At 43.1% G+C, this 72089-nt stretch overlaps 2 protein-coding genes across 3 annotated transcripts; both read left to right on the top strand.

The window, feature by feature from the left end:
* Nucleotides 1-33252: 33252 nt before the first annotated feature.
* On the top strand, nt 33253-44645 carry dld (deltaD). Its single transcript, XM_072386529.1, has 14 exons — nt 33253-33362; nt 34432-34507; nt 35788-35867; nt 35998-36066; nt 36242-36311; nt 37639-37739; nt 37841-37984; nt 38112-38213; nt 38642-38832; nt 38937-39107; nt 40231-40420; nt 41956-42093; nt 42999-43088; nt 43877-44645. The coding sequence occupies exons 1-14, from the start codon at nt 33324-33326 to the stop codon at nt 43940-43942; spliced, it is 1527 nt and encodes a 508-aa protein (XP_072242630.1). The 5' UTR covers nt 33253-33323; the 3' UTR covers nt 43943-44645.
* A 5287-nt stretch (nt 44646-49932) lies between these two features.
* syt8 (synaptotagmin VIII) lies at nt 49933-61990 on the top strand. 2 transcript variants are annotated; one of them, XM_072386527.1, is made up of 11 exons: nt 49933-50083; nt 50953-51031; nt 52615-52819; nt 55723-55889; nt 56470-56565; nt 56766-56933; nt 57349-57516; nt 57910-58027; nt 58651-58784; nt 60275-60677; nt 61235-61990. In XM_072386527.1, the coding sequence occupies exons 3-10, from the start codon at nt 52705-52707 to the stop codon at nt 60539-60541; spliced, it is 1233 nt and encodes a 410-aa protein (XP_072242628.1). In that variant the 5' UTR covers nt 49933-50083; nt 50953-51031; nt 52615-52704; the 3' UTR covers nt 60542-60677; nt 61235-61990. The 2 variants fall into 2 exon arrangements, with proteins under 2 accessions (XP_072242628.1, XP_072242629.1); XM_072386528.1 differs by lacking the exon at nt 52615-52819.
* Nucleotides 61991-72089: the final 10099 nt, after the last annotated feature.

Below are 72089 nucleotides of genomic sequence, written 5' to 3'. Positions count from 1 at the left end.
CTGCAAGAAGGTCTGAATGTCTATCAATGATTGCTAGAAAAAAATTAAAGTAAAAATTTCGAAAATCAAACCGCACATGATCATAAGTGGGAGAGGAGGTGTTCAACTGCAAGAAGGTGTGAATGTCCACCCATAATTCCTGAAAAATGGGTTAAAAAATAGTGCGAATGCCCAACCATTCATCATCAAAAGCAGCTGTGGATGTGTTCGCCTACAAGAAGGTGTGAACGTCCAACCAAAGTTTGTAAAAAGCAGTTAAGAAAAGGTTTGAATATCCAACCAAACATAATCAAAAGTGGGAGCAGAACTGTTCGACTGCAAGTAGGTGTGAATGTCAGATCATAATTTGCAAAAAGCTGATGAGAAAGGGTGAGAATGTCCAACCATACATGATCAAAACAGGTAGCGAAGGTGTTTGGCTGCGACAAGGTGTGAATGTCCACCCATAATTAATGAAAAGCGGGCAAGAAGTAGGTTCGAATGCCCAACCACACATCATCAAAAGCAGGAGTGGATGTGTTCGGCCACAAGAAGGTTTGAATGTCCGAGCATAGTTTGTAAAAAGCGGGTAAGAAAAGGTTCGAATGCCCGAACATACACGATCAAAAGAGGGAGCGGACGTGTTCCGCTGTAAGAAGGTGTGAATGTCCGACCAGAGTTGGTAAGAAGCGAGTAAGAAAAGGTTAAAATACCCGACTGTACACAATCAATAGCGGGAGCGGATGTGTTCGGCTACAAGAAGGTGTGACAGTCCGACCATGGTTTGTAAAAAGCGGGTAAGAAAAGGTGCAAATGCCCGACAATGTATGATCAAAAGAGGGAGCGGAGGTTTTCGGCTACAAGAAGCTTTGAATGTCCGACCATAGTTTGTAAAATGCGGGTAAGAAAAGGTTCGAATGCCCGACTATACACCATCAAAAGCGGAAGCGGAGGTGTTCCTCTGTAAGACGGTGTGACAGTCCGACCATAGTTGGTAAAAAGCGGGTAAGAAAAGGTTAAACTACCCGACTGTACACAATCAATAGCGGGAGTGGAGTTTTTCGGCTACAAGAAGGTGTGAAAGTCCGATCATAGTTTGTACAACGCGGGTAAGAAAAGGTTCGAATGCCCGACTATACACCATGAAATGCGGGAGCGGAGTTGTTCGTCTGTGAGTAGGTGTGAATTTCCGACCATAATTGCTGAAAAATGTGTTAGAAAAGGTAAGAATGCCGGTCCATACATCATCAAAAGTGAGAGAGGTGGTGTTCTGCTGAAAGTAGGTTTGAATGTCCAGCCATAATTACTCACAAACGGGTAAGAAAAGGTAGTATTGCCAGACCATACATGATCAAAACAGGGAGCGGATGTGGTTCAGCTGCAAGAAGGTGTGAATGTCCGACTAAAGTTCAAATATATTAACAAAAGCGGGAGGAGAGGTCTTCGGATGAGAGTGGTTGAGAATTTCCAACCATAATCTATAAAATGCGCTGAAAAAAAGGTGTGATAGAACACTAAAAGGTGGAGCGGAAGTGTTCGGCTGCAAGAAGGTGTGAATGTCCGACTATATTTGGTGAAAAGCAGGTGAAGCAAGGTCTGAATGCCCAACCTTACATCATCAAAAGCGAGATCAGAGGTGTTTGGCTGCAAGAAGGCCATAGTTTGCCAAAAGCGGGTAAGGTGCGAATGACCGACTAAATATCAACAAAAGTGGGGGCGGAGGTCTTCGGATGCATGTGGGTGTGAATATCCCACCATACAAGTATTGTGGAGAGGAAGCTGTGAATTGCTGACCATAGTTTGCAAAAAGCGGGTGAGAAAAGGTGCGAATGTCCAACCATACATGATCAAAACAGGGAGCGGAGGTGTTTGGCTGCGACAAGGTGTGAATGTCCACCCATAATTAATGAAAAGCGGGAAACAAGTAGGTTCGAATGCCCAACCACACATCATCAAAAGCAGGAGTGGATGTGTTCGGCTACAAGAAGGTTTGAATGTCCGAGCATAGTTTGTAAAAAGCGGGTAAGAAAAGGTTCGAATGCCCGAAAATATACCATCAAAAGAGGGGAGCGGAGGTGTTCCGCTGTAAGAAGGTGTGAATGCCCGACCATCGTTGGTAAAAAGCGGGTAAGAAAAGGTTAAAATATCCGACTAAACACAATTAATAGCGGGAGCGGATGTGTTCGGCTACAAGAAGGTGTGAAAGTCCGACCATGGTTTGTAAAAAGCGGGTAAGAAAAGGTGCGAATGCCTGACAATGTATGATCAAAAGATGGAGCAGAAGTTTTTGGCTACAAGAAGGTTTGAATGTCCGACCATAGTTTGTAAAAAGCGGGTAAGAAAAGGTTTGAATTACCGACTATACACCATCAAAAGCGGGAGCGTAGGTGTTCCACTGTAAGACGGTGTGAATGTCCAACCATAGTTTGTAAAAAGCGGGTAAGAAAAGGTTCGAATGCCCGACTATACACCATCAAAAGCGCAAGCGGATGTGTTCGGCTGAAAGAAGGTGTGAACGTCCAACCAAAGTTTGTAAAAAGCAGTAGGTGTGAATGTCATATCATAATTTTCAAAAAGCTGATGAGAAAGGGTGAGAATGCCCTACTATACACCATCAAATGCGGGAGTGGAGGTGTTTGTCTGTGAGTAGGTGTGAATGTCCGACCATAATTGCTGAAAAATGTGTTAGAAAAGGTAAGAATGCCGGACCAAACATCATCAAAAGCGAGAGAGGTGGTGTTCGGCTGCAAGAAGGTGTGAATATCCAGCCATAATTACTCACAAACGGGTAAGAAAAAGTAGTATTGCCAGACCATACATGATCAAAAAAGGGAGGGGAGGTGGTTCGGCTGTAAGAAGGTCTGAATGTCCACCCATAAATACTGAAAAATGGGTAAGAAAAGGTGCGAATGCCCGACAATGTATGATCAAAAGAGGGAGCGGAGGTGTTCGGCTGCAAGGTCTGAATATCCAACCATAATTTCTAAAAACCGGGTAAGAAAAGGCATACAAGTATTGTGGAGAGGAAGCTGTGAATTGCTGACCATAGTTTGCAAAAAGCGGGTGAGAAAAGGTGCAAATGTCCAACCATACATGATCAAAACAGGGAGCGGAGGTGTTTGGCTGCGACAAGGTGTGAATGTCCACCCATAATTAATGAAAAGCGGGAAACAAGTATGTTCGAATGCCCAACCACACATCATCAAAAGCAGGAGTGGATGTGTTCGGCTACAAGAAGGTTTGAATGTCCGAGCATAGTTTGTAAAAAGCGGGTAAGAAAAGGTTCGAATGCCCGAAAATATACCATCAAAAGAGGGGAGCGGAGGTGTTCCGCTGTAAGAAGGTGTGAATGCCCGACCATCGTTGGTAAAAAGCGGGTAAGAAAAGGTTAAAATATCCGACTAAACACAATTAATAGCGGGAGCGGATGTGTTCGGCTACAAGAAGGTGTGAAAGTCCGACCATGGTTTGTAAAAAGCGGGTAAGAAAAGGTGCGAATGCCTGACAATGTATGATCAAAAGATGGAGCAGAAGTTTTTGGCTACAAGAAGGTTTGAATGTCCGACCATAGTTTGTAAAAAGCGGGTAAGAAAAGGTTTGAATTACCGACTATACACCATCAAAAGCGGGAGCGTAGGTGTTCCGCTGTAAGACGGTGTGAATGTCCAACCATAGTTTGTAAAAAGCGGGTAAGAAAAGGTTCGAATGCCCGACTATACACCATCAAAAGCGCAAGCGGATGTGTTCGGCTGAAAGAAGGTGTGAACGTCCAACCAAAGTTTGTAAAAAGCAGTAGGTGTGAATGTCATATCATAATTTTCAAAAAGCTGATGAGAAAGGGTGAGAATGCCTGACTATACACCATGAAATGCGGGTGTGAATGTCCACCCAAATGTCCACAAAAATGTGTTAGAAAAGGTAAGAATGGTGGACCATACATCATCAAAAGCGGGAGAGGTGGTGTTCGGCTGCAAGAAGGTGTGAAAGTACAACCATGGTTTGTAAAAATCGGGTAAGAAAAGGTTTGAATGCCCGAATATACACCATCAAAAGTGGAAGCGGATGTGTTCGGCTGCAAGAAGGTGTGAACGTCTGACCAAAATTTGTAAAAAGCAGTGAAAAGCGAGAAAAAGCTTTTCATGTGTTGTGCATGTTTTGGGATTTTGTTTTAAAATGAATTCCTTCACTCAAACTATGTTAAAACTGCTTTGACATTGGTAAATATGAAGGACAAAGCAGTGTCCACTTGGTTTGAGTGAAGGAATGAATTTTATAGCAAAATCCGAAATCATGCATAACTCCTCAAAAGGAACGTATTGCTCAACCAAAGGGATGCTTCTTTCTCATTCAGGGTAATATCCATCCATCATCTGCCGCTTATCCGGGGGTCGGGTCGCGGGGGCAGCAGCTTGAGCAGAGAAACCCAGACGTCTCTGTCCCCGGCCACTTCCTCCAGCTCTTCCGGGGGGACCCCGAGGCGTTCCCATGCCAGCCGAGAGACATAGTCTCTCCAACGTGTCCTGGGTCTCCCCCGGGGTCTCCTCCCAGTGGGACGTGCCCGGAACACCTCCCCAGGGAGGCGCCCAGGGGGCATCCTAACCAGATGCCCGAGCCACCTCATCTGACTCCTCTCAATGCGGAGGAGCAGCGGTTCTACTCCGAGCCCCTCCCGGATGACTGAGCTTCTCACCCTATCTCTAAGGGAGAGCCCAGACACCCTGCGGAGGAAACCCATTTCGGCCGCTTGTATTCGCGATCTTGTTCTTTCGGTCACTACCCACAACTCGTGACCATAGGTGAGGATGGGAACGTAGATTGACCAGTAAGTAGAGAGCTTCGCCTTCTGGCTCAGCTCCCTCTTCACAACGACGGGTCGGTGCAGAGCCCGCAACACTGCAGACGCCGCACCGATCCGCCCGTCAATCTCCCGCTCCATTCGTCCCTCACTCGTGAACAAGACCCCGAGATACTTGAACTCCTCCACTTGGGGAAGGATCTCATTCCCGACCCGGAGAGAGCATTCCACCCTTTTCCGGCTGAGAACCATAGTCTCGGATTTGGAGGTGCTGATTCTCATCCCAGCCGCTTCACACTCGGCTGCGAATCGCTCCAGTGAGAGCTGAAGGTCACGGCCTGACGACGCTAACAGAACCACATCATCTGCAAAAAGCAGAGACCCGATTCTGAGGTCGCCAAATGGGACACCCTCAACGCCCTGGCTGCGCCTAGAAATTCTGTCCATAAAAGTTAGGAACAGAATCGGTGACAAAGGGCAGCCCTGACGGAGTCCAACTCTCACCGGAAACGTATCCGACTTACTGCCGGCAATGCGGACCAAACTCTGGCACCGGTCATACAGAGACCGAACGGCCCCTATCAAGGGGTCCGGCACTCCATATTCCCGGAGCACCCCCCACAGGACTCCACGAGGGACACGGTCGAACGCTTTCTCCAAGTCCACAAAACACATGTAGACTGGTTGGGCGAACTCCCATGCACCCTCCAGGATCCTGCCGAGGGTATAGAGCTGGTCCACTGTTCCACGGCCAGGACGAAAGCCACACTGCATCTCCTGAATCCGAGGCTCGATTAGCCGACGGATCCTCCTCTCCAATACCCCCGAATAGACCTTACCAGGGAGGCTGAGGAGTGTGATACCCCTATAGTTGGAACACACCCTCCGGTCCCCCTTTTAAAGAGGGGGACCACCACCCCAATCTGCCAGTCCAGAGGCACTGTCCCCGATGTCCACGCGATGCTGCAGAGGCGTGTCAGCCAAGACAGCCCTACAACATTCAGAGCCTTGAGAAACTCAGGACGGACCTCATCCACCCCCGGGGCCTTGCCACCGAGGAGCTTTTTGACCACCTCGGCAACCTCAGCCCCAGAAATGGGAGGCCCCGTCTCCGAGCTCTCCGACTCTGCCTCTTCCGAGCACGTGTTGGTAGGATTGAGGAGTTCCTCGAAGTACTCCCCCACCGACTCACAACATCCCTAGTTGAGGTCAGCAAAGCCCCGTCCCCACTGTAAACAGTGTTGACTGTGAGCCGCTTCCCCCCCCTGAGACGCCGGATGGTGGACCAGAATCTCTTCGAGGCCGTCCGGAAATCGTTCTCCATGGTCTCACCGAACTCCTCCCAGGCCCGAGTTTTTGCCTCAGCAACCGCCGAAGCCGCAGCCCGTCTGGCCTGTCGGTACCTATCAGCTGCTTCCAGGGTCCCACTGGCCAAAAAGGCCCGATAGGACTCCTTCTTCAGCTTGACGGCTTCCCTCACCACTGGTGTCCACCAGCAGGTTCGAGGGTTGCCGCCACGACAGGCACCGACCACCTTACGGCCACAACTCCGATCAGCTGCCTCGGCAATGGAGTCACGGAACATGGCCCATTCGGACTCAATGTCCCCCACCTCCCCCGGGATATGGTTGAAGCTCTGCCGGAGGTGGGAGTTAAAGCTCCTTCTGACGGGGGATTCTGACAAACGCTCCCAGCAGACCCTCACAATACGTTTGGGCCTGCCAGGTCTGATCGGCATCCTCCCCCACCAGCGGAGCCAACTCACCACCAGGTGGTGATCAGTTGACAGCTCCGCCCCTCTCTTCACCCGAGTGTCCAGGACATATGGCCGCAAGTCCGATGATACAACCACAAAGTCGATCATCGAACTGTGGCCAAGGGTGTCCTGGTGCCAAGTGCACATATGGACACCCTTATGTCTGAACATGGTGTTCGTTATGGACAGTCCATGACCAGCACAGAAGTCCAACAACATAACACCACTCTGGTTCAGATCGGGGTGGCCGTTCCTCCCAATCACACCCCTCCAGGTCTCACTGTCATTGCCCACGTGAGCATTGAAGTCCCCCAGCAGAACGAGGGAGTCTCCGGTAGGAGCATTCTCCAGTGCCTCCCCCAAAGACTCCAAAAAGGGTGGGTACTCTGAACTGCTGTTTGGCGCATAGGCACAAACAACAGTCAGGACCCGTCCCTCCACCCGAAGGCGGAGGGAGGCTACCCTCTCGTTCACTGGGGTAAACCCCAATGTACTGGCACACAGCCGGGGGGCAATAAGTATGCCCACACCTGCTCTGCGCCTCTCACCACGGGCAACTCCAGAGTGGAAGAGAGTCCAACCCCTCTCAAGAGGACTGGTTCCAGAGCCCAAGCCGTGCGTCGAGGTGAGTCCGACTATATCTAGCCGGAACCGCTCAGCCTCGCGCACCAGCTCCGGCTCCTTCCCCAACAGAGAGGTGACATTCCACGTCCCAAGAGCTAGCTTCAGTAGCCGAGGATCAGACCGCCAAGGCCTCTGCCTTCGGCTGCTACCCAGCTCACATCGCACCCGACCCCCTTGGCCCCTCCCACGGGTGGTGAGCCCGTCGGAAGGGGGACCCACGTCATCATTTCGGGCTATGCCCGACCGAGCCCCATGGGCACAGACCCGGCCACCAGGCGCCCGCTGCCGGGCCCCACCCCCAGGCCTGGCTCCGGGGGGAGGCCCCGGTGTCCCATATCCGGGCAAGGGATCACGAGGTCCAAATTTTTTGTTCATCATAAGGAGTCTTTTGAGCTGTTCTTTGTCTGGTCCCTCATCTAGGATCTGTTTGCCTTGGGTGACCCTACCAGGGGCTTAAAGCCCCGGGCAACATAGCTCCCAGACTCATTGGGGCACGCAAACTCCCCCACCACGATAAGGTGACAGCTCAGGGAACTTTATTCTTGATACATTTTTAGACATGGATAACTATGAAGGACAAAGCAATTTTAACTTAGTTTGAGCAAAGCAATTCATTTTATAGGAAAATCCCAAATCGTGCAGAACTCATGAAAGTAAGCTTTTTCTCGGATTCCTGATCCTCCAGTGTTGCTCTTTCCTATAATGCAAAATACAACCTCGTTCTTTGTTGAAGTCGATCTAGATATTGATAAATATGAAGTTAAAAGCAGTTTTAACATAGTTTGATTGAAGGAATTCATTTTATAGCAAAATCCCAAATCATGCAGAACGTATAAAAATAAGCTTATTCTCGGATTCCTTTTCCTTCAGTGTTGCTCTTTCTTCTACTGCAATATACAATGTTGTTCTTTGTTGAAGTCGATCTAGACATTGATAAATATGAAGGACAAAGCAGTTTCCACTTGGTTTGAGTGAAGGAATCAATTTTATAGCTAAATCCCAAATCATGCAGAACGTATGAAAAGAAGCTTATTCTCGGATTCCTGATCCTTCAGTGTTGCTCTTTCTTCTACTGCAAAATCCAATGTTTGTTCTTTGTTGAAATCGATCTAGTTATTGATAAATATGAAGTTAAAAGCAGTTTTAACATATTTTGAGTGAAGGAATTCATTTTATAGCAAAATCCCAAATCATGCAGAACGTATGAAAAGAAGCTTATTCTCGGATTCCTGATCCTTCAGTGTCTCTCTTTCTTCTACTGCAATATACAATGTTGTTCTTTGTTGAAGTCGATCTAAACATTGATAAATATGAAGGACAAAGCAGTTTTCACTTGGTTTGAGTGAAGGAATTCATTTTATACATAAAATCCCAAATCATGCAGAACGTATGAAAATAAGCTTATTCTCGGATTCCTGATCCTTCAGTGTTGCTCTTTCTTCTACTGCAAAATCCAATGTTGTTCTTTGTTGAAATCGATCTAGACATTGATAAATATGAAGGTAAAAGCCGTTTTAACATAGTTTGATTGAAGGAATGCATTTTATAAGCAAAATCCCAAATCATGCAGAACTCATGAAAAGCTTTTTCTCGGATTTCTGAACCTTTCTTTCTTTTACTGCATAATACAACGTTGTTTTTTGTTCAAATCTATCTAGACATTGATAAATACCAGCCGAAATTCTCTGCTGCCACTTTTGATAATTTATGGTTGGGCATTCTTACCTTTTCTTACCCCCTTTTTTACAAATTATGATCTGACATTCACACCTACTTGCAGTCGAACACCTCTCCCGCTTATGATCATGTGCAGTTTGATATTCGAAAATTTTCTTTCATGTTTTCTAGCAATTATTGATGGACATTCAGACCGTCTTAAAGCGGAGCTCCTCCGTTCCCTCTTTTGATGGTGTATGTTCGGGCATTCGAACCTTTCCTTACCCGCTTTTTACAAACTATAGTCGGACATTCAAAGCTTCTTGTAGCCGAAAACATCCACTCCTGCTTTTGATGATGTATGGTTGGGCATTCGCACCTTTTCTTACCCATTTTTCAGTATTAATGGGTGGACATTCAGACCTTCTTACAGCCGAACCACCTCCGCTCCCTGTTTGGATCATGTATGGTCTGGCAATACTACCTTTTCTTACCCGTTTGTGAGTAATTATGGCTGGACATTCACACCTACTTTCAGAAGAACACCACCTCTCTCGCTTTTGATGATGTATGGACCGGCATTCTTACCTTTTCTAACACATTTTTCAGCAATTATGGTCGGAGATTCACACCTACTCACAGACGAACAACTCCGCTCCCGCATTTGATGGTGTATAGTCGGGCATTCTCACCCTTTCTCATCAGCTTTTTGCAAATTATGATCTGACATTCACACCTACTTGCAGTCGAACAGTTCTGCTCCCGCTTTTGATTATGTTTGGTTGGATATTCAAACCTTTTCTTAACTGCTTTTTACAAACTTTGGTTGGACGTTCACACCTTTTTGTAGCCGAACACATCCACAGCTGCTTTTGATGATGTATGGTTGGGCATTCGCACCTTTTTTTACCCATTTTTCAGGAATTATGGGTGGACATTCACACCTTCTTGCAGCTGAACACCTCCTCTCCCACTTATGATCATGTGCGGTTTGATTTTCGAAATTTTTACTTTAATTTTTTCTAGCAATTATTGATGAACATTCAGACCTTCTTGCAGCTGAACACCTCCGCTCACGCTTTTGATCATACATTGTCGGGCATTCGCACCTTGTCTTACCCGCTTTTTACAAACTTTAGTCAGACATTCAGACCTTCTTGCAGCTGAACCAACTCCGCTCCCTGTTTTGATCATGTATGGTCTGGCAATACTACCTTTTCTTACCCGTTTGTGAGTAATTTTGGCTGGACATTCACACCTACTCACAGCCAAACAACTCCGCTACCGCATTTGATGGTGTATAGTCGGGCATTCTCACCCTTTCTCATCAGCTTTTTGCAAATTATGATCAGACCTACACCTACTTGCAGTCGAACAGCTCTGTTCCCGCTTTTGATTATGTTTGGTTGGATATTCGAACCTTTTCTTAACTGCTTTTTACAAACTTTGTTCGGAGGTACACGTCTTCTTGAAGCCGAACACCTCCGCTTCCGCTTTTGATGGTGTATAGTCGGGCTTTCGAGCCTTTTCTTACTCGGTTTTTAGAAATTATGGTTGGACATTCAGACCTTGCAGCCGAACACCTCCGCTCCCTCTTTTGATCATACATTGTCGGGCATTCGCACCTTGTCTTACCCGCTTTTTACAAACTATAGTCAGACATTCACACGTTGCAGCTGAACCACCTCCGCTCCCTGTTTTGATCATGTATGGTCTGGCAATACTACCTTTTCTTACCCGTTTGTGAGTAATTATGGCTGGACATTCACACCTACTTGCAGTCGAACAGCTCTGCTCCCGCTTTTGATTTTGTTTGGTTGGATATTCGAACCTTTTCTTAACTGCTTTTTACAAACTTTGGTCGGACGTTCAAACCTTCTTGCAACCGAACACCTCCGCTTCCGCTTTTGATGGTATATATTCGGGAATTCGAACCTTTTCTTACCCGCTTTTTACAAACCATGGTCGGACTTTCACACCTTGTAGCCGAACAACTCCACTCCTGCTATTGATTGTGTACAGTCAGGTAGTTTAACCTTTTCTTACCCGCTTTTTAACAACTATGGTCGGATATTCACACCGTCTTACAGCAGAACACCTCCGCTTTCGCTTTTAATGGTGTATAGTCGGGCATTCAAACCTTTTCTTACCCGCTTTTTACAAACTATGGTCGGACATTCAAACCTTCTTGTAGCCGAAAACCTCCGCTCCCTCTTTTGATCATACATTGTCGGGCATTCGCACCTTTTCGCTTTTGATGATGTATGGTCCGGCATTCTTACCTTTTCTAACACATTTTTCAGCACTTATGGTTGGACATTCACACCTACTCAGAGCCGAACACCTCCGCTCCCGCATTTGATGGTGTATAGTCGGGCATTCTCACCCTTTCTCATCAGCTTTTTGCAAATTATGATCTGACATTCACACCTGCTTTTGATAATGTATGGTTGGGCATTCGCACCTTTTTTTTTCCCATTTTTCAGGAATTATGGGTGGACATTCACACCGTCTTGCAGCTGAACACCTCCTCTCCCGCTTATGATCATGTGCGGTTTGATATTCGAAAATTTTCTTTCATGTTTTAAAGAAATTATTGATGGACATTCAGACCTTCTTGCAGCTGAACCCCTCTGCTCGTGCTTTTGATGGTGTATAGTCGGGCTTTCGAGCCTTTTCTTCCCGGTTTTTACAAATTATGGTTGGACATTCAGACCTTCTTGCAACCTAACACCTCCGCTCCCTCTTTTGATCATACATTGTCGGGCATTCGCACCTTGTCTTACCCGCTTTTTACAAACTTTAGTCGGACATTCAGACCTTCTTGCAGCTGAACCAACTCCGCTCCCTGTTTTGATCATGTATGGTCTGGCAATACTACCTTTTCTTACCCGTTTGTGAGTAATTTTGGCTGGACATTCACACCTACTCACAGCCGAACAACTCCGCTACCGCATTTGATGGTGTATAGTCGGGCATTCTCACCCTTTCTCATCAGCTTTTTGCAAATTATGATCTGACATTCACACCTACTTGCAGTCAAACAGCTCTGCTCCCGCTTTTGATTATGTTTGGTTGGATATTCGAACCTTTTCTTAACTGCTTTTTGCCAACTTTGTTCGGAGGTACACGTCTTCTTGAAGCCGAACACCTCCGCTTCCGCTTTTGATGGTGTATAGTCGGGCTTTCGAGCCTTTTCTTACCCGGTTTTTAGAAATTATGGTTGGACATTCAGACCTTGCAGCCGAACACCTCCGCTCCCTCTTTTGATCATATATTGTCGGGCATTCGCACCTTGTCTTACCCACTTTTTACGAACTATAGTCAGACATTCACACGTTGCAGCTGAACCACCTCCGCTCCCTGTTTTGATCATGTATGGTCTGGCAATACTACCTTTTCTTACCCGTTTGTGAGTAATTATGGCTGGACATTCACACCTACTTGCAGTCGAACAGCTCTGCTCCCGCGTTTGTTTGGTTGGATATTCGAACCTTTTCTTAACTGCTTTTTACAAACTTTGGTCGGACGTTCACACCTTCTTGCAGCCGAACACCTCCGCTTCCGCTTTTTATGGTATATATTCAGGAATTGGAACCTTTTCTTACCCGCTTTTTACAAACCATGGTCGGACTTTCACACCTTCTTGTAGCCGAACAACTCCACTCCCGCTATTGATTGTGTACAGTCGGGTAGTTTAACCTTTTCTTACCCGCTTTTTACCAACTATGGTCGGACATTCACACCGTCTTACAGCGGAACACCTCCGCTTCCGCTTTTGATGGTGTATGGTCGGGCATTCGAACCTTTTCTTACCCGCTTTTTACAAACTATGGTCGGACATTCAAAGCTTCTTGTAGCCGAAAACCTCCGCTCCCTCTTTTGATCATACATTGTCGGGCATTCGCACCTTTTCTTACCAATAGTGTTCCAATAGTATATTGTAAAAAGTTATTATTGAAACTTCATCAGAAGTGAAGAAATAAGGACAAACCGTTTTAAGTCAGTTTGATAGAAGGATTTTATCTTATAGCAAAATCTGTATTCCTTCATATCTCCTCGAGAGAAGCTTACTGCTGAAAATTAGGTCTGGTTCTTTTTCATACTACATAATACAGTGTTGTTTATTGTTGAAACTAGATTAAAAGTAGATAAATATGAAGGACAAAGCAGTTTGAACTTGGTTTGAGAGAAGGAATTAATTTTATTGCAAAATCCAAATTCATGCATAACTCGTCAAATAGATAGTGATGTGTCGTTCGTGAGCGATTCGTTCATATGAACAAATTTTTTATATGACTCGGGAGTAACGAGTTGTCTCAGTGAGTGATTCGTTCATTTTCATGCAGTACCCTTCCTCACCACATGGCAGGCGGCAGCTTCATAAGCTCAGTCAGCAGGACAGGAAACAATATTGATTCGTTCACGACTCAACTCCTCGGGTGACGGGTCCTCGCACAGGAAACAGTATTGATTCGTTCATGACTCAACTCCTCGGCTGACGGGTCCTCGCACAGGAAACAGTATTGATTCGTTTACGACTCAACTCCTTGGGTCTTCGTTCATTTGTCACGTTTCAAATTCTACGTTTCATTTGACAGGCTGAAGAGCAGTAGGCACAACAGTTCGTTCACAAACCGGATCATTAATCTCATAGACTATTCTACCATCAACAACTTGGAAACCACAATCGACTCTCTAGATGCAGAAAAAGCATTTGATGGAGTGAACTGGAAATTTTTATTCGCAGCATTAAACAAATTCGGGTTTGGGTCACACTTCATCAACTGGATAAGGATATTATATAGCTCCCCAAATGCAAGTGTCAGGACAAATGATCAAACTTCTCCAAGCTTCAGTCTGCAGAGAGGTACAAGACAGGGTTGCTCACTTTCTCCCTCACTTTTTGCTATTTTCATCAAACCTTTAGCAGCTTCTATCAGACAAGATAGAAATATTAAAGGCATCTAATCCCAAAATATTGAGCATAAAATAAGTCTTTATGCTGATGATGTATTACTTTTCCTTCAGAACTCACAGACGTCTCTCACTCACACAATCACACTCATAAATAAATTCTCAGCACTTTCTGACTACTCTATCAACTGGTCTAAGACCACAGTTCTGCCCATAACTGTAGGGTCCTTACCTATATCACTTATGGGGAGAGTTACAACCATTAAAATGATGATACTACCAAAAGTTAACTATTTGTTCTCAATGATCCCCATAAAACCATCTGCTACTTGGTTTAAGTCACTAGATTCATGCATCTCCAAATTTCTGTGGAAAAACAAACCACCACGTATTAGTTTAAAAACCCTACAGAAGACCAAGGACAGTGGTGGATTAGATTTACCTCATTTTCAGCACTATTCCTTAGCCAATAGGTTACAATATATATCAAAATGGTTTAAACCTTGTTGTTGTCACAGTTCCCAGAGACGTTGTAATCGTTGAGGATTCTATATTCACCCCCTCATTAGAGGCACGTGTTGCAGATTGATGACACTGAATCTTCTTCTCTGTTCATTGCTGGCATCATTCCCAGCATCGTAAGTGTTCGTGGCATTGTTAGCCTCTTCTTCTGGATCTTGATATCGAGCATCCTTTTGTATTTCTGGTTTGTCAGTCCTCTCTCTTCGTTCACCGGAGTCTTCGTCTCTTTGTCCTTGAGTTTGGTGATTTTTTCTTCTTTTGATGCCTTGACACCGTGTGACATGTGATACCACGTGGGAGATCCTTTAACTTGGACTGCTGTCCCTGTGCTGCGAAATGGCTGTGCTGCTCAAATGGTCTCTCCTTAATCATATACACAGTTATTTATACATCACCTTCCACCATGAAATGTTGTCCCTTTTTGTTTCTCTCTTTGTTCTTAAAATGCTGTTATGCATGTCTAAACCAATCCATTAAATTAGATCATTTTGGCAGTAAAGCGATCTACAATGTGCTTGGTCGCAAAGCTGCTCATCTGTGGTAAACAGCTCTTCAGAAAGGCATTCTTCAATTGATTTCACTAATTTTATGTAATAATTTTGTGATTTCCTACAAAACTACACTTCTTCTCCCATCTGTCTGAGTATTTAATATTGTCTGGGTCCCGTTAAAACATGTATTTTTCCCATCTAATTCCTTGTTTGCTTTAAAACAAGTATTCCCCATTTTCTATCCCTTCAGTAGCCAACCAGTTTGTATGGAGTACACTGGAGCAACTTGACTGATCAGTAAAACACTGCTTTTGTTGTCACCGCAAGGCTTCCCCCGTCGGTTGTTTCACTGAGACACTACTGAGTAACTACAACTCAACACAGTTTATACACATAACATTCATATACATACTAACAAACAAACAAACAATTATTTATCGCAATTTTCTCATCTCTGTTTGAACGTACACCCAGGTAAATATTCCTGTAGTCTTCTCATACCGACTATGGACCCATTCATTGTTTAACTTCACTGTTTTGCAAATCCCAATTGAATATTACACATTGACATTGAACTTTACTGCATAAGCAGGTCTTCATTGCATTCAGCAGCCTATATGTGAGCATCTATGTGTAAGCTGTTCTTCTTTGCATTTATCAGCAGCAAGCAATTCTTCCTTGCACATGCATATGAAAATAGTAAAACAATAACAATGCGTTAGTGAAACCTTCTATATCAGGAGTGTCCATCATGATGCTGGGAATAGAACCTCTTTCCCAGAATAGTTCAACCTTCATTACACAACTGATCATAACTCCGCAATGAGCATATTTCAAAGTATCATTCCTCTACATATATTCAAAAATCTATGTGTAAATATTTAATATTTCTTATATTTGTTGATGTCATTCTGTGTGCATGTGGCCTAAACCCAATCTCTGTGTGGCAATTTAATTCAAACAAGTTGACCTCTGCCTCTGATCATTTAAAAAAGGTGTGTACCAATATCAACCTTTCTCAGGTAATTACTGATCCTACAAAACCAAACTTAAGAGATCCTTCAAGGTTGTCCCTGATTGGCTCAATCTTAACAAATCAAAGGTAGAAAATCCGCAGTATCTGAACTTGGTGTTAGTTATCACTGCTCAATAGCCTGTATCAGAATTGCAAAAATGAAAACATTAGGTCCACGCTTGGTATGTCACGGTCGATGGGAAGGTAGGACCCAGATGCGTGTTGCCCGCTTTTCATTAAGCAAATATTATTGAAATATTTTTTTTTAGAATAAATAAATGAATAAAGTTTTGTCTAGCAGGTCAAATATGTGCAAAATACAATCCACAGGGCAATCTAAGACCAAAACGAAGATAATTCCCTAAGCCAGTATATCTTTTTCAACATATTTGTTTGGATTTCATTATTTCATTATTGTGTAGATTTCATTGAACTAAATTAATGTTAAGGGAAACGATTCTGCTGAGTGACAACAGAGGTTTTTACCAAATGGACTGAAATATTTCCATGTGCACAAGCAGATGCACTCTCAGTAGCAAAATCATGGGTAAAATAAATCATTTCTAGATTTGAAATTCCTGAAAAGATCTTCAGTGATAATTTGACATCCTTTTAAACAATGTCATCTCACTGATGGCAAAGAACCTAAAATAGACCTTAGAAACCACTGTGCATATCATCCACAATCAGCAGGTTTCGTGGAGAGACACAATGGAATAATTAAGTCAAGACTGAAAAGAATCATGGAAGAAATGGGAAATATTGGGTTTACTGTTTACCATCCTAAAAATGCATCCTCCAACTAGCACAAGATGAACTCCATTTGAGAAAAGGTATGGAAGACCATTTGTACTCCCACAGTCAAAACACAGTCATCAACTGACATGATGAAAAAAAAAAGAAAAAGAGAAGAAACCTTAGCAGAATACAAATATTAACAAGTAGAGAGATCTCTTCTGTTTAGTCTGTTAACTATCACTATCTATTTGTATCTATTTGCTCAGCCTGTTACAACTCCAGACAAAGAGGTGTAGCCATTCTGATAAATAGAAGAGTAAATTTCACCGTAAACAACACAGTTATAGATCCAGAAGGTAGATTTCTAATAGTTAATTTATCTATTCAAAATATGAATTTATGCATTGCAAATATATATGGTCCAAATGTGGACCCCTCATTTTTTCACTCCTTTTTCACTTCACTCTCTGATCACTCAGATAACACACTCATCATAGGAGGGTACTTTAACATGGTATTAGACTCAGGAGTAGACAGACTCAGTACTTCAGGAAGTCAGCGGAACTGGCAGTCCACGAATATTGTTAAACAGTATATGAAAGATTTTGGTCTTTGTGATGCTTGGTGCTCCCACCACCCCACTCTTAGAGAATGCACCTTCTTCTCACCGGTACACCACTCATATTCAAGAATAGATTATTTCTTAGTTAGCAGTTCCTTGATGAGGTATATTTTAGACACCAAAATCCACCCCATCACTATCAGTGATCACGCTCCAGTTTCTATCACACTGAAGAATAACAGAGTTACACCACCAGCTAGGAATTGGAGATTTAATACATCATTACTAAAAGACCCTGATTTTATTAATTAATTCAAAAGGGAATGGTCTGTATATTTAGAAAATAATGACCTGTCAGGAATGTCAGCTTGTACTCTCTGGGAAGCCGGAAAAGCAGTTATGAGAGGCAAAATAATCTCTTTTTCATCAAATAAGAAAAAGAGGAAAAGTTCAAGGATATCAGATTTAGAACTCAGGATTAAATCATTAGAAATTGTCTACAGTACCTCCAAAGGTACTGTAGACATTCACATACTGAATGAACAAAGAAAAGCTAAACTTGAATTAAACAAAATTATTGATAAACAAACACAGTTTCTGATACAAAGACTTTGCTTGGAGAACTTTGAGCACGGCAATAAATCTGGAAGGTTCCTAGCTAACCAACTAAAGAGAAACTAAGAGAAAACAACAATCACTTCTGTTAAAGACTCAAAAGGAAATGTCACCCATGACCCCGATGTAATCAACAATGCTTTTAGGGACTTCTATAAAACCTTATATTCATCACAAAATGATCCATCAGACAGTAACATAGATCAGTTTCTTAGTAATATCAACCTTCCAAAATTACAATCCAAACAGGCAATGGCTCTGGATTCACCTCTTTCAATAGGAGAACTCCATGAAGCCCTTCAACATATGCCTAGTAACAAAGCCCCGGGACCAGATGGTTTTCCAGCAGAGTTCTACAAAGAATTTTGGACTGTTTTGGCACCTGAATTTCACAAAATGGTATTACAAGTTAAGCAGAATGGCAGATTATCCCCACAAATGAACTCTGCTAACATTATCTTGCTACAGAAACTAGGAAAAGACCTCATACTTCCATCCAGCTACCGCCCAATATCTCTAATAAATGCAGACCTCAAAATAATTTGTAAAGCCCTTGCCAAAAGAATGGAAAAAATAACTCCACTTATAATACATCCTGACCAGACAGGTTTTATAAAGGGTAGACACTCATCCACTAACACTCACAGGCTAATTAATCTCATAGACTATTCTACCATCAAGAACATGGAAACCACAATAGTCTCTCTAGATGCAGAAAAAGCATTTGATCGAGTGAACTGGAAATTTTTATTCGCAGCATTAAACAAATTTGGGTTTGGGTCACACTTCATCAACTGGATAAGGATATTATATAGCTCCCCAAATGCGTGTGTCAGGACAAATGATCAAACCTCTCTAAGCTTCAGTCTGCAGAGAGGTACAAGACAGGGTTGCCCACTTTCTCCCTCACTTTTTGCTATTTTCATCGAACCTTTAGCAGCTTCTATCAGACAAGATAGAAATATTAAAGGCATCCAACCCCAAAATATTGAGCATAAAATAAGTCTTTATGCTGATGATGTTTTACTTTTCCTTCAGAACTCTCAAACGTCTCTCACTCACACGATCACACTCATAAATAAATTCTCAGCACTTTCTGACTACTCTATCAATTGGTCTAAGACCACAGTTCTGCCCATTAACTGTAGAGTCCAGAATATACCTGTGATCACTTTACAGTCAGGAAATATTAGATATTTAGGCATAAACATTTCCTCCAGGCTCTCAGAGCTAACAAAGCTAAATTATGTGCAATTATTAAAGACAGTAGAGGACGATCTCTCTCGTTGGAAGTCCTTACATATATCACTTATGGGGAGAGTTACAACCATTAAAATGATGATACTAGTTAATTATTTGTTCTCAATGATCCCCATAAAACCATCTGCTACTTGGTTTAAGTCACTAGATTCATGCATCTCCAAATTTCTGTGGAAAAACAAACCACCACGTATTAGTTTAAAAACCCTACAGAAGACCAAGGACTGTGGTGGATTAGATTTACCTAATTTACAGCACTATTCCTTAGCCAATAGGTTACAGTATATATCAAAATGGTTTAAACCTAGCCCAATAGATGAACCATGGATAAATGTAGAACAAGCATTGTGTGATAATCTGGAAATCTCTGACCTGCCACTTATTAGTCAAAACGTAAAAAATCACAAATGTTTCAAAAGCATTAACATCAGCACCTCTCTGACAGCCTGGTGGGAATTTCTTAAAATAACAAAGTCCTCACTTGTCCCGTGTAAGCTTACACCCATCTGGAACAATCCTGACATACTGCAAAACAAAAAAATGCTAAATTTTACTCTGTGAAAGATCAAAGGAATCAAACATCTGGAACATATAATCCAAAATGGAAATTTTATTTAAATTGATTAGCTCATATCACAACATGAGATAGGCAGCAATGAATTCCTAGAATATCAACAACTTAAGTCTATAATAACAAAGAAATATATCCTCCACCAACCAGACTTACAACTCCCGACTAGGGTAGCAGAATTTCTAAGCATCTGCACCCCAAAACTACTATCAAAAATATATAAATTATTGTCTAAGATAGATGACACAATGTCTCTTCCATCCTCAAAATGGGAGGCAGATTTATCCATCAGTTCTAGTCATAGCTTCTGGCCACAAATATGTTTGGACACCTTCAGAATGACTCGAAATCCTAATTTACAGCTCATACAATACAAAATCCTTCATAGAACACACTATACAGGACAAAGGATGTTCAGGATGGGTCTAACACACTCAAACATCTGCTCACATTGCACAGATAACACACCTGATGATTATGCACACGCTTTGTGGTTTTGTGCGCCTGTCCAGAAGTTCTGGCTTGAAGTCTGTGAGGACCTATCAACATGGCTAAAGTGTAGCATCCCTGCATGCCCCACACTGTGCATACTGGGTGACTTAGACAACATCAACATGGAAATTAACTCAGCACACATGGTTCTCACAGTGTTATGTATCGCAAAGAAAACTATTCTCATGAACTGGAAAGCGAAGAACAATCTGTGTATTAACCAGTTTAGAAATTTTCTTTTAGATTATATTAGCATGGAAACAATGTCTGCCTCCTCAAAACATCAATTGGCTGAATTTCATTCTCTCTGGTCCCCTCTGATTAGCTTTATCACATAGTGGTGGTGGTGGGTTGCTGTCCCGTCGCTCTGGGCGGTTGGGTGTGTGCTGGGGGGGGCTGTGTGGCTTCGGGCGTCTGGTGGTCTCTCAGGTCGTGGAGACCGGGTTGGTCATTGCTGGGGGGGACTGTGTGTCAGGCTTGGAGGGCAGTTTTGGGGGCTTGCGGGTGGTGGCTGCTGGCTCTATGCCGGGTGGCCGGGCCGCTCTGGCGCGGGTGGTGGTGCTGGGCCTGGGCACTGGTGGCTGGGCGCTGCCTTGCGCCCGGGGGGGGCCCTGCCTGTGCCTCGGGGGGCTGGGTTGCCCTGGACGCGCCACAGTATGGGTGGGTTGGTGCAGGTCCTGGTGCCGGGCTTGTTGCTCTGGGACCTCCAAGGTGTCCACAGATGGTTGTTTTTTTTTTTCAGGGTGTTGGGGCGTGCGGTGGGGGGGGGGGGGCGGTGATTTTCCCCTGTTGGGGGGGGGGGGGGGGGGGGGGGGGGGGGGGGGGGGGTACCTTCTGGGGGTACAGTAGCTCCCGGAATATGGTCGCTGCAGGCCCCGAGCCTGGTGGACATCAGGGCCTCCTGCCCTGTGTTGGCTCCCAGGTAGCGGGGATGCCTATTGCAGCCAGTCCCTGGCTGCCCTCTCTGGGGGAGAGTAGCTTCCTCGGTGTATATCCCCATACCCCTCTCCCTTCTGGCTACTGTAGACAGCACACACTCACACATGAAGGGTTTTGGGGGCGTGTGTGTTCGGTGGGGTGTAGTGGATGGGGCCACGTAGGTGGTCCGCTTTGGTTGCACTCTTCAGTTCCCCGCCCCTGTTTTAATTACACCTTAGACATTACTACTTATCAAACACACTCACACACACACATTAGGTCTTGGGGGATGGTTACACTGAGTGGCATCTGGTGGGCGGGGCTCTTTGGGTATGTAGGCTGCCCAGAGGGCCGCGCTCCCAGTTCTACAAGTTTGGCTGCCCCTCAATTTTAATTGCTCACTATTAGAAAATATTGAAGAGCCAGAAGGGTGAGGGGAGGGGTCTTCTTCGCACACCCCTGCTTCCTGGTTGCTGCTCGGGGCGGGAGGGGCCAGGAGGATTAATTAATTGTTCTGCTGGTTCGGGGTCTGTTGTGGCTGGGGGGCTGCTGGCCCCCTGGTGTGCCCGCTGCACTACACTCCAGCGGAGTCGAGGGAGGGAGGACGTGTGGATGTATGGGACGTGAAAGTGTGTGTGGTAATGATTGGGCCTGGATCTGGGACTTGCTGTCGCCTGGCCTGCCTGTGCTTCTCCCGATGGGGGGGCAGCGTTGCCTCTCCCCGCTGCTCGCGACTTTACCCACCTTTGGGCACGTCTTGACTCCCAGGGCACTTGGCCAGGGGCGCTGGGGCAGGCACTGACCCACTGTGTGGCTGTCTGGGGCGCTTGGCCCTCCTGGGTATTGGGTGGGGCCTCTGCCGGGGGGGTTGGGAGCGCTCGGGCTCCTGGGGCCCGGGTCCAGTGCACGGCCCATGCCTGGGCGGCTGGGGCCTGGCGGGGTCGGTGGGCTGTTGCCCCTGGCTCCCGGAGGGCCTCTGCCCTATGCTTACGGGGGCTCTTTCCGGGGGCTTCCTCTGCAGTCTTCTGGGTGGATGCGTGGTTGCCCCTGCGGTGGGCTTCCTGGGTTCTGTGCTCTGTGGGGGCTGCTGGTGGCCTGGGTCTTGTGGCCCTCTCTGCCTGCTTCTGATTGCTTGGGGGGCTGTGGATTGTGGCCCTGTGCGCTTATACACTCATAACTAAGCACGGTTATCATGTAGGTCCTGTGCCATGGGTGTTGCATGTTCTCACACACACACACACACATTCATTAGTCCAGTAGCATGGTTGCTAAGCAGTTGATGTATTATCATGTCGTCCCACAGCTGTGTTGTATGCGATTGCCGCTTCTTGTGCTTGTTTTTGTTTGTTTGTGTGTTGGTTTTTTCTCTGCTTGTCTGCTTTCACGTGCTCCTGGTGGCGCTAAGGCTGAATTCCCCTCAGAGGCCATGGATTGTTGTCTGTTTTGTTTTTTACAGGTGTAGCAGCTGGTTGTCTGGTTTTTGTTTCTATTTTTGTTCTGTTTCCTCTTCTTTCCTCTTCATCTTTCCTTGTCCCCCGGTCCGGTTCAGTTCTATTACATGTCATATATTATAAACAGAAATAAATAAATGGGCATCAAGGGGAGCTTTACATTTATAAAACTTCCCTTGGCAAAGCAAATCTGTTTGGCATCAAAGGTATTCAGACTACAATTCTGGGAAAAAAAAAAAAAGTAAAGAAGACAGTTCTGCCGAAAGCCAGGGACTAGACCTGTTCTAAGTTCTATACTTTTTAAAAGGGCCGTGTTTATCAACTATGGAATTAGAAGATTTACAAAAATGGTCAAGTGCTAGATCTTCATCTGGGATTTTAACAGTGTCATGAGTATAACTATTCAACAGATCAGTTAAAAAAAAGCCTGCTCATGGAGATGTTTCAGGATCTGGATACCAAGCGTGGACCTAATGTTTTCATTTTTGCAATTCTGATACAGGCTATTGAGCAGTGATAACTAACACCAAGTTCAGATACTGCGGATTTTCTACCTTTGATTTGTTAAGATTGAGCCAATCAGGGACGACCTTGAAGGATCTCTTAAGTTTGGTTTTGTAGGATCAGTAATTACCTGAGAAAGGTTGATATTGGTACACACCTTTTTTAAATGATCAGAGGCAGAGTTCAACTTGTTTAAATTAAAATTGCCACACAGAGATTGGGTTTAGGCCACATGCACACAGAATGACATCAACAAATATAAGAAATATTAAACATTTACACATAGATTTTTGAATACATGTAGAGGAATGATACTTTGAAATGTGCTCATTGCGGAGTTATGATCAGTTGAGTAATGAAGGTTGAACTATTCTTGGAAAGAGGTTCTATTCCCAGCATCATGATGGACACTCCTGATATAGAAGGTTTCGCTAACGCATTGGAATTGTTTTACTATTTTCATATGCATGTGCAAGGAAGAATTGCTTGCTGCTGATAAATGCAAAGAAGAACAGCTTACACATAGATGCTCACATATAGGCTGCTGAATGCAATGAAGACCTGCTTATGCAGTAAAGTTCAATGTCAATGTGTAATATTCAATTGGGATTTGCAAAACAGTGAAGTTAAACAATGAATGGGTCCATAGTCGGTATGAGAAGACTACAGGAATATTTACCTGGGTGTACGTTCAAACAGAGATGAGAAAATTGCGATAAATAATTGTTTGTTTGTTTGTTAGTATGTATATGAATGTTATGTGTATAAACTGTGTTGAGTTGTAGTTACTCAGTAGTGTCTCAGTGAAACAACCGACGGGGGAAGCCTTGCGGTGACAACAAAAGCAGTGTTTTACTGATCAGTCAAGTTGCTCCAGTGTACTCCATACAAACTGGTTGGCTACTGAAGGGATAGAAAATGGGGAATACTTGTTTTAAAGCAAACAAGGAATTAGATGGGAAAAATACATGTTTTAACGGGACCCAGACAATATTAAATACTCAGACAGATGGGAGAAGAAGTGTAGTTTTGTAGGAAATCACAAAATTATTACATAAAATTAGTGAAATCAATTGAAGAATGCCTTTCTGAAGAGCTGTTTACCACAGATGAGCAGCTTTGCGACCAAGCACATTGTAGATCGCTTTACTGCCAAAATGATCTAATTTAATGGATTGGTTTAGACATGCATAACAGCATTTTAAGAACAAAGAGAGAAACAAAAAGGGACAACATTTCATGGTGGAAGGTGATGTATAAATAACTGTGTATATGATTAAGGAGAGACCATTTGAGCAGCACAGCCATTTCGCAGCACAGGGACAGCAGTCCAAGTTAAAGGATCTCCCACGTGGTATCACATGTCACACGGTGTCAAGGCATCAAAAGAAGAAAAAATCACCAAACTCAAGGACAAAGAGACGAAGACTCCGGTGAACGAAGAGAGAGGACTGACAAACCAGAAATACAAAAGGATGCTCGATATCAAGATCCAGAAGAAGAGGCTAACAATGCCACGAACACTTACGATGCTGGGAATGATGCCAGCAATGAACAGAGAAGAAGATTCAGTGTCATCAATCTGCAACACGTGCCTCTAATGAGGGGGTGAATATAGAATCCTCAACGATTACAACGTCTCTGGGAACTGTGACAACAACAAGGTTTAAACCATTTTGATATATATTGTAACCTATTGGCTAAGGAATAGTGCTGAAAATGAGGTAAATCTAATCCACCACTGTCCTTGGTCTTCTGTAGGGTTTTTAAACTAATACGTGGTGGTTTGTTTTTCCACAGAAATTTGGAGATGCATGAATCTAGTGACTTAAACCAAGTAGCAGATGGTTTTATGGGGATCATTGAGAACAAATAGTTAACTTTTGGTAGTATCATCATTTTAATGGTTGTAACTCTCCCCATAAGTGATATAGGTAAGGACTTCCAACGAGAGAGATCGTCCTCTACTCTCTTTAATAATTGCACATAATTTAGCTTTGTTAGCTCTGAGAGCCTGGAGGAAATGTTTATGCCTAAATATCTAATATTTCCTGACTGTAAAGTGATCACAGGTATATTCTGGACCCTACAGTTATGGGCAGAACTGTGGTCTTAGACCAGTTGATAGAGTAGTCAGAAAGTGCTGAGAATTTATTTATGAGTGTGATTGTGTGAGTGAGAGACGTCTGTGAGTTCTGAAGGAAAAGTAATACATCATCAGCATAAAGACTTATTTTATGCTCAATATTTTGGGATTAGATGCCTTTAATATTTCTATCTTGTCTGATAGAAGCTGCTAAAGGTTTGATGAAAATAGCAAAAAGTGAGGGAGAAAGTGAGCAACCCTGTCTTGTACCTCTCTGCAGACTGAAGCTTGGAGAAGTTTGATCATTTGTCCTGACACTTGCATTTGGGGAGCTATATAATATCCTTATCCAGTTGATGAAGTGTGACCAAAACCCGAATTTGTTTAATGCTGCGAATAAAAATTTCCAGTTCACTCCATCAAATGCTTTTTCTGCATCTAGAGAGTCGTTTGTGGTTTCCAAGTTGTTGATGGTAGAATAGTCTATGAGATTAATGATCCGGTTTGTGAACGAACTGTTGTGCCTACTGCTCTTCAGCCTGTCAAATGAAACGTAGAATTTGAAACCTGACAAATGAACGAAGACCCGAGGAGTTGAGTCATGAACGAATCAATACTGTTTCCTGTGCGAGGACCCATCACCCGAGGAGTTGAGTCGTGAACGAATCAATACTGTTTCCTGTCCTGCTGACTGAGCTTATGAAGCTGCTGCCTGCCATGTGGTGAGGAAGGGTACTGCATGAAAATGAACGAATCACTCACTGAGACAACTCGTTACTCCTGAGTCATATAAAAAATTAGTTCATATCGAATGAATCGCTCACGAACGACACATCGTTCTTGCCTTCTTGCAGCCAAACACCTCTGATCTCGCTTTTGATGATGTAAGGTTGGGCATTCAGACCTTGCTTCACCTGCTTTTCACCAAATATAGTCGGACATTCACACCTTCTTGCAGCCGAACACTTCCGCTCCACCTTTTAGTGTTCTATGGGGTATTCACACCTTTTTTTTCACCGCATTTTATAGATTATGGTTGGAAATTCTCACCCACTCTCATCCGAAGACCTCTCCTCCCGCTTTTGTTGATATATAATCGGGCATTCGAACCTTTTCTTACCCGCTTTTTACAAATTATGGTCGAACATTCACACCTACTTGCAGCCGAATACTTCCGCTCCACCTTTTAGTGATGTATGGTTGGCATTTGCACCTTTTCTTACCCTCTTTTTATACTGATTGCTGAAGGTTAAGTTGTTCTTTCTCAAACTACAAAATTTTTTTAATTGTTGAAACTTGATTTGAAGTGGATAAATAAGGAGGATAAACAGTTTTAAGTCAGGCTGATGGAAGGAATTAATTTTATAACTCGTCAAATAGATAGTGATGTGTCGTTCGTGAGTGATTCGTTCGATATGAACTAATTTTTTATATGACTCGGGAGTAACGAGTTGTCTCAGTGAGTGATTCGTTCATTTTCTTGCAGTACCCTTCCTCACCACATGGCAGGCGGCAGCTTCATAAGCTCAGTCAGCAGGACAGGAAACAGTATTGATTCGTTCACGACACAACTCCTCGGGTGACGGGTCCTCGCACAGGAAACAGTATTGATTCGTTTATGACTCAACTCCTCGGCTGACGGGTCATCGCACAGGAAATAGTATTGATTCGTTTACGACTCAACTCCTTGGGTCTTCATTCATTTGTCCCGTTTCAAATTCTACGTTTCATTTGACAGGCTGAAGAGCAGTAGGCACAACAGTTCGTTCACAAACCGGATCATTAATCTCATAGACTATTCTACCATCAACAACTTAGAAACCACAATCGACTGTCTAGATGCAGAAAAAGCATTTGATGGAGTGAACTGGAAATTTTTATTCGCAGCATTAAACAAATTCGGGTTTGGGTCACACTTCATCAACTGCATAAGGATATTATATAGCTCCCCAAATGCAAGTGTCAGGACAAATGATCAAACTTCTCCAAGCTTCAGTCTGCAGAGAGGTACAAGACAGGGTTGCCCACTTTCTCCCTCACTTTTTGCTATTTTCATCAAACCTTTAGCAGCTTCTATCAGACAAGATAGAAATATTAAAGGCATCCAATCCCAAAATATTGAGCAAAATATAAGTCTTTATGCTGATGATGTATTACTTTTCCTTCAGAACTCACAGACGTCTCTCACTCACACGATCACACTCATAAATAAATTCTCAGCACTTTCTGACTACTCTATCAACTGGTCTAAGACCACAGTTCTGCCCATTAACTGTAGGGTCCAGAATTTACCTGTGATCACTTTACAGTCAGGAAATATTAGATATTTAGGCATAAACATTTCCTCCAGGCTCTCAGAGCTAACAAAGCTAAATTATGTGCAATTATTAAAGAGAGTAGAGGACGATCTCTCTCGTTGGAAGTGCTTACCTATATCACTTATGGGGAGAGTTACAACCATTAAAATGATGATACTACCAAAAGTTAACTATTTGTTCTCAATGATCCCCATAAAACCATCTGCTACTTGGTTTAAGTCACTAGATTCATGCATCTCCAAATTTCTGTGGAAAAACAAACCACCACGTATTAGTTTAAAAACCCTACAGAAGACCAAGGACAGTGGTGGATTAGATTTACCTCATTTTCAGCACTATTCCTTAGCCAATAGGTTACAATATATATCAAAATGGTTTAAACCTTGTTGTTGTCACAGTTCCCAGAGACGTTGTAATTGTTGAGGATTCTATATTCACCCCCTCATTAGAGGCACGTGTTGCAGATTGATGACACTGAATCTTCTTCTCTGTTCATTGCTGGCATCATTCCCAGCATTGTAAGTGTTTGTGGCATTGTTAGCCTCTTCTTCTGGATCTTGATATCGAGCATCCTTTTGTATTTCTGGTTTGTCAGTCCTCTCTCTTCGTTCACCGGAGTCTTCATCTCTTTGTCCTTGAGTTTGGTGATTTTTTCTTCTTTTGATACCTTGACACAGTGTGACAGGTGATACCATGTGGGAGATCCTTTAACTTGGACTGCTGTCCCTGTGCTGCGAAATGGCTGTGCTGCTCAAATGGTCTCTCCTTAATCATATACACAGTTATTTATACATCACCTTCCACCATGAAATGTTGTCCCTTTTTGTTTCTCTCTTTGTTCTTAAAATGCTGTTATGCATGTCTAAACCAATCCATTAAATTAGATCATTTTGGCAGTAAAGCGATCTACAATGTGCTTGGTCGCAAAGCTGCTCATCTGTGGTAAACAGCTCTTCAGAAAGGCATTCTTCAATTGATTTCACTAATTTTATGTAATAATTTTGTGATTTCCTACAAAACTACACTTCTTCTCCCATCTGTCTGAGTATTTAATATTGTCTGGGTCCCGTTAAAACATGTATTTTTCCCATCTAATTCCTTGTTTGCTTTAAAAGTATTCCCCATTTTCTATCCCTTCAGTAGCCAACCAGTTTGTATGGAGTACACTGGAGCAACTTGACTGATCAGTAAAACACTGCTTTTGTTGTCACCGCAAGGCTTCCCCCGTCGGTTGTTTCACTGAGACACTACTGAGTAACTATAACTCAACACAGTTTATATACATAACATTCATATACATACTAACAAACAAACAAACAAACAATTATTTATCGCAATTTTCTCATCTCTGTTTGAACGTACACCCAGGTAAATATTCCTGTAGTCTTCTCATACCGACTATGGACCCATTCATTGTTTAACTTCACTGTTTTGCAAATCCTAGTTGAATATTACACATTGACATTGAACTTTACTGGATAAGCAGGTCTTCATTGCATTCAGAAGCCTATATGTGAGCATCTATGTGTAAGCTGTTCTTCTTTGCATTTATCAGCAGCAAGCAATTCTTCCTTGCACATGCATATGAAAATAGTAAAACAATTCCAATGCGTTAGCGAAACCTTCTATATCAGGAGTGTCCATCATGATGCTGGGAATAGAACCTCTTTCCAAGAATAGTTCAACCTTCATTACTCAACTGATCATAACTCCGCAATGAGCACATTTCAAAGTATCATTCCTCTACATGTATTCAAAAATCTATGTGTAAATGTTTAATATTTCTTATATTTGTTGATGTCATTCTGTGTGCATGTGGCCTAAACCCAATCTCTGTGTGGCAATTTTAATTTAAACAAGTTGAACTCTGCCTCTGATCATTTAAAAAAGGTGTGTACCAATATCAACCTTTCTCAGGTAATTACTGATCCTACAAAACCAAACTTAAGAGATCCTTCAAGGTTGTCCCTGATTGGCTCAATCTTAACAAATCAAAGGTAGAAAATCCGCAGTATCTGAACTTGGTGTTAGTTATCACTGCTCAATAGCCTGTATCAGAATTGCAAAAATGAAAACATTAGGTCCACGCTTGGTATCCAGATCCTGAAACATCTCCATGAGCAGGCTTTTTTTTAACTGATCTGTTGAATAGTTATACTCATGACACTGTTAAAATCCCAGATGAAGATCTAGCACTTGACCATTTTTGTAAATCTTCTAATTCCATAGTTGATAAACACGGCCCTTTTAAAAAGTATAGAACTTAGAACAGGTCTAGTCCCTGGCTTTCGGCAGAACTGTCTTCTTTACTTTTTTTTTTTTCCCAGAATTGTAGTCTGAATACCTTTGATGCCAAACAGATTTGCTTTGCCAAGGGAAGTTTTATAAATGTAAAGCTCCCCTTGATGCCCATTTATTTATTTCTGTTTATAATATATGACATGTAATAGAACTGAACCGGACCGGGGGACAAGGAAAGATGAAGAGGAAAGAAGAGGAAACAGAACAAAAATAGAAACAAAAACCAGACAACCAGCTGCTACACCTGTAAAAAACAAAACAGACAACAATCCATGGCCTCTGAGGGGAATTCAGCCTTAGCGCCACCAGGAGCACGTGAAAGCAGACAAGCAGAGAAAAAACCAACACACAAACAAACAAAAACAAGCACAAGAAGCGGCAATCGCATACAACACAGCTGTGGATGTAGATGACCTGAGACGACATGATAATACATCAACTGCTTAGCGACCATGCTACTGGACTAATGAATGTGTGTGTGTGTGTGTGAGAACATGCAACACCCATGGCACAGGACCTACATGATAACCGTGCTTAGTTATGAGTGTATAAGCGCACAGGGCCACAATCCACAGCCCCCCCAAGCAATCAGAAGCAGGCAGAGAGGGCCACAAGACCCAGGCCACCAGCAGCCCCCACAGAGCACAGAACCCAGGAAGCCCACCGCAGGGGCAACCACGCATCCACCCAGAAGACTGCAGAGGAAGCCCCCAGAAAGAGCCCCCGTAAGCATAGGGCAGAGGCCCTCCGGGAGCCAGGGGCAACAGCCCACCGACCCCGCCAGGCCCCAGCCGCCCAGACATGGGCCGTGCACTGGACCCGGGCCCCAGGAGCCCGAGCGCCCCCAACCCCCCCGGCAGAGGCCCCACCCAATACCCAGGAGGGCCAAGTGCCCCAGACAGCCACACAGTGGGTCAGCGCCTGCCCCAGCACCCCTGGCCAAGTGCCCTGGGAGTCAAGACGTGCCCACAGGTGGGTAAAGTCGCGAGCAGCGGGGAGAGGCAACGCTGCCCCCCCATCGGGAGAAGCACAGGCAGGCCAGGCGACAGCAAGTCCCAGATCCAGGCCCAATCATTACCACACACACTTTCACGTCCCATACATCCACACGTCCTCCCTCCCTCGACTCCGCTGGGGTGTAGTGCAGCGAGCACACCAGGGGGCCAGCAGCCCCCCAGCCACCACAGACCCCGAACCAGCAGAACAATTAATTAATCCTCCTGGCCCCTCCCGCCCCGAGCAGCAACCAGGAAGCAGCAAGAAGACCCCTCCCCTCACCCTTCTGGCTCTTCAATATTTTGTAATAGTGAGCAATTAAAATTGAGGGGCAGCCAAACTTGTAGAACTGGGAGCACGGCCCTCTGGGCAGCCTACATACCCAAAGAGCCCCGCCCACCAGATGCCACTCAGTGTAACCATCCCCCAAGACCTAATGTGTGTGTGTGAGTGTGTTTGATAAGTAGTAATGTCTAAGGTGTAATTAAAACAGGGGCGGGGAACTGAAGAGTGCAACCAAAGCGGACCACCTACGTGGCCCCATCCACTACACCCCACCGAACACACACGCCCCCAAAACCCTTCATGTGTGAGTGTGTGCTGTGTACAGGAGCCAGAAGGGAGAGGGGTATGGGGATATACACTGAGGAAGCTACTCTCCCCCAGAGAGGGCAGCCAGGGACTGGCTGCAATAGGCATCCCCGCTACCTGGGAGCCAACACAGGGCAGGAGGCCCTGATGTCCACCAGGCTCGGGGCCTGCAGCGACCATATTCCGGGAGCTACTGTACCCCCAGAAGGTACCCCCCCCCCCCCCCCCCCCCCCCCCCAACAGGGGAAAATCACCGCCCCCCACCGCACGCCCCAACACCCTGAAAAAAAAAAAACAACCATCTGTGGACACCTTGGAGGTCCCAGAGCAACAAGCCCGGCACCAGGACCTGCACCAACCCACCCATACTGTGGCGCGTCCAGGGCAACCCAGCCCCCCGAGGCACAGGCAGGGCCCAGCCACCAGTGCCCAGGCCCAGCACCACCACCCGCGCCAGAGCGGCCCGGCCACCCGGCATAGAGCCAGCAGCCACCACCCGCAAGCCCCCAAAACTGCCCTCCAAGCCTGACACACAGTCCCCCCCAGCAATGACCAACCCGGTCTCCACGACCTGAGAGACCACCAGACGCCCGAAGCCACACAGCCCCCCCCAGCACACACCCAACCGCCCAGAGCGACGGGACAGCAACCCACCACCACCACTATGTGATAAAGCTAATCAGAGGGGACCAGAGAGAATGAAATTCAGCCAATTGATGTTTTGAGGAGGCAGACATTGTTTCCATGCTAATATAATCTAAAAGAAAATTTCTAAACTGGTTAATACACAGATTGTTCTTCGCTTTCCAGTTCATGAGAATAGTTTTCTTTGCGATACATAACACTGTGAGAACCATGTGTGCTGAGTTAATTTCCATGTTGATGTTGTCTAAGTCACCCAGTATGCACAGTGTGGGGCATGCAGGGATGCTACACTTTAGCCATGTTGATAGGTCCTCACAGACTTCAAGCCAGAACTTCTGGACAGGCGCACATTCTGAAGGTGTTCAAACATATTTGTGGCCAGAAGCTATGACTAGAACTGATGGATAAATCTGCCTCCCATTTTGAGGATGGAAGAGACATTGTGTCATCTATCTTAGACAATAATTTATATATTTTTGATAGTAGTTTTGGGGTGCAGATGCTTAGAAATTCTGCTACCCTAGTCGGGAGTTGTAAGTCTGGTTGGTGGAGGATATATTTCTTTGTTATTATAGACTTAAGTTGTTGATATTCTAGGAATTTATTGCTGCCTATCTCATGTTGTGATATGAGCTCATCAAATGAAATAAAATTTCCATTTTGGATTATATGTTCCAGATGTTTGATTCCTTTGATCTTCCACAGAGTACATCAAGTACATTAAAGGTTAGCCACAATGGAGGACACTGGAGGTCCCTTGGCACAGATATGCTTCTGTCTATAGAACCAGTCATTATACTTGAAATAGGTGGCAGAGAGGCTGAGGTTCAGCAGGACACAGATCTGACATCTAGCTGCAGCTGTATCCTGACAGTCTTCACCGCTGTGAGGTCACATCAAAGGACACAACGGTTTGACTTGTTTCACATGTTCTGTATATGATGTGGAGTGTTTCTAACCAGGAAAATGGAGCACGATTGATCTCGGTGGGGTGTTAGTTGGTGGTTTGGCAGTGAGTGCGCTCTGTTGACATTCAGCAAAGTAGATGCCAGGAGCTGCAAACCTCCTCTTTTTTTTATCTCCTTGGAATTTTATACATGGTACAGAAGTTTTCTTCCATTTTCCCTGCATTTGTAATTGTGTGTTAAATCAACTATTGTTTTATCTTCCCATAATTTGAAATGTAATTAGAGTTAGTTTGTGACACTAATTTAAGTTTGTTTGTAAGAGTGACTCCCCTGGATGTTCCTCAATAAAGTTAGTTCTTTCTCTTGCCAACAGAGATCTGTTCATTGAATCATAATGAACGTAAACTAAAAGCAGACTCATACAGAGACCCAAAGCAAGAATAACTTTATATCAAATGCATTTAACTTTTGATGATATTTAATAATCTTTTGACGTCACATAGAGGCGACGTCCTCTTGTTTTTCTTGCTGGTACTGCGCGTGCGCAATGATAGGAGTCCTTGGCTGATCGGCCTCTTGTAGGTTACTTATCCTGTGAGGGACACAAACAGAATGCAGAGTTGGACACAGCTTTACCGATCTCTGGCCACGGTAAGGGTGATAATTTATTTTATGTTTTTTTACCAGTTAGCTCCACGTGTTGTCGCAGGAGGTTCTGAAATAGTCTTATTTGCTGCTGGTTCCGGGGATCACAGTACTATGAGACCAGCGGCCCAGGGTTAGCAAGCGGGTCCGCTAACGGCTATGTCCGCTGATGTCGTAAGTATGTAGCGCCAAACTACACAGGGAAAGCTTGATATTGAGATATTTTCTCTGTGTCAGAGACAAAATACATCATTAAACATGTATTATGTATGTTTTTTAAATTTGTATAATTTTGTTGTTATATCGGCATAAATGGAAATAACAGTTATGCCCATAAAATAGAGTTACGAGTTTTGTTATTGTACGTTTCTGTAATGTTTTGGGAAACGCACTATGAAAAAATGTCAGATTTACCACTTTTCACGGCAGATCAACTCAAAATATGGTTTCATATGATATTTGTATTGTGCTGGGGTGTAACAGGTTTAAAGACCCAAAAGTTGGATTTGTCAGCGTGGTCATTTGACTGTTGTCTCATTGCAAGTCATATTAGCATGCTAACTTTGTTAGCATTGGTTACCTAACTCTTGATGTAGTTTATGTCGTAAGCATGGAACATAATTTTTATCCTACCCTGTTTCATTAATGGAGCCAAACAGCTAATTACTCTTCTATATACCTCGTTTTAGAGAAGCATTATCTATTATTACTTAAACACATTTACCCAGTTGTCACCGTCAGAGTGGTGTGCATAAATTGGGGATTTTATATTTTGTATATTATGAAAGTTTAGACATACTTTTTGATAATTTCTTTTATTATTCAGATCTTATTATCCCATTTGATATTCCAATAGAGATGTTGCATCTCCCTAATATGTTTTTGTTGTGCTTTTTACTCTCTTAGGGATATAGAGAATTAATAGTTTAACACTACAGTGAAAAAGGCAGTTAGCCGGGCGTTTGTTTCTAATGTTCAATCATGACCCACCCCTTTCTTTCTCTCGAAACTAGATGGCTCATCTTATTCCTGGTTGTGAGGTTTTTAAAGCTTTTTTTTTTTATTTGCTTCACAGCGGGGCCACCATCTCCCCTGCAAACTCCATGGAGCTGCAGCGGTGCCTGTCAGGACCTACGCTGACAAAGCCGCAAGTAAGAGGACTGTACATCTTATCAGTCTTTATTAATCACATCGACTTTGAGCCCTGAGTTGACTTTTTTTTTTTTGTTTTTCATCGTGGGGCATTAATAAGTTAAGATATGTTAAGAGTTTATCCCTTTATTATTTTATACGAATTTAATTTAAGTGTCCCAAACATATACAGATGACAGAAAACCTTATTTATTGTAATAAAAAAAACCTGTAAGCTGTGTGTGAAGGGCCTTCCCTATACATCAAGCCAACAATCAGCCCTTGGACATGTCTCGTGCGTTGAGGGACAACTGTTTTTCTTGTGTTTGCATGGTTGCCATTGTGGGAATTTTTTATTTTTTTTTCAACTGATGCGACAGGTAAAATCATCATGAGAGACCTCACTCTGATTTACTGAACGAGTGTACAAGAGGAGAGGTGGCAATGACAACAGAAAACAAATGACTAACTTAACATGTCGCACACAGTCTCTTCACATTTGTGATGCTTTCACAACTTAAACCAATAATAATGATTCAAGACAGTCACAATGTACACACTTTATTATTATTTTTTTATTTAAATCTGTGTGGTCCTCCATTTTTACCTATTGTTTTTGTGTGAAAAGGCGCTTATGATTTATTATCGATTTGTACACACACATGCATATATACACACTCGCACACAGAGTCTTCAGTAACTCCCTGTCTCCCTGCAGGCTTTTCTTTTTCATATTTAGCACCTTTCTCAGATCACTGGTGATCCAGGTTAGAAGCACCTCACAGTCCTCATGGGAATAATACTTTGCACATAGAAGTTAATGAATTCATGGCATTTATGTCTTCTCCATATGGCTCACCGAGTGCATTCCAGTCTATGGATTCAAAGCGTCCCCTCAGATTTTTTTTCAGCTTCTCTAAAGTGTGTATGATCACAGGTTCATGCACACTGTATACGATGGTTGTAGAGCTGGAGGCGAGGAGAACCAGAGTGTGATCCTTATGGAAGATGGGCAGCGGAGCTGTCTGCTTCTTTTACATAACTTTAACTCATTTAATTTTACTGGTGGAGCAGTTGAGTGTCAGTTGTGTGTTTATTTTTTGTTCAGAACAAAAAATGCAGCTAAGACTCTCTGAGGGCCGACAATGTTCACAAATGTTGATTCCACTTCTTCTAATGTACACCCAGTCTTTAAACCAGAAAAAAACACCTCATATACATTTTGTTGTATTTAACTTTTTATTTCTACTTCCTGTGGTTTTGAATTTGTGGTAAAAGCTGCTGTGTTGCCTTTCTGTAGTTGATGCAGATGTCACAGTGGTGGGCTCTGGTCCAGGTGGCTACGTTGCTGCCATCAAAGCTGCACAGCTCGGCTTCAAGGTGCCTGGCCATTCCTGTGTCCTTTGGCTTGTTTCAATTTATTGAATGAAACTGTCTGAGATGAACTACACAATTCTTTCTTTTCAAGCAAATGCAGTGCTGTCTCTAATGCACTGATTTCCTGTAACAGACAGTTTGTGTTGAGAAGAATGCCACGCTGGGTGGGACCTGTCTCAATGTTGGCTGCATCCCCTCAAAGGTAACAAACTGGGTTTCATCCTTATCAGAATGTTTACTGGTCATTCTAAAAATGTTTTACAATAGAATTGCCAGCTTGCTGAGATTCTTTTGTTCTCTGTCTGTTATGGTTGTTGTCATTATTATCTTGAACTTACATCGCTCTTCCAGCTGAGTTAACATTTTTGTTCCTGCAGGCTCTGCTCAACAACTCCTATCTGTACCACATGGCTCATGGCAAGGACTTTGAAAGCAGAGGCATTGAAAGTAAGATGCTTCTGTTGACTTCGTAGACATTTTTTGCACATTTTGGAGCACAGTAAGCCAGACCAGACACCAAAGGGGTTTTCAGATTGAGTGTTTATGATAAATCTCCAAAGTTTATTGCAGTTAATTTACATCAACAGTAACTCAATAACCAAAGCAGTTCCAGTACTAGATTCACTTCTAAGAGAGCTACATGTTCTTATGTCACGTTACGTTACTGTAGAGGGCCACAGTGCAGGGAGATGACAACTAGTTCAGATTTTAAACATGGCGCTCGCAACATGTTAGTCAGTCAGGTTGGTATCCATGACCCTGCTCCTGTCCTTCAAAGTAAGCAGTGCTTAACTCTGGACAGTAGAAATTGGACCAGTTTTTCAGCGCTGCAGCCAGTACTTTTGGTAGTTGAAACAGAAAGATCTGGTTCTGAGTTATACTCTGGCTCCGAACTAGCTCTGGACTCCTTTGGTACAAAGCGAGTCAAAAATGACAGTCAAAAATGACAGTCAAAAATGCCAAAATACATTGCACATATTGTGACAAAGAAGGAAGACCTTTCAAAGCTACAATCAATATTATTTTTATGGAGCCAAAGTAATTGTACTTTCTATCAGTGAGAGGTCGCAACACCTGAGTGTTCTCTGCTCTCTCTTGTGTGGTCCAGTGTATCCTTTTCTATACAGATGTCTGTGTGCTTTTTTTCATTGGCCTTAAGAAAACCTGTTAGTTTCTGTTTTAAAATGTCAAGTAAAAGGACAGATTATTTATCTTATCAAATAATCGCTTTATCACTTGTAATTGGGTCCAGTTTTCTGCACGGCCATAACATTCCATCTCCATCTTCAACCCTGGAGACTGCACCATGCCAGTGTGGGTGTTGTGTGTTTTTTTGTTTGTTTGTTTGTTTTTGTTTTTTCAGCAATTGAATCACGAAATGAAATATTTTTTATATCAATTTACATCGGTTTTTGGTATAGAAGACATCTGCCGTGCATGCGGTGGGTTTTGAGATTTACAGAGCTTATTATCTGTCCGCAAAGGCAGCATGCGCCTCCTAAGACTCCTAAGGGGTAAGCTAAGATTACAACTGAATTGTAAGGGAGGTGTTAATTGGCCTCTTCTATTGATATTTCTCTAGTGACTATTTGTTGTCCCTAATGTGACATCCGATAGTGTTCAGTAGTTCAGAGCACTAAACATTAGTCTGCTAGATCATTACAGATGGAATATGGCGTCTTACCTTTACATTTAAAACTTAGCAGAGATGAAACGGAACAACAACAGCAATCATGTTAGCAAACGGTTGCTGAATAACCTCTCTCCCTCTCAGTCTCAGGCATCTCGTTGAACCTGGAGAAGATGATGGCTCAGAAGAGCGGGGCAGTCAAAGCGCTCACTGGAGGAATCGCACATCTGTTCAAACAGAACAAAGTCTGGCTAGTCTCTTTGTCTTATGGTTGTTTGAACTGTCACACTGCTTGTCAGAAGCACAGGTAAGAGCATTTTAACTATGTGGCAACACTTTTCTTCAGGTAACCCATGTCAACGGTTTTGGGAAAGTGACTGGTAAGAATCAAGTGACAGCAACAACAGCTGATGGCAGTGAGCAGGTCATCAACACTAAGAACATCCTCATCGCCACAGGCTCTGAGGTCACACCTTTCCCTGGTATTCAGGTACAACTTCATTTGTTACCTACTGCTGTTTCCATTTCAATCCTTAAAGCTGAATGGAGCTTTTCACTCAACCCAAAACTGTGGCTTATTCTGTCAAACTGCCCCTCATGTAGTTATGTCTCTCTAGATTGACGAGGACACCATTGTGTCTTCAACGGGAGCTCTGTCCCTGAAGAAAGTGCCTGGGGAGCTGATTGTAATTGGAGCTGGAGTCATTGGGGTGGAGCTGGTCAGCATCATCTTCAGTTTACTTGCTTAAACACATCACAACCTGAGCCCAACTGGTCTTCATTTCACCAATATTTCTTGCCTCATAGAGTAGGGTCGAATAAATAAAAAAAAAAAAAGAATTTGTCTTCTTCTGTGCTCTTTTCCTTGACATCATTGGAAAGTGTCATGGTGTTACAGGAAGATGGTGGGAGAAATTCTTAAGACTTAAGAACAGACAACCATATCTCAATGAGAATCCGGCCACAGTGTTAAGATGATGAATGTAGTAATGAAGTTTCTTTCCCTAACTTTTAGAAAATGTCAACGACTCTAATCATTGCTGCTTTCACTGAATGTCATTTCATTCAGTTAGACATAAAAAAAGACCTTCTGTTTTGAAGCTCACATTACCCTTGTGTGAGTTAAGTTTGTTCCCGTGTCCTTCAGGGCTCGGTGTGGCAGCGTCTAGGTTGTAAGGTCACAGCAGTTGAGTTCCTGGGCCACGTGGGCGGCTTGGGCATCGATATGGAAATTTCCAAGAACTTCCAGCGCATCCTTCAGAAGCAGGGCCTCAAGTTCAAGCTCGGTACCAAAGTTATGGGAGCCACCAAGAGGCCAGATGGCAAAATTGATGTAGCGTGAGTTTAACTTGCCTGGTTTAATTCATTCTGTGGTGAAAGTCTTGAAATATAAATTGTGGTGAAAGTGAAAAGTGTGTTATGCAGTTTGTTTAATGTTTCAGAGTGGAGGCGGCCGCTGGAGGGAAGAATGAAACTCTGACATGTGATGTGCTGCTGGTCTGCATTGGCAGACGACCGTTCACCCAGAATCTGGGTCTGGAAGCCGTTGGCGTTGAGCTGGACAACAGGGGTCGAATCCCTGTCAACAACCGCTTCCAGACCAAAGTGCCCAGGTACCACTGAGTTCAGGGTGTTCTAAGCTCTGTCGTTTCTCTTTGTTTCCATGCTGCGTCTCTTTGATGCGATCGTGGTCTGAGCTGGAGGACGCATCGCAGATGAGATCTCTGCTGCCATAACTCAAGCAGATATTATTTTTTTTCTCTGTTTGAATTTCGCAACTTTTGCTTCACTTTGTTTGGCTTCTGGCGACCCTGTTTTGGCAGCAATCACACTGCAGATGGAGAAATTGATCGCCACCTTTTTTTTTTTTTTTTTTTTTTTTTTTTTTTTTTTTTGCAAGACTACGTCAACGGGGGCCTATGAGCGTCTGACAATGTCGACGTGACACTGCCATTTTTATCCAGAGGAAAAATTCTCACCACCATTATTTCGTCTTTGTCATCTTCTATCTGAGACCACCAAGCTTCCCCCCAAGGTCTGAATGAAAGACATTCCCAACAGTTGATTGTTGGCCTGCCGTAAGAACTCTTAGTCTTGCACACCTTCAAGAATGATTTTATGTAGGGGATTCTTTGGGTATTTTGTTGTGTACTTGACTGATACTATATTATAATCATATAATTCCTCATCCACGTGCAAGGATTTGAATGTAAACTTGCACTTAGGAGTATCATTTGCCCTGCCCAGGAATAAATCACCAGCTCGGTGTAACTAAAGAAATGACCTGGGGTTGGTCAGCTGGTCAGGTTGAGGTTCAGCACATTTTGTCATAAATGAGGTCAATCAACTACCTGAATACACGGAATGACAATGTTTTTCCCTTCCTGATGGCACGAGCATACTCCACGATGACAATGTCAGGATTCATCGGGCATAATTTTTACACATGGATGGGGCACCACAGACATTAACCTCATCGTTGTGATGTGCTCGAGAACACTTTATGTAGCAGATCTTGGTGAAAGTTGAAAGCAACTCTGAAGGAAATGAATGTTGAGACAATGCTTAAGCTTCTCGTAATGAGTGTGTGCCGTTCTCACAGATAAACGTGGTCCAGCACAATATTAGTGTGTGACAGTTACTTACAGTGTATTAATGACTGACTGTCGACAGTGACCCTGTCACCTCAGACATTTCAGTGACCCTTTTTCCCTTTTTCTTCTCCCGCCCCTTCAGTGTTTATGCGATCGGTGATGTGGTTGCCGGACCGATGTTGGCTCACAAAGCAGAAGACGAGGGCATCATATGTGTGGAGGGAATGGCCGGCGGTGCTGTTCACATAGACTACAATTGTGTGCCCTCTGTTATCTACACACACCCTGAGGTGGCCTGGGTGGGTAAGACAGAGGAGCAGCTCAAAGAGGAGGTAAGCTTTGGTCCAACATCAACCTGCTGTAAATACAGCATGGCTTTACTTCACCTAAACAAACCACAAAGATAAGTAATCCGATTGTTTGTTGCTGCCTTCAAACATAGACCGAAGCCCTGAAATGTTGAAGAGACATTCTAGAGCATGTGTGAACACAAATGTCTGCAGCCTTTACTCTTGACCTTCTGCAGAGAGTTTCCCTGTGATAACAGTTGATGGCGTGTAAATGTAGCACCAAATATTCTGGAGCATTTAATTGCTGCGTGTAAGAGATTCTGCTCCTATCTGCCGACCTGTATGCTGCTTTCCACTCGCTCATCGCCATTATGGATACATGCAGTACTCATATCAGCTCAATAAGGAGCCTCATCTGCTGTCCTTAACAGAGTTAATTTCTGCATCACATCCTGCACCCTGTAGATGGAAGGTCCTCCACACACTGTCCCTCACATGTCCTGCAGAAAACCACGTGCCATGAAATCTTCAGGAAAAAAACAAATTAACAAAAAATCTCAACGTTGCAATGGCTTATATGTCCAGACATCACCAGACTACTTGCAGTGTAGACTTCAGTAATTACATACTGTAGCTGTTGGTGTCTACAATATTCTTATTTCTTGGGGTGTGACGAGATCTCCACGAGATCTCGCGAGATTAAACGAGATATGTGAGCTATCCAAACTTCTATTTGTGACCTGTGGGGGCAGCAATGTGCCTTTGCTATGTCTAGCCTGCCAGAACCTAAAGATGAAGAGGAGGAGGAGGAGGAGGAGCAGCAAGTAGCCAGAATGACGTCGGAAAATACCGGTGTTACCATTGAAGATGCCCCCGCCACTTTCAGATCGTTTGTTTGGCAGCATTTTAGGTACCTGGCGGAAATGATAAATGGCAGCAAAGTGACTGCTAAGTTGTCAGTGACAGACTTGTAGAACTTTGATTTGGTTTTGCACATAATATTGTTTGCACTTGAAAAAAAAGAGAAATATTTCATTTATTTTAACTTTTATAAATTTTAGTTTCAATTTGTGGAAGAAGTAGTTTCTTAAACGCTCATGCTTACATCATGCATGTAAAGAGTTATAAATAAAACATTTAAAATCCATGTGCAACTGGGTTAAATAAAAGTCATAGTCATATATTTTGTCACAGTATTTTCTTAAAATCTTGTCTCGTTCTCGTGAGTTGAGTGTATCGTCACACCCCTACTTATTCTATAGTTTTTAGATTGTTACTACATACTTATCTTATTTGGATCATTTTTGTGGTGTAACTCGGCAGATGCAGACTCACTATGTTTGTAGTTAGCATTGTCCACATGATGGTGATGTTTCCTCATTATAAGTCATCACAATGTAAATGTTCATAATGTGTTTGTGATGATGATGAGCAACATTTGAAGCTTCATCATCCTGTCCTGTTGGGTTTGCTGATACTTCAGTACTCCAGCATGAGCATACATTTTCACAGAGTTGTTGTTCTTTGCTCAGAGCCCTGCTGTGTTTTACAGTCTCTATCTCCCCTCTCCTCTTCAGGGCGTCCCATACAAAGTTGGCAAGTTCCCTTTCGCAGCAAACAGCCGAGCCAAGACCAACGCAGACACTGATGGTTTGGTGAAGATCCTCAGTCACAAGGAGACGGACAGGATGCTCGGAGCCCACATAGTTGGAACTGTAAGAACTTGCTGCTGGGTCAGAGCAGTGATCTCCTGCAGCTGTTGCCTTGTGTGCTGCTGATTAGTGATGAAAGTTTTGAGAGATTTCATTAGTAAAGGAGAGAGTGTGGTGTTTGTGTCCTAATGGCCAGACTAGCAGGGAAACTTTGAAAAAGACCGTCTATCAAGAGAAAGTCTTTTACAGACAATTTTACAGTTTTCTGATTTTCATGCAACTCAAGATGGCAGCTATTGACCCTCGTGTGCTGCAGCACCTCACTTCATACTGCAGCAGTCGCATTAAATACTAGCAATACCTCATATTATGCAGCCTGCTTTCTTAAATCTGTGATATTTACTGCTATACTGCAGCTGTGTTATTTGAACACAGTATAAAAAGTTGTAGAGACAGTCCAGTTGGGCTTGTTTAGTACGGCACATAGAAATTCTATTAAAACATCATGTTTGTTGTTGTGACGGCTCAGGTGTTTACTCTGTGAGAAGATAAATGCAGACAGTTTCTCTGGAGACATTTTCAGATTCATCTGCTGACATTAACACCTGATGATGATGGTTAAAATCTGAGCTGTCCCTGCTCTCACGGGTCAGTGTCTGCTGTTAGGAGATTCTTTTTAATCAGGAATAATAATTTCAGTAACTATTCACATCAATATCTCAATAAAATTTTTATTGCACTCAAAACACAGTAAATCAGATGCGGAGATGGGACAAATGTTGACTGTTTAACCACCTGAAAGTACAGAAATGTGTAAGTAGTCCTGAAGTTACTGTGGTTAACCAAGTCAACAGGGTGTGTCTTGTGCACAGTGGCCTTTAAAGGACATGTTAGTCTCAGTTTTGCATGGTCAGAAGAACTGAGCTGAATGTTGAAGGTAAAAACTGAACATGTTTGTCTCCCTGCAGGGTGCAGGAGAAATGATCAATGAAGCTGCTCTGGCCATGGAGTATGGCGCCTCCTGTGAGGACATCGCCCGGGTCTGCCACGCCCATCCTGTACGTTCTGCTGCTACATCAAAAACACACACAGCAGAGCATATTTGCGCTGGGGAATAATGAAATGCATCTTGTCTTATTGTAGTTAAGATTTGTGTGATATTGTCAAAAGTAACAGGACATATTTTAAACCTCCAATCCACGCCACCCTGAGCACGTTGCATCATTTGATGCCGATGACACACTCGAGATGTGTCCCATAGTTTGAAGTAATGGTACTGATGAAACAGATGTGACACGTTTTACATTACAAATAGATCTTCTGAGATTTTGAAACTGACATAAGGATGAGTTACAGTTTCTACTGTAGAGTACCGTAGCCAGAGTGCAGAGTTCAACCCTGAATGAAACTACAATTCCCAACTCAGCCATGAGTGTCCCGCCTGCTACTGTTTCCCATGTTGTGTTTCTCTCTCAGTGAGATTGCTCTATGTGACATTCTTTACTTCAACCAGTTTGTGTTTTCACTGATGTCACAATATCCAAAAAAAACAAAATATCAAAAATATTTGCAGTTGTTAACTTGTCAGACTAGTTGGTGACCTGCTAATTTTAATCGGGTTTTAAATTCTGTGGCTTCATTTAACTTTGAAAATCTGGCAACGGGAGACATCAAAGAGGTTCAAAAGCAATTTAAACCTTTCCCATGATCACATATTTAAGGTTTTTAACAAAGGCGCATATTTTCCTAAATTTAAAGTAATATATGTTGTTCTTTTTCTCAGTTTTTCGAGCACTTTAAAGCTGACTTTAACCCCATGTTTGTCTCCACCCTCTCCCTCCTGCAGACGGTGTCTGAGGCCTTCAGAGAAGCCAACCTGGCCGCCTCTTTTGGCAAAGCCATCAACTTTTGATCTTCCATTAGCTGTTACACTTTCAGTGCACATAATGACAGAAACAGCAAGTTGTGTGTCTGCGTCAAATTTTTCTCCCGGATCCCCGGTACATCCAGACTGTACCACAGTTAGTTTAAACTTATTTAAATGTTCTCCATGAAATAATAAAATGGGTTTGGTTGGTAAATAAACGTGGACCGCTTTCACTCTGTTTGTTTTCCACAAATAGTTTAAAAGATCTCAGAGGAGCATATTCTGCATTAAAACATAGAGGTATTGGTATTGTTAGGGTGGGGATGTATTCTGAAGGAAGGTGAGACGTTTGTGTCTTTGTTTTTTACTTTGTGGAAGAACTCAACACACAAACAAATGGCTGTCGGAGCAGGAAACTGGAGCTGCTCATGCTTTTACATGAGCATGTCACGTTTAAAGGTTAAATCTACTCTTTGTGGCCAAAACCTGTTGAACTTGACATCACAATCAGTGACATCATGGCTGAATGTAAGTTCTTATTTATTCTGTAGCTTTAAGAGCAAATCAGAAGCGGTTCGCTATGAAACTGTTGTTTCAACACGTTTTAGATCATATCAGCTGGGTTCTGAAGGGGAGCTGTTAATAGCTGCTGGGGAACAGTTTCCTGCTCCGATTGCTTCACTGTGATCTACTTTGGGCCGTTCTTGCTTGTCTCTCCATTGAAAACAATAAATGCAGTTAATCAAGATTTCATTGTCCTTTTTTTTGTCCTGATATCTGGTCCAGTGGGACCATACTTTTACTTTTAAAATGGAAATATTTGAAACATTCACACTTAAATGTCCCTGATTCACTCCCCTCAGTAAGCCTAAAGCAGGGATTCCCAAAGTTTGGTGCGCGAGATGAAAAATGTAATGGCGGTCTGATAATTACACAATTAGTGTTTTTTTCCCCCAAACTTTAAAGACGTGTAAATAAACATTTCCTTTGTAAAATTCAAAATCAAAAACCAGTTTTCATTAATAAATAAATGCAGCTTATTCAAAATGCGCTTCATCTTAAAATGAAGCGTAGAAGAAGTCTTCTCCGCACTGTATATGCGCACCCAGCTTGTGGCCTCTACGTCATTCATTCTCGCAAATACGCTCAATTGGCTGAAATCTCTCCCTCCTGAGCTGTCACCTTATCGTGGTGGGGGAGTTTGCGTGCCCCAATGAGTCTGGGAGCTATGTTGCCCGGGGCTTTAAGCCCCTGGTAGGGTCACCCAAGGCAAACAGATCCTAGATGAGGGACCAGACAAAGAACAGCTCAAAAGACCCCTTATGATGAACAAAAAATTTGGACCTCGTGATCCCTTGCCCGGATGTGGGACACCGGGGCCTCCCCCCGGAGCCAGGCCCGGGGGTGGGGCCCGGCAGCGGGCGCCTGGTGGCCGGGTCTGTGCCCATGGGGCTCGGTCGGGCATAGCCCGAAATGATGACGTGGGTCCCCCTTCCGACGGGCTCACCACCCGTGGGAGGGGCCAAGGGGGTCGGGTGCGATGTGAGCTGGGTAGCGGCCGAAGGCAGAGGCCTTGGCGGTCTGATCCTCGGCTACTGAAGCTAGCTCTTGGGACGTGGAATGTCACCTCTCTGTTGGGGAAGGAGCCGGAGCTGGTGCGCGAGGCTGAGCGGTTCCGGCTAGATATAGTCGGACTCACCTCGACGCACGGCTTGGGCTCTGGAACCAGTCCTCTTGAGAGGGGTTGGACTCTCTTCCACTCTGGAGTTGCCCGTGGTGAGAGGCGCAGAGCAGGTGTGGGCATACTTATTGCCCCCCAGCTGTGTGCCAGTACATTGGGGTTTACCCCAGTGAACGAGAGGGTAGCCTCCCTCCGCCTTCGGGTGGGGGGACGAGTCCTGACTGTTGTTTGTGCCTATGCGCCAAACAGCAGTTCAGAGTACCCACCCTTTTTGGAGTCTCTGGGGGAGGCACTGGAGAATGCTCCTACCGGAGACTCCCTCGTTCTGCTGGGGGACTTCAATGCTCACGTGGGCAATGACAGTGAGACCTGGAGGGGTGTGATTGGGAGGAACGGCCCCCCCGATCTGAACCAGAGTGGTGTTATGTTGTTGGACTTCTGTGCTGGTCATGGACTGTCCATAACTAACACCATGTTCAGACATAAGGGTGTCCATATGTGCACTTGGCACCAGGACACCCTTGGCCGCAGTTCGATGATCGACTTTGTGGTTGTATCATCGGACTTGCGGCCGTATGTCCTGGACACTCGGGCGAAGAGAGGGGCGGAGCTGTCAACTGATCACCACCTGGTGGTGAGTTGGCTCCGCTGGTGGGGGAGGATGCCGATCAGACCTGGCAGGCCCAAACGTATTGTGAGGGTCTGCTGGGAGCGTTTGTCAGAATCCCCCGTCAGAAGGAGCTTTAACTCCCACCTCCGGCAGAGCTTCAACCATATCCCGGGGGAGGTGGGGGACATTGAGTCCGAATGGGCCATGTTCCGTGACTCCATTGCCGAGGCAGCTGATCGGAGTTGTGGCCGTAAGGTGGTCGGTGCCTGTCGTGGCGGCAACCCTCGAACCTGCTGGTGGACACCAGTGGTGAGGGAAGCCGTCAAGCTGAAGAAGGAGTCCTATCGGGCCTTTTTGGCCAGTGGGACCCTGGAAGCAGCTGATAGGTACCGACAGGCCAGACGGGCTGCGGCTTCGGCGGTTGCTGAGGCAAAAACTCGGGCCTGGGAGGAGTTCGGTGAGACCATGGAGAACGATTTCCGGACGGCCTCGAAGAGATTCTGGTCCACCATCCGGCGTCTCAGGGGGGGGAAGCGGCTCACAGTCAACACTGTTTACAGTGGGGACGGGGCTTTGCTGACCTCAACTAGGGATGTTGTGAGTCGGTGGGGGGAGTACTTCGAGGAACTCCTCAATCCTACCAACACGTGCTCGGAAGAGGCAGAGTCGGAGAGCTCGGAGACGGGGCCTCCCATTTCTGGGGCTGAGGTTGCCGAGGTGGTCAAAAAGCTCCTCGGTGGCAAGGCCCCGGGGGTGGATGAGGTCCGTCCTGAGTTTCTCAAGGCTCTGGATGTTGTAGGGCTGTCTTGGCTGACACGCCTCTGCAGCATCGCGTGGACATCGGGGACAGTGCCTCTGGACTGGCAGATTGGGGTGGTGGTCCCCCTCTTTAAAAAGGGGGACCGGAGGGTGTGTTCCAACTATAGGGGTATCACACTCCTCAGCCTCCCTGGTAAGGTCTATTCGGGGGTATTGGAGAGGAGGATCCGTCGGATAATCGAGCCTCGGATTCAGGAGATGCAGTGTGGCTTTCGTCCTGGCCGTGGAACAGTGGACCAGCTCTATACCCTCGGCAGGATCCTGGAGGGTGCATGGGAGTTCGCCCAACCAGTCTACATGTGTTTTGTGGACTTGGAGAAAGCGTTCGACCGTGTCCCTCGTGGAGTCCTGTGGGGGGTGCTCCGGGAATATGGAGTGCCGGACCCCTTGATAGGGTCCGTTCGGTCTCTGTATGACCGGTGCCAGAATTTGGTCCGCATTGCCGGCAGTAAGTCGGATACGTTTCCGGTGAGAGTTGGACTCCGTCAGGGCTGCCCTTTGTCACCGATTCTGTTCCTAACTTTTATGGACAGAATTTCTAGGCGCAGCCAGGGCGTTGAGGGTGTCCGATTTGGCGACCTCAGAATCGGGTCTCTGCTTTTTGCAGATGATGTGGTTCTGTTAGCGTCGTCAGGCCGTGACCTTCAGCTCTCACTGGAGCGATTCGCAGCCGAGTGTGAAGCGGCTGGGATGAGAATCAGCACCTCCAAATCCGAGACTATGGTTCTCAGCCGGAAAAGGGTGGAATGCTCTCTCCGGGTCGGGAATGAGATCCTTCCCCAAGTGGAGGAGTTCAAGTATCTCGGGGTCTTGTTCACGAGTGAGGGACGAATGGAGCGGGAGATTGACGGGCGGATCGGTGCGGCGTCTGCAGTGTTGCGGGCTCTGCACCGACCCGTCGTTGTGAAGAGGGAGCTGAGCCAGAAGGCGAAGCTCTCTACTTACTGGTCAATCTACGTTCCCATCCTCACCTATGGTCACGAGTTGTGGGTAGTGACCGAAAGAACAAGATCGCGAATACAAGCGGCCGAAATGGGTTTCCTCCGCAGGGTGTCTGGGCTCTCCCTTAGAGATAGGGTGAGAAGCTCAGTCATCCGGGAGGGGCTCGGAGTAGAACCGCTGCTCCTCCGCATTGAGAGGAGTCAGATGAGGTGGCTCGGGCATCTGGTTAGGATGCCCCCTGGGCGCCTCCCTGGGGAGGTGTTCCGGGCACGTCCCACTGGGAGGAGACCCCGGGGAAGACCCAGGACACGCTGGAGAGACTATGTCTCTCGGCTGGCCTGGGAACGCCTCGGGGTCCCCCCGGAAGAGCTGGAAGAAGTGGCCGGGGACAGAGACGTCTGGGTTTCTCTGCTCAAGCTGCTGCCCCCGCGACCCGACCCCCGGATAAGCGGCAGATGATGGATGGATGGATGGATGGCTGAAATCTTCATTGGATGCCGCTATCGCTATGGATCCGGCAGGAAACAAGCAGAGCTATACAGCTCTGGAAACAAGCACGTCTCCCATGAGTCTGAGCAGAGCAACACTAACAACAAGACTAATAATAATATAAGTTATGAAAAACCTGTCCAACCACCAGGTGAGAAATCTAAAGCCAAAGTTAGTGATGAAGGAGGAGAGGAACCATTAGAGAGTGAGGAATCGGAGGCAACAGAGGAGAGAATTGCAAGGGATCCGGGAAAAGAAAACGAGCGGGAGTTAGAAACTGATGAGCCGCCGTCACCTTCCCACGAAGCATGCTAATGTAATTCAAAAGCCCCTTACAATTTTTAAATCCAAATTAGAGGAGTCGCAAAGCGTCCAAAAACAACTGCAGTTTCATATGTGGTTCTGTTCCATATCTGTGTTATGATGGCGGAGTTGTGTTGGCTCCACGGTCATTTAAACTTGCTGCCATTTTTGTTCAACGTGGCTGCTTTCTACCTCTGATCCTGAGCCTGTCGCCCATCCTCTTTGCTCTTAAAAGTGGAGGCTTGCTGTAACTTTGTTGCATTATACTGAAACTGTGTTACAGTGTTTCAGATCAATCAAAATGTCAGAGCGCGTTGTTGTGATCGTGATTATTGTATTATATGTGTTCTGGTCATTTGAGCATGATTAAATATGGCTATAAAAAAGTTTGTTGCGTTTTTTTTTTTAAGGTGTGGGAGGATTGGGGTGCGTCAACCTGGTTGGGACATATATGGAAGATTTCTTCAGGGGACTATGCCATTTACATACTCTGTCACCACCTCCAGGGTGACAGGAGATACACCTGTAAACTGTCCAAGCTGCAGCTTCTCTTCCAAATGTGAATCTGAGAAACTAATTGACCAGTTCCACCAATCATTTAGATCTTTTTTATTCTATTTTTTAAACCTGAGAACTTGAAGAACTGTTTAAAACTGCACTAACACAGATCACAGACAAAAAGGTTGATCATAAAGTTCGGAAGTAGGGAGGGAGAGCACACTTTTAAGTTCTTAGTCTTGTGCTGCACTCACCAAGTAATCAAATGGACAAAATAATAAACAGGTTGAATGATGGGAAAATGAAAGTTGACTCTTGATTGCTAAACTTGTGCTATTTTAGAAAGAATGAAAAATACATTTTAAAAAATCTAAGTAATCTGGGAAACTGTTGAGATATTTTATTCTGGACCAGCAGACAGTTTCATCAACACTTCCATGACCACGAACGGACTGAAGACAAGTTCTACTCAAAGCTCAAAAGGTTCTGACTCAAACAGCTGTTTTTAAGCTGAGAGGGGCATCTTAGTTTATCAGTAGACTTAGCATACAGGCTTTCCTGCATCAGCAACACATAACACTGTTCTGCTTGATAACTGTGGTTAATTAGGAGGCGTTTTAGTAACTCCACCTCTGTTTGAACACTGACGGTGTGTAAGTGTGTGTGCTCAGCAGGTGTGGTGGCTGCGGGAGGCTGAAGTAAAAACCTGGAGAGTTAAAGATGGCTGACAGAGTCTGAGAAGGATACACAGTCCCACTTCACAGCCTTTTGAACAAAAGGAGAAGAAATGAAGCGAACATAAAGTAAAAAAAAAACCTCGGGACAAACTCATCGTCACACTCAGGTATTGTTGCTGCTTCTGTATTTGAGGAGTTACATGTTCACAGACAGGCTCTAGTGATAAATCCACGACACACAGTTAATGCTCTGCTGTTACCCTTGTGTTGCTTGTTGTTGGATCATATTTTCACTTTTAGCTGTGAGCTTCAGTCATCGATTTCTTTCACTCAGCCGCCTTGACTGACTAATTTTCACCACTTCTTTCTCTGTACGCTGCAGAAAGCAAGTGTAAGAGGAACCCTGTGAAGTTTTAACATGAATCATCTTCAGATCTTAAGACCATTTGAGAGTTGAAAACCTTATTCAATCCTCTGACAGTTTGGTTCTGTATCACGTGTAGACCCTTGTGGTCCTTCATTTAGGACCTGGAACATTTCATGTTATGTCAAACTTTAAAAAAACCAACAATCTTAAATAAAGACATGGTGTGGTTTATGATATTTCCAAAAGAGAGTTTTATATTTATGGTTTATTTCAGATTAACAAATTAATTACAATCTCAAATCTGAGAAGGTTGGGACAGTATGAGCCAAAGATATTTCATGGTTTATCTCGTCAGCTTCATTTCATTTGCTAATATTCATCCATTTTTGGCTTTTGCAACCTAGTACAAAAAAAGTTGGACAGTGAAGATGTTACTGATGTTCCTGTTACTTTTTGAAATTCTTGATTAAGCGGTGCTTATGAAGCTTCCTACTGATTGTGGATCCATCAGCCCATGTTTGTTTTTTTTCTGATTAAACTGAAAACAGACTGCATGTAAATGGAGGGAGGAGACGTTTCCTGTCTTTGATGAAAAAGTTTGGAAAAAAAATCCGTCACTTCCTCCTCTCCGACTGCTCCGACACAAATTTGTTTTCCTCTGTGTTACAGATCAGAAACAATTCAGTCTCAGCTGGTCGTCTGATTTCAGGGAGAGGAGATGTTTGCATTTCTGTAAACCTCAAGAGAAGTGAGTACAATGTTTCATTTTCAGATTTAATCCTCTTCAGTCAGATTCTGTCAGAACTTTACAGTTTTTCATTCTGGGTGTTATACCCCCAAACACCTAGTTTGGCTTTCCAGGTCAAAAACAAATCAAATATCAACACCTCAAAATTGTCTTTTTTGGTGACAATTAGAACAAGATTGAGTTGATATTAGATTCAGAAGCTCAGTAATAAGAGTACAAGTATGTGAGTACTACTTCTAGCCTTGTTGACAAATGGGCTTCTAAAGCGGGTTACACAGAAAGTTGAAGCATTGTACAAACAGTTGTTATCAGGGGGAGAATCCGACTTTAGCTGAGCATGCTACTTGCTGCTGTTTGTTCATGGTGGAGGCCTGCAGGTGGAATGTCACTCAAGCATGCCGTCAGACTGAACGCTCTGATGTTTGTGAACGTCATATGTCACAATGTTTGCTGCCTGTTCGGGGAACTTCCAACTTCCAGTTTAAGATCTTTCTCTGTGAATGACTGGCTTATATGTTGACATGTGGTCAGAGATTTCTCTGTGTCCCAGTGAAAGGAGGCGCACCTCAGACAAACTGGTAAAATCGCTAAGATGGTGTAAGGTGTTACAATCATACAGTTCCAATGCTTTCATTTCCCAGCACCAAGCACCTTATGATAAACAGTTGTAAGAATAAGTCTAAATGATTGCTTTTCTTTCTAACGTGTAGGATATCAAAGGATTTTGTCAGCTGATGAAAATCAGATCACATGGACACATTAATTTTTCTCACATGAAGAAGTGACAGGAGCACAAATCCTGACTGCTTGACGACTTGTGTTTGGACTGTATTGAGAGCATCTACCAATACAAAGTTTAGTAAAATGCTTCAGACTCAGTGCTCACGTTTTTCTGTGCATTCCAATTTTTGTTTGATAGTTTTGCATAAGAAATACTTTGCTGTGCAAAGACCTAAACACAGTGTTAAAGTGGGATTTACATTTTGCTCCCCTTTAGTTCAGGAATAACTTTCTTCATTGGGCTTTTCATCATTATTCATAAACCTCTGGTTATTGTAGAATACCTTCAAACTAACCAGCACAGTCACTTTATTATCATTTGTACCATTTTATTACACCTCTGAAGGTCTTTTTTTCAAATAGTCAACAATCATTTTTATGATGGTGGTTAAAATGTCGACAAAAGATGGATTCACTGAAACTGTGGCCGTCTGCACGCTGTATGCAGGGAAGCAAAGAAGCAGTTATTTTTATTGTTCTTGTGTTATTCTCATTTCACCCAAGAATCCATCCATCCATTTTCTATACCGTCAATCCGTTAATCGGGTAACGGGTGGGCTGGAGCCTATCCCAGCAGTCATCGGGCGAAAGGTGGGGTACACCCTGGACAGGTCGCCAGTCACCCAAGAATCTTTTTAACCAAACACAAACTCTATATTTCACTTTTATATTATAAAGACCATCAATCCATTTTAAAAATGAAGTCTGAAGTGTTTCACATATTGTATGTTGAGACAGAAACACATTCCTCCCATTACCAGTAGATGGCCAACCGTTCCTCTTTCCACATCTCTTGCTTCCAGAGCTCTTCACCCTCCTCATCCTGCCTCATCTTCCTTCAACCATCAAATTCTTCTGTTTCCATATCAAATGCACCAAGCTCACAGGCCTCGATGGGAACTGGCACAGCAAACTTCAATGTCACCAGTCACCCCATCATCTCCAACTCCTCTGCCCACACCACTGTCAACGCAAACTTCTTCGACGATCTACTGAGCCACATCCCCTGTAAGTCATCCGAGCAGTTCTCTACCCTGACCCATTTTACTAACTGATTTCACATGTGAAACTTCAGAATTAGAATTATCTTTGGAATTTAAATTTAAACGGTATGGAGACCAAATAACAGACTTTATAAGGTCAGAATTTTTCCAAAGAATGACTAGCTAAACAAGAAATTTTGAGATCTCAGGTATGATTTTACATTTCAAACTCTAGCTGAAGGCTCATATTATCTGTGTGCGAATAGAGTTGTCACGATACCAAAATAAGTAACCACGATACTATACCAGACAAAGTATCACGGTTCCGGGTATTATCGCGATACTGCAGCCTTTTTTAATTATTATTATTTTCATGAACTGCAATGTATTTGTACAAGTTATAAATACTTCCGTATGTTGTTATGTGCATGATAAACATAATAGTAATATAAATAATCGACTTAGGATAACAAATCCACTGTCTTTTAGAATAGAATAGAATAGTCTTTATTGTCATTATACGGGGTGGTACAACGAAATTTGAGGGTTTTTAAAAAAATCTATTTGACAATAATGCTTCTTCTCCAACATAATAAAACATAGAGGACAAAATACAATAAACAGGAACTGATTCCCTGTGAAAACTATATTTATATGCATTTTCTAGGTGCTTTATGCTTTAACATACTTTATCTCTTCATTGTTCAGCCTGTACACGGAGCATATAGCCTAATATTAGCCAATGAGAAAATAAACAGGAAATACTAACCTGGTAGACACTGCAGGTGTTTTATGAGGTTGGATGTTTTGCCTCCTTTGGCTCCTATAGCTCGGTGGCAGCGCCTGCACAGTGGACGGCCATCGTCTATTGCTTTACCGTCTGTGCCTTGTTTAAACCCAAAATAGTTCCAAATGTAGCTTTTTGTTTTTTGTTTTTTTTTTATCAGTAGTGCCACTAACACGCTGCGGCAGACTCGTGCTTCTGCCATGGTGAGTGTGTGAGTGTATGTTGTCTCGTGTTTGTGACCGCTGTTTGGGCGAGACAGAACTTTCGTTTTGAAACGAATTTCTATCGAAGCGGAGCTCTATGGAGTTCGTTCAAGCCGTCAGAAACACACGAACAGCCAATCAGCTAACAGATGGGTGGACCCAGTGTGCAGAAACAGCCTATCATATCCCGGAGGCCACCAGTAACAGACAAACAGCCAATCATTCAGCAGTTGTGTAGTTGTTGTGGGTTTGTTTACAAGGGAGTAGCAAGGTGAGAAGCCGGGAGGAGAGTAGAGGCGGCCGCTGTGTAGCGGAAACTGACATGGTTAGTATAGTAATCCACGGTAGTACCATCGTGTAGAATTTCTAGTATAGTAGGAACCGTAAAGATGTGGTACCGCGGGGTACCGGGTACCGTGGGTATCGTGCAACTCTATGTGCAAGTGCTTAATTTCAGCTCAGGGTGAGAGTCTCTACTGCCATTTTGCTGCTATTTAGTGTATCTCCATCTCTTTGTGTCTGCCCTGCTGGACTACGCTCTGTACACTCTGCCCCCTGACAAAGTTGTGACTCTGGAGCTACTCTGTCTTGTCAGCAGTGTCATGGGAAAAGATGTATACTTCTCAGAAACACAGCACAAAGTAGAGCCACCCGTACAGTTAGCAGACACACACACTGTAATAAGAAAGTGCGCTAAACAACTGTAGAGACTCACACTGAGCTAAAATGAAAAGTGCTCACAGAAGAATCTGTGGAAAACAGAGGAACACAGTCAGTGATAAAAGAGTAGAGAAAGGTAACTTACACACAGGAGATTATCAAAGCTTACTGACACAACAAAAGCTTCTCAGTAAGCATCAAAGTAGAACCTTCCCTTTATTTACCTGGTACCTGTTGTTTTTGCATGACACAGTGAGCATTCACAGCTGCATATATCTCGCCGCCTTTCAAAAAAGGCTGACATAAAAGAAGGCAAAACATTAAAGAATATGTCCGTCCACACAGATATGCTTTATTTTGACACGAGAAACATGTTTTTAGCACATTCTATAGGTTTGCCAGACTATGGTGTAAATCAGACAAATTCCACAGTAATACATTTAAATATTATACAGTAAGTATCAAACAAAAAAATTATATCTATATATAGATATATCTAAATCTGTAGATTGAGCACAAAGTAAACATCGTATGGAGATGTTGGAAGAATGTTAAAGGCAAATCATTATCCTGAGATAGTTTGTAACTGTGTGTGGATCTAAAAACATGGGAGGAGAGGTATTTTCTGCATTCTCTCTTTCCCTTTAAACTATGAAGGACTGAGCACAAGAAAAGAAATGATGTTTTATCCATTATTTTGGCATGATGGGTGGTGTAAACAGAGCAGCACTCATGGGCATCGTTTACTGTTGATATGACTTTAAATCACACAAAACATTGATTTGAACTAAATAAAGCATGCATCAGAAATAGCTCACGATTTAAAAGTGAACCGATTCTGTTTTTTAGTTGAAGGTAACATTTTGCCTATTGGCAGCTCACTAGTTAAGTCTCAGTAATGTTTCTTACTAAAATGTATCTTGGGAGTTGTAGTTAGCTTACTGTCCTGAAATCTTTACATAAGTTTGTACCTTCCAAATTTTTATCACATAACCAAATATCTTCTAACACTGGTGTTCGAAGTTGAACTGGCTGTGTTTTCATGTACATGCAGGTTGCATGAGATTTTACTTACATAACCACAGACACCTGAAATAGCTGCTTCCAAAAACCAAACAAACAGAACAGGCATGTGCCGAGTGAGTGTTGGAGAGATAAGATGGAACCAGCCTAAACTCCAGTTTTAACCCTTGATTTATCCAAAGAGTCTGCTAAATGTCAGTACAGATGAAAACAGATCCCAGCTCACTAACTGTGTCCCTGTGTCATGTCCCGTAGTGCCGCGATGGGCGATCTACACCATCTTTGTGGCTGGAGGCCTGCTGATTCTGCTCTGTTGTTTGTGCATCTGCATCAAGTGTTGCTGCAAAGGAAAGAAGAAGAAGAAGCAGAAGGCTGAACAGATTAATTTGAAGGGGTTGGATGGAAAAACAACCACAGCTCTGGTGAGACTCAGAGCCTTTAGGATCAGTGGCCAGCAGTCAACACATCATTGTCAATATGTTTTAAGTTGCATTGAGCTTATTTTAACACTGTACACAAGCTGTTTCCATCAGCCAGATTATCATCTGAAGTCAAACTAGCACGGAAAACATATTTGCTGTCATGGCTCAGGTCCTGTCACTCCCTGTCAAACAACATTCCATTCATATCATGATACTGGCTATTTTGTGGAATCTGGCAGTTTGAACTGGTGGTACAATGGAGCATGGCCATTATATTCTCTGCTCCTCAGAGTTGATCAGCTTTCAACTGGATGCTCAGCTTTTCCCGTACAAAGATAGACAATAACAGCACATACCAGGTGACTGTGTGTCACCTGGTGTGATTATCTATGACATCATCCTGGTGCTTTACAGCAAGCACATTTTAATGATTGATTCTGCTGGAGGTGTTCGAATTGATACAAAAGCTAGATGATGGGAACAGTCAGATTGTGCTTATAGTCCACTAAAAAGGCTCGGACTGGCGTCCGTGTTTGCATGGGTGATCTAGGTTGAAGTCCCCTCTGACCCCCCCTGACAGGTGCAGCTCGACGTGGGGGACGTTGACTATGGCTCGACCAAGCAGCAGAGAGGAAAGCTGCTCTACTCTTTGGAATACAGTGCTGTTCTGTCTAAGGTGATTACAATTATTGTTTTTCACGATGCAGCTTCTTAAAAAATTCCTATATCATTTCTACGTTACATTCACAGAATTTTTAGAAAAGCATGATTATTCCAAGTCAAAACTACATATAGTACTCATTCTGCTCTTGGAAATACATTTTGAAATGAACGCCCCTGAAATTTGCAGCGATCTGTTTTCTGTGGTCTTTGCAGCTCACAGTGGGGATTAAACAAGCCAACAGCCTGAAGGCCATGGACATGGGAAGGAGCTCTGATCCATACGTCAAAATCTACATTCTCCCTGAAAGGTCCAAAACATACGAGACCAAAGTTTTCAAAAACACACTGAACCCTGTCTTCAATGAGCAATTCACCTTCCAGGTAGGGTGGCTTTGTTCTGGTTTAATGCATTCACTAAAATTTTAAAAAGGGGCTTTAATTGATCATTGTTGAGCCTTTGGCTTTGAGTAAACTGTCCCAAATACCTGAAGTGGTAATTATGTATGAACTTAATATTGCAGAAACAACTGTCAGTTCGAATGACTGTACAGCTGTTTTGATAATCTTCTGATACCGGTTTACCCCTTATGTTCAGTGTACCCAGCATGGAGTCACAAAGACACTTCCAATAATGTCAAAACATTGTAACCATCTCACCTTGAATCTAACACACAGTATATATTAGATATGATATTACTATTCATAAGTTAGAATTAGTTTTTAGATTGTTTGTTAGTTGTAAGCTCCCCCAAACCAAGGGATGATACTGCTTCTAACCTAAGTATTGTGTGTCCAGCTTTCTAAGTCAACCCTCCTCAAGTCAACAGTCGTGATGAAGGTTTTCGACTTCAACCGATTCACAAAACACGAAATCATCGGCGAGCTCAGGGTGCAGCTCTGCAATGTTGACTGGAACCATGTCATTGAGGAGTGGCAGGACCTGGCTGAGCCCGCTAAATTTGAGGTTTTCTCTCTTCCCTCTTAACAAACTTCACATTTCATGATTCAGTGGTAGCAGGAGGGGAAAGAGTGAAAGTTGGACCCTTGTGAACTTGTGAGGATACAGGCGTCATGGCTCAGCATATGTGAAAACCGTTAAACCGTTAACATCTGGGGCGGCTGTAAGCAGGTAGAATGGTCTTTCTTCCGTCAGCAGGGCTTACAGGTTGATGTGTTCTCTGCAAAAATACTAAACCCTGCCCCTGTTTTGCCCATCACGTGTGTGGTAAATAAATGTCATGGGAACAGATGTCAGGATTTAATAATTTTTCCAAATTTACTCTCTGGGACAGCTGACAGTTTGTTAAAAAGAGAAAACCAATTAACAAACTAACAGAGAGAGATTTGTTTGTTGTAGGAAGAAAACTTGGGAGAGATCTGCTTCTCCTTGCGTTATGTTCCCACTGCCAGCAAACTCACCGTAGTGATCCTGGAAGCCAAAAACCTGAAGAGCATGGACTTTGGGGGAAGCTCAGGTCAGAAATAACACTCAAATGATTCCACAAGGGTTAGTTTAGGGCTACTGTATTTCGCCTATTCAAAAAGACATTTGTTTAATGTCCAACCAAGTGGTGGCCATGAAAGGGCAGTGTTGCATAAAACTCTCCTACAATTATGATCTACTGTCACAATAGATGAAGGCAGAAAATTGTAGGAACTAAATAATTTGTGCAATTAGACTTTGTCTTTGCGAGCTGGACAAATGTCTTCTTTTTTTTGTTTCCCCTATATTACCCTATTCCCCCTATAACTTATGTATTTCTGACAAATAATTCATGAACAGATAGAATTATGAAAATGTTTGTCATAACATGTATTACCTCAATCAAAGAAACAAAAACTAATTATCTTAAAGAGCTGTCTGTAAACAAATTCCTAAACTTCACATTCATTAAACAGTTGACCAAGAAATGTTCCTTTTAAAGAAACTTTCCATTTTCAATGTTTTCTGATGTCATAACTTTTATTGTTCATCTTTATGAGGCAATTCTTCTTCTATATCTGTGTTGTCTTTAATGCAAGACTTGAACATGCATCAAGAAACATTTACGCTAATTATAGGAATTTTCTGTAATTTTCTTCCATGTGGTGTTTGTAGATCCATATGTGAAGGTGCAGCTGGCTCTGGACAAGAGGAAGTGGAAGAAAAGAAAGACATCAATTAAAAAGAAGACACTCAATCCTTATTTCAATGAGTCTTTCACCTTTGATGTGTCATTTGATCAAATACAGGTTAGTGTCACCAATAATTAGAAATATCGTCCAAACACGTCTTAGCCCATACAGTTTACAGGCTACATAATATTTTTTTTCTCTGTCATACACATTCATACACATATCATACACCGATTGATGCATTGGTAGGCGACACTGGATTCAGTGTCTTGCGCTTCAATATGTGGCTCAGGGGAGCCGGGAGTCAAACCATGGATTGACAGATGACTGCTGTTCCTCCTGAGTTACAGCTGGTATAACCCCTGAAACTGGTAATGGGTTTCAGGGTTTATAGGGTACCTCCAAACTCACAAGAGTCAGTCAACAAAGAGAAAGCTGGAGTGGAGTCAAGTGGATCACTCCATGCCCTAAACTTGGTTGCTCTGTAAATAGGTGTAAATTCATGGTGCAGAGGAACTGTTGTATTAAGTCACAGGCGTTTTGGTAAGCCCTCAGAAAATTGCATTAACTCATTAAAAATTAGTACTTCTCAGTCAGGGGTGGTTCCTTGGTAAATTGAGTACTTTCTAGTTCCAGTATTGTCAGACTAGGGAAGAGTCCTTCCTTGTATTTGCTGGTTATAGCTTAGAGCTGTTAGTTGGCTACCTAACAGTGTCTAGTGTTTCTTTGATGGAACACGTAGCAATGCTAAGAACTTTACAGCAGCAACAAATACAGCAAACAGAAGCAAACAAAATGCACCTTCTCTGATGTGTGTTAAGAATTTCGGGTCTTTGAGAACAGTGATACAAAGACTCCTTGAAATCTCGTCAGGAGCACCTGCAGAAACACAAGAAACACACAACAAACAAACAGCAACAACATCACCAGCAGCAAGTATTTGAGAAGGAAAATCTCTGTAGTTAACGATTATCACTAAAGCCAAAAGTCACATTGTAACAGTGGAGTGAGAATCTGAGTGAATGAATGCTTGTGCATATATGTGTGTCAGTTATATGCTAAAGGCTCCACATGAATTGTGTATAGTGATGGGGGAGGGGGCCACAACCACACCCACTCAAGAGATCAGGAGCAGACAGGAAAGTCCCCCGGGCCTGAGCAACCATTCAGCAAGATTTGATGACGTCATATACCAGAAACACAGCCGTTAAGGGTTTCTTCTTTACTCTGAGAAAGACCTTTTCTGTCTCCTTTAAGATCATCTTTAAAATTTCAGCTATGGTGGATGACACCATGCTAACTAAGGTCAGACTGGACAAGCTTGTTTGAGATATTTATAACAATAAAAGATCAGTGTTAGTGTTTACAGCGCAGTCAAACCAAGACAAAGTCTTTTAATACAGGTGGCATTCAATAAGAACCAGCGCAATCAAGTGTACCAAATAACTTGCTGTGGCAGTTGATGCAACAGTGCTGAAAAAGACACAATCAGTCATCAACAGTAATTGTATATGCTTTTTAAATATCAATCTTTGCTTGTTCTTTTAGTTTGTTTTATATTTGTACATCTAAATCAAAAGAGGGCCTGTTGCTCTGTATTTCTTCAGAGGGTGAACCTGGTCATCTCTGTGTGGGACCATGATGCCATGACCAGAAACGATGCCATGGGAAAAGTCTTCCTGGGCTGCGATGCCACAGGGAATCAGTTGAGGCACTGGGCTGACATGCTGTCCAACCCACGACGGCCAATCGCTCAGTGGCACAGCCTGCTGTCAGCTGAGCAGGTCAACTCCACCCTGGCCCTGAAAAACAAGATCCCCATCTCCAGTAAACTGAAGGAAAACACTCACATGTTTGAAAAACATTTCAAATAGACAACGTTGGCCGGAATAACTGTAAATATTATTCAGAATAATTTTTTCGCTGTTTATCTGAGACAGAAATGATTACTTTGTTGTTTTCATTAAGATTTACATTTAGAATTTTCTTTCAGATTAGATTAGATTTCAGGTCGGAACACTTGTTTCTTTATCATCATGGTTTATGTCAGGGTCCAGCAGGAGATAGGGGACACAGATGCAGGATCGTTCAGGTAAGGTAGTTTATTTAGAAAACTACTTATCAGGAAACAGGAAAACAACCAAGGGCTATGAAACGTTACAACTAAAAATCACTACTGAAACGGAGGAGTGAAAGCAGGTTATAAACACTGAAAATTAGAAACGATGGCTACAGAATCGAGCTTTAACAAAACAAAGCTCTGAAGGAGGAATGCTCACTTCAGTGGACACAGGGAATAAATACTACGGATGGTTCAGATGGCTACAATGACGGACTGATGACACGACAAACTGGCGCTGGACACAGGGAGACGAAGACTATTTAAACACATGAGGATCCCAGGGGAACAGGTGGAAACACTTAGGGAATCAGGGAAGACAATCAGACACTGGGAGGAAAGGCAAGGTACCTGAAAAGAGGAGACGTCAATATTTCAAAATAAAACAGGAAGTGACAAGAAAATACATGAAACAAAAACCTAAATCCTGACAGTTTATCCTGGTAAGATCTTACAACTTGTATTAAATATGTTCACTTATATAATTATTTTAAAATTGATTTCCATCTGATATCAATAACCAAGTGATAAGATAAAAAACAAAAAGAAGAGAGAGTGTGCAATAATTCAACCTAAAACTGGCAGTGGTGTGACAGAGATGTATGCTAAAGGTTTACAGGGTTGCCTATTGTTTTGTGCTTAGATTTTTAATATAGTGCGTCTTTTTTTGACAATAATAGCAAACTTCAAACTCTTCAACATTTACATGTTCATTGTGGAAAATGAGCTGCAGCTTTCAGCTGATGGGTGTCGTTCACTAACGCAGCAAATCTGAAGTGATCTTTTGAAAAGATGCAAAAAAGAAACGTGAATCAGACTTGTTCCATAAGTTTCTGTTATGAATCTGTGCACGCATGGAATTTTCCTTCTTCTTTTATTGAACTATACTCACCAACACAATTACTAACTGCAGCTGGAACTCTATAATATTTAAAGTACTAATAATTAATTAATTTGACCTACAAAATACAATTAAATATGTCAACTCTTTACACACAACTGAGGATTTATTGTTGAACATGCAGATAACTAGAAATTGAGCTTTTGTACACCTTACTGCTAACATTCTTGCGATTTATACTGAACACCTCAAGATTCAAATATGGTTGCTGAACATATTTCACTGATCTTTTCAAATCCTGCATCTCAGGCAGAAAAGTAAACTGTCCACTTTGTAGCTGAAAGGTCCGAGTGTCACGTGTCGGAGGTGGCGAGGAAACCATTGATTTTTAAACTAAAGGTGCAGCAAAGCCAGATAACCATTTCCAAAGGAAAAACAAAACACAGGAACTGACAAAAATGACTAGGAACAGGAATGAACTGGGTAAACAAAACCAAGCAGTAACAGCAATACAGGAGGATAACCTGAAGGGAACAGAGGATTTGACAAAGAGTGAATGAAAACCAGGAGTTTAAATACAGAGGAGGGGGATTGATGAGTGAAGACAGCTGAGACAGGTGAAGGGAGCAGAGCTGATGACCGGACTGAAGAGAGACTGAGGAAGTGAGGAATCGAACATGACTTATGATGACTCATGACTCATGACACCGAGGACTATTTGCTCACCAGATATTCCATGACGAGACCTGAACGTTAGCACAGCCAGCGATAACTTTTGTCAGCTCCAGGCTGCAATGCGCGATGGTCAGTTTTGACCTCTGTATTGTTCAGGTTCTGTGCACTATTTTTGGTGAGTCACAATTGTAGGGCACTACATAGTGAGTAATGAGCCTTAGTTGAAATGAACAGCAATGAAATTGAACAGCAATACAAAATGGAAAATGGAACTGGACAGTTCAAATACAACCTAGAACAAGTGTAGTAGGCATCCACAAAAGGAAATCAGAGAGAGCTCTTTTTGAGGAATTACTTAATCTCTGGGAATATCTAGGTTATTATATGAAGTCATAATCTTTTTCTTCTTGCACACTAGTGGAAATTATTATTAGATTTTTTTCATATAAATTTTTTTTCAAATTGTCAGTGGAAACTCGGGATGTGAAAGTCTTTTTCATTTTCATTTACGCACGTTGATCCCTGGATTTAATAAAGTTATTGTTGTTCAAATATATACATGAATTATTTATTGTGTGACTGAAAGGAAAGATGATATAGCACACCATGGGAGAGAAATTTGTTTGGTAAGCAAGCAAGAAGATGAAGAATAGAGGAGACAAAGAGGGCCTGAGTCAGCGGCGTGCACCTCCGAAAAAAAGGGAGACGGAAAAACAGATGCAACAGGGTGTAATTAAGAGTTTAATATTCACTCCCCAGTTGCAAATATCGAATGGGCTCTGTATGCAGACATGTTGCTCCATGATAAACATTTTAAAGTACACACTAGGTTCTAGAGATTTTTTCTTTAACATCCTCAATAATTCAAGATCGCCGTTTGAAAAAAAGATCACGATCCTCCCTTTGATCGCCGATAGACGATCCGATCGAAAATCACTCCATCCATAGTGGAAACCCAGACAGTATTTGGTAGGATAAGATAGGAAGGTTCAAGGTAGAAAACAATGTATGTCCTTGGAAATGTGGTCTGAAGCCACTGAAATGTCCAGTGCATGACATTTGTATAATAAATATCTTAGAAACACACTGCCCTGGAAAAAGAGTTCAAGCAGCAATAGAATTTTGCTGTTTGAAGACATGTTTCTGCCATATTGTCAAAACTTAGCTCCAGAGTGCTTCTAATGGTCAAAATCTAGACGCAAAGTAGCTTTACTGGTAGGTTCTGACTATACACTATCCATCCATCCATCCATCCATCCATCCATTTTGTCTCGATTATCAGAGGTCGGGTCACAGAGCCATCAGGTTTAGGAGGGGAGCTAAGACATCCCTCCCCCCCACACTTTCCATGTCATTATCTTGTGAGTTTTGTGAGTCAGCCCGGCTTTAGCCGTGACTCTCCAGTTTTTCCGGGGAATCTGAAAGATGTAGAGTGAAGAGGAATATGGGCCACAACAGTTGATTTTATTGTCCACGTTGTGTCTTACAAGGCACAACAATAAGACTGATATGTCAACAGCATCACTGATATCTTCATGACACCAAACAACAGGGGCACTTAGCGCTCTTTATGGCAATAACTGGTACAGTCTTCATAATTCATCCTAAGGACCAGCAGGGTCTCCTTTTGTTTTTACTGCTCATGTAACATTTAAATGTTGTGTCAGCCAAGACCCACCATGTCCAGAGCATTTAGCATCTCAGGGTGAATCTCAGCCACCCCTGGTGGGGTGTGGCCCATGTGGCTTCCTGATTCTTCTTTGGGCTAAGCCCGCTAGCCAGTATGCCCCGCTTTCACTTTTCCGAGGCCCAGGTCTTTGTTTGAAACTCTCTTAGTCTGACCCCTCCCCTGAAACCAGTTTTTTGATGGGAGACCCTACCAGTGGCTAACACTCCCGACAGCTCTCAGGATCATGCGGATAGTCAAACCCCTAGTTAAGGTGGCGTTTCTATGGAGGGGAAACACAAGACAATCAACCTCATATTTTTTGGATAAACAAACCATTTTGTTATTATTTTTGGTTTCCTGCCAGTTATCGAAAATCTCTGAATGAGAGACCAAGTGAAAGGATGATTATCCTTTACAAACAAGAACAGGAAAGATTTCAGGGGGAATGTTTGAGTAATTTGGGCCAGATTTTTTGCAACCTTACTCACACGTTATTATTTTTTTACAGCTGCTTTTGTTTTTATATCAGCAGCATATACATTTGAACACAGCCAAAAAGTATACAGGTCAGCAGAAAATGATACATACACCATAAACATTTGCTCACTTGCACACTGGCGTATGTCCAAAATGTGATCGGATACAATCGGATGTTTTCAGTGCTGTATCAGATCAATGTTTTCAGAATTAGATTTCCTCAAAATATTTAATGTTCAGAGCTACGTGTATGGAATATGCAAAGATAAGAAAACAAACATACTTCAGAAGGGTCTGACTTGTAACGAGGCCATTTGTGTCTTTTGTAAAATGTTCACTTTTCGAGAGGGTTTTTATGATCTACTTGTACTTTGGCCATAAACCATTTAAAGTTTTATAAAAACAAGAGCAGTATGTTGAAATCAGGGGCCCGTTTCACAAAGCAGGTTCAACAAACTCTGAGGTAATCCTGAACTCTGAGTTGATCTACTTTGAGAAAGAAAACTCTGAGTTTTCGGTTCCAGAAACGCTGATTTGAGTTAGTTTAGTCAAGTCTGAGTAGTTTCACCTGGAGTTAAGCACGTGCGCCACAACTATACAAAGCCAGCATCAATGGAGCCCTGATACGACGGGTCATCGAATTGGAAATCTTAATGCGCTCATACGGAGAGTTTCAACAAGTTTTTAGACAGAAGTGCAACACCGCTGCAGCTGCAAAAGAGAGGGAGACTGCGTGGGAGAACATTGCTGCTCGGGTCAGTGTGTAAGTTTAAATGTAGTCCTTTGCAATCACATATATTACAGGAGAAAACTGCTTGAATGGTAGCCTATTCATTTATTTCATTTAGGTGCAATCCCGCGGGGAAGAAGCGCACTTGGCAGCAGCTTAAGATGAAATATAAAAACATTGTTCAAACAGGCAAGACCTCGGCATGGAGGCACCTCATTTTGATCATGTTTTACACTGGAAAGTAAATATTAAGTGGCTATTTGACTGTGCGGCTGTTTTATCCCAACATAATGCTGTTTTCACACACATAAATGTCTTCTCACCTATATCATGTTCTGTTAAATAATTTAGCCTATTTAAACTAACACAGACTTCTACTCAGCCAACAGAAAGAAGGCAGATGCCCGTAAAATGGGTGGTGGCCCAGCACCGCCACCTCTAACGGAGGCAGAGGAGCTGGCCCTAAACCAGAATATTGGAAGGCCAGTGGCTGAGGAAATCCCTGGAGGGAACTCATCCTCTGAGTCCACCCCCAAAGACACAAGTGCCTTTATGCAATGTAACAGACCTATAGATATCTTTTTAAAGCATATTCATACAAATATTTGTCTTTTATGTCTTTTGTCCCAACAGATTGGAGACCCCCTCGCACCACAACAGACCTCGTAACTGTAAGTAGGCAACACTCCAAAGACTTGACCAAATGGTAGTTTAAGTATACTGAAACATACCTGTAACGGCAGTTATATTTATGTTTCGCCACTAGATGCAGCTGTGGCGTTATGGCCATAGAGAATGTCCATATAACACATATGTTTTGATGTATATATTTAACATTTTTAGCAATGTTTAGATGATATAGTTAATAACATTTGGTATTAGGTGAAAGTTAAAAGACCAAACTTGATAAGTTTAGTTTAAGGTGACGGTGACGTCACTTCCGGTATATATAAAAAAAAAAGCGGTCAGGTAAACTGGTAGCACTGACATTGATCCAATTAAGAAAACAATTAACGAAGACCATAAGCGGTTTCAAGTCTAACGGTTTGTCCACTTGCAGGCCAAAGTGGTGTGTTATTCTATGTTTGTAAATTATATTTTCTTTTAGTTGAGGCATATGTAACGTAATGTTTGTACATCATTTGTGTTTTATCAGTTCTACGGTGTACTTGTGGTGAAAGCCATTTGACGATGAAGACCACAGTAAAAATCAGTGAAAAGAACTCTCAAGTCTCGTATCTGTGAACAAGCCGGCATAATACCGCTCATCTGGGATGAGGAGGGTGCAGAAACTGTGTCTGCAACCTTTACAGAGGGGGATACAGAAAGGCCTATAAAGGTAACATCTTCATATGTTACTGATAGTTCTCTTCCCATTCACATTTCTTAACATTCTGGTGGAACATAGAGTGACATTTAGCCTACACTGAAGTATTAACACATTCTCATCCTTTTTAACAGAGCATGGCTGGGCAGCAGCAGGAGGGTCCCTCAACTTCCACTGCACAGATTGACTCAGTGAGATGTTCAGTAAACACCAGAGGTTCATTCTGTGGAATTCATGTGCAGCTTTTAATGTCCTCCTTATGTATTCCCAGTTGTCAGTAAAAGAGGTTTATAAAATTCACCTGCTGGGAAAAAAAGAAGACATTTAAGAAATGCTCTACTTGGACCTCAAGATTAGGAAAACAGATCTGGAAATTGAAATACTGGAGCCCAAGTTAGAGATGAGTGCATGGTCACAGGTGAATTATGTTAATTATGTTAACTATTGTGCATGTTCTCCCCGTGTATGCGTGGGTTCTCTCCGGGTTCTCCGGCTTCCTCCCGCCGTCCAAAAACATGCATGTTAGGTTAATTGGTGACTCTAAATTGTCCTTAGGAGTGTGTGTGAGCGTGCATGGTTGTTTGTCTCGTTTGTCTCTATGTGAGGCCCTGCGATGGACTGGCGACCTGTCCAGGGTGTACCCCGCCTTTCGCCTGATGACTGCTGGGATAGGCTCCAGCCCACCCGCTATCCGATTAACGGATTGACGGTATAGAAAATGGATGGATGTTAACTATTGGAACATTAACTGAACTAGCTCTTGTATTTGTAGGAAATGAAGAAGACCAAATTAAATTTGTATTATCTCTTTATTTGACTGCTGTGGTGGTGGTGGTGATGATGGTGACTTAAACTGTAAAGTGATTATTGCATATGCTGTCTCTGACCTCCCTGCATACAGTTTCCTTGCTCAAGTGCTCTGCATCTCCGACATTGTACAAAAAACTTCCATTTGCAAAGAAACGCACAATATCTACTGGGATGTGAGAGCATGTTGGTAATGTTGCAAATGTAGGGACGGATTAGGTTGTGTATGTAAATGATGGACTGTGATGTGAAACGGTACCGCTCAAAAAGATAATTGTCTGTAAATGCTAGAACATCGATTTGCGGTCTGATAACCATCTAACCATTTAATTCTCTGCACAGTAATGCTGCACCTTCATTCACGGGATCGTTGTGAAAAGGACATGCCGTGTTCATGAAAAAGTCGCCTCCTACTGTGCCTAACGGACTTCAAGAACTTTTGGAACAACGAAGCCACGCCAAAACTCGCCTGCTGACTGAATGAATGAGGAAATCAAATGGCTTGTGTGGCTGAAAGAGGGCGGAGACAGAGAAAAACTCAAGGTTTATTGAGAAAAGCCTGGTCCTGATCAGGTTAGGTTCATAGAAACGTTCTGTTACTACAGTAACTGACCGAGTGCTCAAGTTACCTCTCTCTCTCTGAAACAGGCTAGTTACCCCTCTTTCTCTGGTTTGAGTTACTTCATTTCAGGGTTAATAAACTCAGAGTTTTTACTAATTTTGCTTTGTGGAACGGACCCCAGTTCTCTGATGGACAAATTGCCAGTGTAGAGACCTCAGAACTGGAGTGATGGTCTCAGTGAGGACTCAAGTAGCAGCGTTCTGAATCAGCTGCAGCTGTCTGAGGGCTGTTCCCAGTGTTGCCAGGTGGGAAATGTAGTATTATCGTACCAGAGACATAAAATTTTCATATTTTGAGGGAAATTATCGTACACCCATCATAACAAAAATAACAAGTCTATTGATGCACTATAGTCACTCTAGTTTTGAATAGCGTCTAACAGGCACTCACGGCTTTGCATCAGTTACCCCACAGTTGCGTTAGGCTAAATGTCCCCGTAAACAATGATGAGTGGGGAAAAAATTAGCCAAATCATAAGGCCAGGAGGCCACCTGCGGTTAGGAACTTCTGAGGCAAACACATTCACGTCACTCATAGCTCACATAGAAAAGCACGATTGGCTTGAAACTTGTCACATGGAAATGCCTTCAGGGTTCACAAAAAAATCCGACAGACAATTGCGACAGGCTGATTACAACCGATTACAACCACACATTCACAGAATGGTCAAATTATCGTATATTTGGCCTTTTTTGGGAATATTGATCGTACATCATACACAGAGCAAAATTATCGTACAAATACGATAATTATCGTACACCTGGCAACACTGGTTGTGTCGTAGTTAACTGCTGGCTGGAATGAACCTGTCACAAGGGGGTGGTGCAAAGGACTCAATTGCAGGACACACACACTCTGGAATATGGCAAAGAGAGTTTTTCTTTAATGTTGTTAGAAGGCGAGAGCACCGCAGGATTTGGCAGTGTGAGCGTAGCAGGCACACCGGAGTTGGTTCTGTGGCAGAGGAGAACAGGACACATGAAAAACAGGCAAGATCGGGTCAAAAGGCAAGTTCCAAAGTTTGAGGGGCTTGATCACACTACCATACAGAGTAGATTAACAATCAGGCAATGAGTGGAAGGAGAGTCCAGGTTAAGTACTGTGGTAGATGAATGATAATGATCAGGTGTGCAGAAGAAACTGGGGCAGCCACGCCTGCTTCTGTCAGGGTACATAGAGTTGGTGCTCCCGCCCACAGACACACAAGACAGAGGGAGGAAAGAGCAGGAAAGATAAAGAAGAAGGAGGGTCAGCACCTAAGAGAGCAAGGGGACCATAACACAACCTAATTAGAAAATGTAATCCACCTAGGCTGTCTAGATTCAGCAGCCCTGCAGCCACTTGTTTTTCCCACTTGGTGATCTACTGACATACCCCATTGCATTTAATTTCTTCTTTGTTCTTAATAAATGTTATTCTTTTTGTCACATGTTTTTGAGTTTGAGGCTGACGAGTATTGGTGATGGTAATGAGTATGAATTGTCTTTTGATCTGGGATTGTGTGTCTGGGTTTTTGGGGGAAGCCATTTTGTGGTTTTTGTTTTTGATTTATTTGTTCCTATGCGTGTGACTTTGAGTCAGGTATGCATAGTTGTGTTTTAGAAATGTTTTTGTGCTATCTGGCATTGGGCTGCAGACAGTATTTGGGTCAAGGTAGGCAGTATTGAAGGTTTTGAGATGTTAGAATTTAGACTTTTACAGGGAGGTTAAAGCAACGTTTCCCCTAAGGCTAAAAAGAGAACATACAATGACAATTACCTCAAATTTGGCTTCATCAGGTCATCAGTTCATTACTGTCCCTTCTAAATAAACAGGACATTTGCATTTACATTGAGGCGATGCAGTGTCTTTTTTAATCATATTTTACACTGGGGTGCCATGAGATTTTATGCACTTTTGAAAGGTGCCCTGACTGAAAAAAGTTTGAGAAAGGCTGATCTATACAGTGCTCAGGCTGGTATCCTTCCCAATGATACGCTGACTAGTTGGGGAAATAGAAGATTGAACTCATGACCTTTAGGTTGAGGACTGACTACTCCACATCATCACAACATAACTGAAATTAACTGAGAAAATTAAAGTGAGACCCTCCAGCTCTATGATCAAGTAGGCTCACTCATTAGGTCCTGTCAGATCCTCTACTGATGCCTTAGAAGCACCAGCAAAAGACTACGGTTGTGTTGGTATGAGTTTATTATCAAAGTAAAGAGCTCGGTCTCTCCCCTGACAGAGGGCTGAAAACATGAACCAAGATCAATCAAGCTGAGTTAGGCAAGTGGCTTTTCCTGCTGCCTCAGGCCACTAGAGATCATCTTCATTAAACTGTCCCTGAGCACTGCAATCACAAACCAAGAGAGAACTGAAGGCTTGGTTTGTTTTTTACACTATCAGCAACCGAGGCCAAAATATGATACCAGTTTAGCTGTATGGATGTAGAAAATGGTGTCTGGGATATTTGGCTTCAAATGTTTAAGGTTAATAGAAATGCCTCAGAATTCAGCACTTGGTCAGGCATCTGATCTAAATCTGACTGTCCATGCTTCCCATATATTTAACAGAAACCTGAAGGAGAAAAGAACTTGTCTTTTACTCCCTTTTTGAATAATAAACTAGTTTGTCCTTCAGCACTTGAAAACCCACAAATGCGTTATTTTTTAAACATGGTGAATAATGGGCAGAGACGAGTAGTTCCTCCAAGATTACAAAATTAATTAAATATCAAGGTATGAAATACCATAAAATGTATTTATGTTTATCAGTTAAAACAAGAATCATGAAGAGATAAATGTTGAAAGAAATTGCCCAGGGAGGATGATTGCTGCTATAAACAGAGAGGTAAAATCTAGTGTTTCCGCCCTCAACCGCCTGGTGCACATGTGAGAACCTGACCTCTGTATCACACAGTGATGCGTGGTCCAGAGAGGGTCGTATTGCTGTGGCTGCAGGTTGCAGGAGGGAAGGTTCTGGCTGTTTGGTTTGTGTATGCACCAAACAGCAGCTCAGATAACCAGACCCTCTTGGAGTCTCTGTGTGGGGTCCTGTAAGGAGTGCCACCTGGTGATTCCATTGTTCTTTTGGGATATTTCAATGCCTATGTGGGCAATGATGGAGTGACCTGAAGAGGCATGACTGGGAGGAACAGCCTCCCTGATCTGAACCTTGGCAGTGTTTTGATTTTGGACGTCTGTGCTTGTCATGGATTATCCATAACAAACACCATGTTTGAGCATAAGGTGGTCCATAAGTGTACCTGGTACCAGGCCATCTGGGCCAAAGGATGATGATCAACTTTGTAGTCGTATCATTAGACCTGCGGTCGTATGTCTTGAATCCTTGAGTGAAGGGAGTGGGCAGCACTGTCAACTTATCTTCACCTGGTGGTGAGCTGAATTTGTTGGTGGGAAAAACAGACCTGGTGAACCCAAATGAGCAGGGAGGGTGAACTGGGAACATCTGACAGAGGCCCTTGTCTTTGAGATCTTCAACTCAAACCGACATTTTAAATTTAAACATTTAAACCGGATTTTTACTTTTCATTCTGTTATTGCTGTGTCAAAAAATTCCAGCCAACAAAATGCCAGTAATGCCCTGATGTAACTTCTACTTGACAGCGCCCCCTCCAGATGATAACTGGTTATAATTGACTTCAGCAGATCATACATGAGTTTATTTAAACTCATTTCAGTTTTTATTTATATAGCAATTCACAAGTCATCTCATGGCTATTTAGTGTTCAAGTCTAATTGTAAGCAACCAAACTCTTTATTATTCAACTCAATCCAACTGATGTGAATAGTGATGATGCTATTTTTAATATCTGTAGGTATGTTCACACCTGTATTTAGTACTGTCCTCTTGTGATCGAATCATCCGGGAAGCTTGTTATCACCAAATCTGAACAGACACAAAGGATGATTTGCAAGAGGTTGGTTAGTGGGGGCTCAACAGACCTGACTGTGATGAGCTAAAGGAGCTTTAAGGTTCCCTTTGAAATTCAAATGGGAAGGCAGCCCCATGTTTCACACTCACACAGCATTTTACATCACACAAGATTCTTTCTACTTTATCACATTGCTATGTGCTACTTTACAGGTTGCTCACTCATATTTACACCACACTAATTAATTAAATGAAATGGGTTCTTTAAAGCGAATC

This window comes from Leuresthes tenuis, unplaced genomic scaffold, assembly GCF_036924035.1.
Source record: "Leuresthes tenuis unplaced genomic scaffold, fLeuTen1.0.hap1 SCAF_5, whole genome shotgun sequence".
In the NCBI taxonomy this organism is placed as follows: Eukaryota; Metazoa; Chordata; class Actinopteri; order Atheriniformes; family Atherinopsidae; genus Leuresthes; species Leuresthes tenuis.
Note: the sequence above shows the minus strand (reverse complement) of the source record. Positions and strands in the feature narration are given on the sequence as shown.

Bases quoted from the DNA above. Each gene is read 5' to 3' on its own strand.
- dld (XM_072386529.1), top strand. From the start codon at position 33,324: ATGCAGAGTTGGACACAGCTTTACCGATCTCTGGCCACG. The intron at 36,312-37,638 runs GTAAGATGCTTC...TCTCCCTCTCAG, and splicing joins TGAAAGCAGAGGCATTGAAA to TCTCAGGCATCTCGTTGAAC. The intron at 40,421-41,955 runs GTAAGCTTTGGT...TCTCCTCTTCAG, and splicing joins AGGAGCAGCTCAAAGAGGAG to GGCGTCCCATACAAAGTTGG.
- syt8 (XM_072386527.1), top strand. From the start codon at position 52,705: ATGGGAACTGGCACAGCAAACTTCAATGTCACCAGTCACCCCATCATC. The intron at 56,566-56,765 runs GTGATTACAATT...TGGTCTTTGCAG, and splicing joins ACAGTGCTGTTCTGTCTAAG to CTCACAGTGGGGATTAAACA. The intron at 58,785-60,274 runs GTTAGTGTCACC...GTATTTCTTCAG, and splicing joins TGTCATTTGATCAAATACAG to AGGGTGAACCTGGTCATCTC.